Source organism: Hyperolius riggenbachi, chromosome 2 (genome assembly GCF_040937935.1).
Source record: "Hyperolius riggenbachi isolate aHypRig1 chromosome 2, aHypRig1.pri, whole genome shotgun sequence".
Classification (NCBI taxonomy): domain Eukaryota; kingdom Metazoa; phylum Chordata; class Amphibia; order Anura; family Hyperoliidae; genus Hyperolius; species Hyperolius riggenbachi.
In genome coordinates this window covers 73,331,314-73,403,402 of record NC_090647.1, presented here as the reverse complement: position 1 = coordinate 73,403,402, position 72,089 = coordinate 73,331,314, and the positions used below count along the sequence as shown (strand labels likewise).

The window sequence follows — 72,089 nt, the reverse complement described above, 5'->3', positions numbered from 1 at the left end:
TAATTAGGCTTTCTGTGGGTGATACATTTTGCTGAGAATTAATTTATTGTAAATCCATTTTAACAGGAATATTAAGAAATAAATGGGAAAAAACCATTATTCCTCAGCTTTTGGCCATTATAGTTTGAAATTAATACATGCTACCATAATTAAAACCTATGTACTTTATTTACCAATTTGTCCCGCTTATTACACCATTTAAATTATGTCCCTATCACAATGTATGGCGCCGATATTCAATTTGGAAATAAAGGTGCATTTTTTCAATTTGCGTCCATCACTATTTAGATGCCCATAATTTAATAAATCATATTGATATACTCCTTTGACATGAATATTTAAAAAGCTCATACCCTTAGGTAACTACTTATGTTTTTTTTTTATTATTGTAATTTTTTTTTTTTTTTTTTAATTAAAACTTGTATGTGGGTTTTTTTTGGTGTGGGAGGTAAACAGGGGATTTTTCATGTTTAAAAATGTATTTATTTAATACAAAGTGTGTTTTGGTGTAGTTTGCTATTTGGCCACAAGATGGCCACAGTCAAAAAGTCCTGGGAGCGATCGATTTCGCTCCCAGGAAGAAGAAAGAAGACCAGAGCTCAGAAAAGCCGCAGCGTCTGAAGAGACGCTGTCGGCTTTTCTCCGGGGGGGTCCGATCAGTGAAAAGGATTTATAATCCCTTTCCTTCATCGATGGGCTAACGGCCAGCAGCGGCGGCACGCACGGGGGGGCCCACGGGAGCACGCGCGACCTGTGGGAGTGCGCGCAGCCTAACTGGATGAAAATTTTCGTCCAGTTAGGCTGAAGTGGTTAAAGACACCTGAAGTGAGAGGGATATGGTGGCTGCCATAATGATTTCTTTTTGAACACACCAGGAACAAGCATGCAGCTAATCTTGGCAGATCTGACAATAATGTCAGAAACACTTGATCTGCTGCATGCTTGTTCAGGGTTTATGGCTAAAAGTATTAGAGGTCAGGATCAGCAGGACTGCCAGGCAACTGGTTTTGCTTAAAAGGATATACTGTAAATATGTCAGCCTCCATACCCCTCTCACTTCAGTTGTCCTTTAAGCCATGATACATTTATCGATTTTCCAAGTTGATACTTGTCAAGTTGGATCACTGTAAAATCTGTCAGAAATATATGTCACAACATGTCAGATCGATTACAAATGATATCGTTTTTAAGCGCAAACCTCAGTCGGTCATTGGCAAGACAGGCAGCCTATTGGGCCAAAGTGCGGGGATCTTGTCCTACAAAGTGAATCAACCCCCAAGTCGGGATTTCTCCTGTCTGACTCTCGGGGAAATTGCTGATGTTGCTGAAACCCAAGAGAAGCTGAAGACGTGTCTGACACTTCCGCTGCCCGGAGGATCAACTGTATACACACCACCATGGCAATAGGGACGTGAGCCCTCTGTTGCGCATGCGCACTGCCCCAGTTTGAAACATATTGTATGGCTCTCAGGGAAATACATTTTAAAGTGAACCCGAGGTGAGAGTGATATTGAGGCTGACATTTATTTCCTTTTAAACAATACTAGTTGACTAGCAGTCTTGCTGATCTATTTGGCTGCAGTAGTGAACTGAATTACACCAGAAACAAGCATGCAGCTAATCTTGTCAATTCTGACAATCTTGTCAGAAACCCCCGACCTGCTGCATGCTAGTTCAGGGGCTATGGTTGAAAGTATTAGAGGTAGAGGACCAGCAGGGCAGCCAGGCAACTGGTATTGCTTAAAAGGAAATAAATATGGCAGCCTCCATATTATTCTCACCTCGGGTTCCCTTTAAAATATGTGGCGTTTATGGCTCTCTCAGCTAAAAAGGTTCCTGACCCCTGGGTTTCATGCTGAAATCTAAAGTGTATACAGATTGTCCCTTACTTACAAATTACTTGAGTTACAATGTTTCAGAGGTACAATCAATGTCATCCTCATGTACAACATATATAATACTGCTTTGGTTGTTTTTTGTTTTTTTACATATTTTTGTTGTCAAATGTTACAGTATTGTATAAACTGTTATAAATAGTTTTAAAGAAAATCTGTAATGTAAAAAACTCCCCTGGGGGGTACTCACCTCTGGTGGGGGAAGCCTCCGGATCTTATTGAGGCTTCCCCCGTCCTCCTGTCTCCCACGGCGGCGGAGAAAATCCTCCCGGAGCGGTGGCGATGTAAATATTTACCTTTTGGCTCCAGCGCCGACGCAGTATCCGCTCTTCCCATGGAGATAGTTGAAAATGGCCGATCTCTGTCGGGCCGCTCTACTGCGTAGGCGCAAGTCTCCTGCGCCTGCGCAGTAGAGCGGACCCGACGGAGATCAGCTATTTTCGCCTATCTCCGTCAGAAGAGCCGCAACAGCGCCCCCGCTGGAGCCCGAAAAGGTAAATATTGCACAGGCTGTCGGATTTGTCGCCTGTGCGTTTCTGTAGGCTGCAGTGAGACCGCCATGGGACATAGGAGGACGGGGAAAGCCTTGATAGGGTCCAGAGGCTTCCCCCTACTGAGGTGAGTACCCCCCAGGGGAACTTTTTTTCAGTACAGGTTTTCTTTAAAGTGAACCTTAAGTCAGGAAAAAAAAAATGAGTTTTACTCACCTGGGGCTTTTACCAGCCCCCTGCAGCAGTCCTGTGCCCTCACAGCCACTCACTAATCCTCTGGTCCCCCGCTGCCAGCTAGTTTTGTTTTTGCCGACAGGCCCGTCAGGACTGGCCATGCGTAGCTTTTTCCGCATTCCCGACTGTAATTAGCACTATTGTGGGCCGCAACACGTACAAAAATACGTGTTGCCGCATATCTATGCATTCGTAATGTGCAGGGGTGAGCCTGGGGTGCCTGGCACCTGGGTGCAAGATTTCCTCTGGCGCCTATGGGAGTGGTTAAATTAACCACGCCCAACCACATAACCACACCCATGTCCTGCCTAATCACACCCACACCTTCCACCTCTTTACGCATGCATGTGATACCCCATTCCTACCCCTCTTCCATGGGCTTGCTCCTGGCTGGCTTTGGCTTCCTGCGAGTCTGCTAGTCTCTGGACTGACTCAGGCTGAGAGGCTCTGCGAGTGCGACGCAGTCACACACTGCGTATTTATGGCTGCCTGCGGCCACCCTACTCTCGCTGACGTCGGCTCCTCCCCCCTGCCAAGCCCAAGGTGGGCTGCCTGTATCTTTCCCGTTGTGCCACGCAGCCTGCCAGTGTTGCCACCCTTTCACGTTATTTTTACTGACAAAATTCCCCCACTAAATGCACATAAGAGACAGCTTTTCCCCATGTAAATGCACATAACAAGAGACAGCTTTTCCCCATGTAAATGCACATAACAAGAGACCGCTTTTCCCCATGTAAATGCACATAACAAGAGACCGCTTTTCACCAGTAAATGCACACAAAAGACCGCTTTTCCCCATGTAAATGCACATAACAAGAGACCGCTTTTCCCCATGTAGATGCACATAACAAGAGACAGCTTTTCCCCATGTAAATGCACATAACAAGAGACCGCTTTTCCCCATGTAAATGCACATAACAAGAGACCGCTTTTCACCAGTAAATGCACATAACAAGAGACCGCTTTTCACCAGTAAGTGCACATAACAAGAGACCGCTTTTCACCAGTAAGTGCACATAACAAGAGACCGCTTTTCACCAGCAAATGCACAGAAGAGACAGCTTTTCACCAGCAAATGCACAGAAGAGACAGCTTTTCACCAGCAAATGCACAGAAGAGACAGCTTTTCACCAGCAAATGCACAGAAGAGACAGCTTTTCACCAGCAAATGCACATAATAAGAGACAGATTTTCACCAGTAAATGCACATAATGACAAACAGCCAGTGTCCCCAGAATATATAGCCAGGGATATATGTCCCCAGTAAAGGTAGGCAGGGGTATATGTCCCCAGTATATGTAGGCAGGGGTATATGTCCCCAGTATATGTAGGCATGGGTATATGTCCCCAGTATATGTAGGCAGGGGTATATGTCCCCAGTATATGTAGGCAGGGGTATATGTCCCCAGTATATGAAGGCAGGGGTATATGTCCCCAGTATATGTAGGCAGGGGTATATGTCCCAGCATATGAAGGCAGGGGTATATGTGCCCAGCATATGTAGCCAGGGGGTATATGTGCCCAGCATATGTAGCCAGGGGGTATATGTGCCCAGCATATGTAGCCAGGGGGTATATGTGCCCAGCATATGTAACCAGGGGGTATATGTGCCCAGCATATGTAGCCAGGGGGTATATGTGCCCAGCATATGTAGCCAGGGGGTATATGTGCCCAGCATATGTAGCCAGGGGGTATATGTGCCCAGCATATGTAGCCAGGGGGTATATGTGCCCAGAATATGTAGCCAGGGGGTATATGTGCCCAGAATATGTAGCCAGGGGGTATATGTGCCCAGTCTAGGTAGCCAGGGGGTATATGTGCCCAGTCTAGGTAGCCAGGGGGTATATGTGCCCAGCATATGTAGCCAGGGGGTATATGTGCCCAGCATATGTAGCCAGGGGGTATATGTGCCCAGCATATGTAGCCAGGGGGTATGTGCCCAGTCTAGGTAGCCAGGGGGTATATGTGCCCAGTCTAGGTAGCCAGGGGGTATATGTGCCCAGTCTAGGTAGCCAGGGGGTATATGTGCCCAGTCAAGGTAGCCAGGGGGTATATGTGCCCAGTCTAGGTAGCCAGGGGGGTATATGTGCCCAGTCTAGGTAGCCAGGGGGGTATATGTGCCCAGTCGAGGTAGCCAGGGGGGTATATGTGCCCAGTCTAGGTAGCCATGTGCCCAGTCTAGGTAGCCAGGGGGCAGAGGCGGGACAAGGTCCTCCAGCACCCAAGGCTGAGACACCAAAGTGCGCCCCTCCATCCCTCCCGCCCCAGCCGCCACACACTGATTGATATTAGACTAAGAGGCGCCCCAAGGCCCCCAACCTCCCAACACCTTAATCTCTAGTTGTCTGGATTGCAGTCACTGCCATGTATTCCCTCTTATTAATTTTCTCTGCTTCAAACACAATAGGGGAATGATAGTTGAGTGAGTTGTGCGCCCCCTCCTGCACTGCGCCCTGAGGCTGGAGCCTCTCCCGCCTCTGCCTCGGCACGGCCCTGCCAGGGGGGTATATGTGCCCAGTCTAGGTAGCCATGTGCCCAGTCTAGGTAGCCAGGGGGGTATATGTGCCCAGTCTAGGTAGCCAGGGGGGTATATGTGCCCAGTCTAGGTAGCCAGGGGGGTATATGTGCCCAGTCTAGGTAGCCCTGTGCCCAGTCTAGGTAGCCAGGGGGGTATATGTGCCCATTCTAGGTAGCCATGTGCCCAGTCTAGGTAGCCAGGGGGGTATATGTGCCCAGTCTAGGTAGCCATGTGCCCAGTCTAGGTAGCCAGGGGGGTATATGTGCCCAGTCTAGGTAGCCAGGGGGTATAGGGTCCCCGTTTAGGTAGTTAGTGACAGGAGCGCTGCGCTCCGCTCCCTCTAGACGCCGCCGCCCCCCCCCCCCCCCCTCACCTATCCGCAGCTTCAGACCTCAATCAGCGGGCGACCCGACCAGTGAGAGGGCGCTGGACGCACCCGCTCTATATGCGGAAGTGACGTCACTTCCGCATATCAGTGCGGCGTGCTAGGTCCTAGCGCCCGCCCGCCTGATCGAGGTCTGACGCGGCGCCGCCGGCGGCTAGAGGGAGCGAGCAAGCTTCGGCCACAGGGGGAGAGCGGCGGCCGGGCGGCGCCTCTCAGAGGCAGGCGCCTGGGTGCCTTGCACCCGCAGTACCCGCCCAGGCTCGGCCCTGGTAATGTGGCATCGCATAATTTTGTATGCGTTGCGGCCCGCAATAGCGCTAATTACAGTCGGGAATGCGGAAAAAGCTACGCGTGGCCAGTCCTGACGGGCCTGCCGGCAAAAACGAAACTAGCTGGCAGCGGGGGACAAGAGGATTAGTGAGTGGCTGCGAGGGCACAGGACTGCTGCAGGGGGCTGGTAGAAGCCCCAGGTGAGTAAAACTCTTTTTTTTTCTAGGCTTAAGTGTCTCTTTAAACAATTTTAAAACACAATGAAACAACTAGAACACAAGGGCCCATATGCAATTCCCTTTTTCTCCCACATATCCTCCTAAGTGATATTTTAACACCTTATCAATAAAATGCTTTTTAAACCACCAGCAGGCAAGAAAAATGCTCAGAATAATTCTGACAGTACTTTTTTACCTGCTTTTACTGTTGCAGAGAAAACTTGGGAAGAAAAGCAAATTGAATTAGGGCCATAGGTTTATACACTATGGGCCTGATTTATCAAGCAGCTTAATGTGCAGTAGTGTTCGCTAATTTACGCTTTACATAGCATCACTCCCTGCTATGTAGGCGCGTGCCTTCCCTGTCATAGTAGCAGCTGTTAGTGAAGTATTGCAATAGTGATACTTTACAGGATCGCCCGCATTGAAAGTTACGCACGTTGGTAAGGAAGCAATGGGCGTAACTATGGGAAAGCACGCACCTACATTGGATCGAGCGCTGCTGTGTAAAGCGTGGATTAGCAAGCACTATACTGCACATTAAGCTGCGCTGCTTGATGAATCAGGGCCTTTATGCCCAAATCTAGAGTTGTGTAAAAGTAAATCATTTATCCGAGTTTCACCATGTTTAATACAGGACTCAACTAGATTGCCTATCACACAAGGGCCCATATGCATTCCATTTTTCTCCTGAGTTTTCTCCTAGGTGATAATTTTTAATCTTCTGTTTAACCAGCTGAGGACCACATGCTTACACCACCCTAGTGAGTAGTGACCAGGCCATTTTTCAGCACACTTAAGCTTTAACAGTTTGCTGCACGGCCATACAACTTAGCACACAAATGAATCTTGCCTCCTTTTCTTGCCACCAACAGACTTTCTGTTAGTGGCATCTGATTGCTGCTGCTTTTTTTATTTTAATGTATTGTTTTTTCATTAATAAAAATGTCTATTTTTAAAAAATTATCCCTCCCTCCCCCCGACAGCCAATATCCCGCGATCGCCTCTCATAGGTATCATAGGTATCAGCCTATGAGAGGGATCGCGTTGGGAGCGTCTCCAGGGGACAGCTCAGTGACAGAGCTGTCCCCTGTACAGCACTGCACTAGATTGCAGCGCTGTACACGTTATTCCGGCAGTTGTTTTTTTTTTTTCATTTACAGCCTGACAGCTCCCAGAGGCTGTTTACAGAGCATAGCTCCGTAACTCAGCGGGGATGTGCGCGCTAATCTCCGCCCCCAGGACTTGACGCAGATCGGCGTTAGGTGGTCCTGGGGGAGTCACTCTGCAACCGCCAATTGGCATTAGGCAGTCGCAGAGTGGTTAAATACATTTTTAGCACTCTGCAATTGAAAAGGTGTGAAAAAGTACTGTAAAAATAATTCTAAGTATTTTCTTGCTGTCTAGTGCTTTAAAAGACATTTTATTGATAAGATGCGAAAATATTACCTAGGAGAATACTTTGGAGAAAAAGGAGGACACAAGGAAAACAGAGGAAACAAGTGGGACAGAGGACACATGAGGGACTCAGGGGGTACAAGAGGGACACAATAAATGGGGGGGGGGGGCATCTACAAAACACTCCTGGACAATGGACCCACCAGCTTTAATATATTTTTTCTTCCCTGGTTTTTGTACTCAAAACTAGAGTTGGCCCGAACCTCTGATTTTAGGTTCGCGAACTTCCACAAAAGGTTCGGTTCGCACGAACTTTCGCGAACCGCAATAGACTTCAATGGGGATGCAAACTTTGAAAACTAGAAACATTTATGCTGGCCACAAAAGTGATGGAAAAGATGTTTCAGGGGTCTAACACCTGGAGGGGGGCATGGCGGAGTGGGATACATGCCCAAAGTCCCGGGGAAAAATCTGGATTTGATGCAAAGCAGCATTTTAAGGGCAGAAATCACATTGAATGCTAAATTGCAGGCCTAAAGTGCTTTCAAACATCTTGCATGTGTATACATCAATCAGGGAGTGTAATTAGAGCACTGCTTCACACTGACACACCAAACTCACTGTGTAACGCACCGCAAATAGCTGTTTGTGTAGTGACGGCCGTGCTGGACTGGTGTGCACCATGGCCAGAGTGCAGGCCATGGCGGTTTTCAAGCCCATATGGTCGCCGGGCTGAGGTAGTGCAATGATACAACAACAGTGACTGTCCAGCTGATCAAATTTGGTCTGTCCACAATGAAGTAGCGACCTTAGTATCTTCTTGTATGTAGGTAGGCATAGGTAAGTGCCCCAGTATAGGTAGGTAGGCATAGGTAGGTGTCCCAGTATAGGTAGATAGGCATAGGTAGGTGCCCCAGTAGTTAGCTAGGCATAGGTAGGAGTCACAGTATAGGTAGGTAGGCATAGGTAGGTGTCCCAGTAGCTAGCTATGAATAGGTAGGAGTCCCAGTATAGGTAGTTAGGCATAAGTAGGTGTCCTAGTATAGGTAGATAGGCATAGGTAGGTGCCCCAGTAGTTAGCTAGGCATAGATAGGAGTCCCAGTATAGGTAGGTAGGCATAGGTAGGTGCCCCAGTAGTTAGCTAGGCATAGGTAGGAGTCCCAGTATAGGTAGGTAGGCATAGGTAGGTGCCCTAGTATAGGTAGGTAGGCATAGGTATGTGCCCCAGTAGTTAGCTGGGCATAGGTAAGAGTCCCAGTATAGGTAGATAGGCATAGGTAGGTGCCCTAGTATAGGTAGGTAGGTAGGCATAGGTATGTGCCCCAGTAGTTAGCTAGGCATAGGTAGGAGTCCCAATATAGGTAAGTAGGCATAGGTAGGTGTCCCAGTATAGGTAGATAGGCATAGGTAGGTGCCCCAGTAGTTAGCTAGGCATAGGTAGGTGTCCCAGTATAGGTAGATAGGCATAGGTAGGTTCCCCAGTAGTTAGCTAGGCATAGGTAGGAGTCCCAGTATAGGTAGGTAGGCATAGGTAGGTGTCCCAGTATAGGTAGGTAGGCAGGCATACTGTAGGTAGGAGTCCCAGTATAGGTAGGTAGGAGTCCCGGTATAGGTAGGTAGGCATAGGTAGGTGTCCCAGTATAGGTAGATAGGCATAGGTAGGTGCCCCAGTAGTAGCTAGGCATAGGTAGGAGTCCCAGTATAGGTAGTTAGACATAGGTAGGTGCCCCAGTAGTTAGCTAGGCATAGGTAGGAGACCCAATATAGGTAGATAGGCATAGGTAGGTGTCTCAGTATAGGTAGGTAGGCATAGGTAGGAGTCCCGGTATAGGTAGGTAGGCATAGGTAGGTGTCCCAGTATAGGTAGGTAGGCATAGGTAGGTGCCCCAGTAGTTAGCTAGGCATAGGTAGGAGTCCCAGTATAGGTAGGTAAGCATAGGTAGGTGTCCCAGTAGAGGTAGATAGGCATAGGTAGGTGCCCCAGTAGTTAGCTAGGGATAAGTAGGAGTCCCAGTATAGGTAGGTAGGCATAGGTAGGTGTCCCAGTAGTTAGCTAGGAATAGGTAGGAGTCCCAGTATAGGTAGGTAGGCATAGGTAGGTGTCCCAGTATAGGTAGATAGGCATAGGTAGGTGCCCCAGTAGTTAGCTAGGCATAGGTAGGAGTCCCAGTATAGGTAGGTAGGCATAGGTAGGTGCCCTAGTATAGGTAGGTAGGTAGGCATAGGTAGGTGCCCCAGTAGTTAGTTAGGCATAGGTAGGAGTCCCAGTATAGGTAGATAGGCATAGGTAGGTGCCCCAGTAGTTAGCTAGACATAGGTAAGAGTCCCAGTATAGGTAGGTAGGCATAGGTAGGTGTCCCAGTATAGGTAGATAGGCATAGGTAGGTGCCCCAGTAGTTAGGTAGGCATAGGTAGGTGTCCCAGTATAGGTAGTTAGGCAGAGCCTGGCTGGCACAGTAATAACAATTACCAAGGTCCAGCTGCAACAGATAGGGCTGTATAATGCTGTGTCAGTGGGCAACACACAAAAAAACCAAACACATCAGGAGAACATTAGCTGACAAAAGAGCTGTTGAGGGGTGCTATTTTAGCAATAACAATCAGCCAGGAGCAAGCTAACAAGCCTACAAGAGCCTAACTAATCTTTCCCTATGAGAGTCTGCCAGCAGCTGTCCCTTCACTAATTACTGCAGGTGCATGAGTGAGTGTAATAGCCAGCGCTGCCTGCCTTTTATAAGGGGGGAGAGGCTCCAGGAGAGAGTGTAGCCTAATTGGCTACAATGTGCCAGCTGACTGTGATGTAGATGGTCAAAGTTGACCCTAATGGCGCACTACGGGGGCGAACCGAACTTCCGCAAATGTTCGCCTTTGCTGGCGAACGCGAACCACCGAAAGTTCGCCTGGAACTGTTTGCCGGCGAACCGTTCGGGCAATCTCTACTCAAAACCTAGGTGCATCTTATATTATACCCTGGAGTGTCTTATATGGCAGAAAAATATGGTGATTGCATGAGTCTTAGTGTTTCAGTCATATTAGGTCACTGATTAGGGTTACAAAAAATTATTTACAGCATATTATATACTACCACCATTTTCAGTACAACATGGATAAAACCAGTTATGAATAAAATGCAAAGGCAGCTCTCAAAGCAAAAAACTGTACTTTTGGGACCTTGTAATTTCTAAATGAATAATAATACTTATGCACAAATGCAAATATGATAACCGTATGGCATATAAAAAGTAGGAAAACATGTTTTTGTTGAATATTATGTCATCGTTTTATACCTCTTTAAAGAAAACTGTGCATGTCCTGCCGCGCTCCTGTCGCCCAGAGCGGTCTGTGCCTGCGCAGTACTACTGTGCCGGCGCAAAATTCTCCCGGCAATGATACTGCAATGAGGGAGCGTGCGTAGACACACTGCACCTGTGCCGACTTCCCGCGACTGGGGGATTTTCCAGGGCCAGTTGTGGACGAACGAGGCGGCGGAGGAGGACAGCATGAGAGCGATAAGCCTAAAGGGGGCTGGAGGAAGCGCCAGGTATGTATATTTTTTTCTTAAGTGCCCATCTCAGCAGTGGGTTGCTGTCCTTCTTATTGCTCATCATCTGATGGTGGCCAGCGGGCAGGGTGTAAGAGTCAAGGTAAAGCCAGACCTTATTCACACACTAGATGAAACTCGTGTACAGCAGCCCCGGATGCTCTCCCGGTCCCTGGCCAACAGGACTGTTTTCCCCACTCACCCTGGCTGCCTGCCACGTGATGTCACTCACATGCTGCTCTTGCTCTGTCAGAACTCTGCCCCACTGGCGCTAGCCTACGGGTTAGTAGCAATGTGTTTGGACAGACTGGGTCCTGCAATGTCGCCCCGAGGGATCGGATTCCGATCCCCACAGGGCAACACACCTCGAGTCGTACATGTTTACAAGGTTTAAGGCCTCTTGCACACTGCATGCTTTTCCGATTCCGATTTTTAATCATTTTTTACATCCAATTCCGATTTTTAATCTTTACTGCATGCTGCATTTTTTGATCCGTTTTTTCTGTTGAATGTTTTCAGGGAAAATCAGAATCGCAAAACGGATTTGCAGTGAGCCTTAGTCAGGATAGAAGGCAATTTCTAGGATATTGGGGTTCATCATATCTTATCCTTGTTATCCTGTGCCAAAATAATAAGGCTCTGATGAGGAATAGTACCTATGTTAATGCAACAAGTGAGGAAATGTATATACAATTGGATAAAGTGGATGTTTCCACAAGATTTGTAAAGCAAATGTGCATTCACTTGATTGGCTTATTCATTATTATTGTTTCTGACATCTGACAGTTGCTTGTCAGGTTTGCAGACAGCCCAAACTCGACAAAACTTCTGAGCATCATCACAACTTCAAAACACCCAGTGACAATGCCCTGCCACCACTTTGTCACCTTGGGAGAAAGACCTACGTGGCAGAAGCTGCTCTGCTCCCTCCAATAGCTGAAGATGCGCAAAGTACAGTATACCTGCTTTACAAAGAATGAAGGTCCTCTGAGAATATTACAAGTTATGACAATCCCCAGCCCAGGAGCAGGTGGAAGGCAACGCCAGCCCTTGGCTAAGAGCTTAATTTTAGCCTGTTTTACATTTTCTTAATTCTTTGTGCGGCTTGCTATCCCTTGTCCTGACTGAGCTATCTCTCCTGCCCTGGGGCGCCCAAGCTCCGCTCTCTCTGGTGGGATGGGGGGTGTTTGATTCCAGCTAGCTGAATTTTGATGATTCGTGTTAAACTGAAGCCTGGCCCAATGAGAAGCGGAGTTTGTGCGTCTTCCCGGGTCCGGGGACTGGAGTATATAACTGGAGGTCGCCTTGCCCGGGATTTTGTTCTGGAGCTCTAAGGTTTGGACACATCAGGCTCTCAGAATGACATTGCAAAGTCAAGTGAAGGTCAGCGGGTCATCCGTGCGCTTTGGGGGCTCCTATGCGGGGCCCCGGATTTTTTCCGCTGGTAGAGCGGGTGGCGGCGGTAGGTTTGGGGGTGGAGCAGGTTTTGGTGGGGGTTTTGGTGGGGGTTATGGTGGGGGTGGAGCGGGTTTTGGTGGAGGTGGACTTGGCTTCGCCAGGGCCGTGGGTCTAGGTGCCGCTGCTGGAGGAGGAGGTGGATTTAGAGGCTTTGGTGGAGGTGGAGGAGCTGGACTGGGTTTCGGTCTGGGCGGAAGAGGTGGCGGTGGTGGTGCAGGCTTTGGATTTGGGGGAGGAATAGGCGGAGGAGCAGGCGGAGGAGCAGGCTTTGGAGGCGGCAGGGGTGGAGGAGCATCAGGTGTTCTCAGAGCCAGGCTAGCAGCAACTAAGGGTTTCAAGGTTGGCAGCTATGGTGTGAGTCCGTTCTACCTGTATGGGGGCATTAAGCCATTAGCTGCTGTCGGAGTTGTGGGATCTGGTCCAGGAGGTTTCGACATCCCATCCATTGACCCATCCCTGCCATCAGTGGACACCGTTCAGATCACCCGTCAGAAAGAGAAGGAGGAACTCCAGGGCCTCAACAACAAGTTCGCCACATTCATCGACAAGGTACTTAAGTTCTAAATCTGACAACTGTAATGCGGACTTACCCTGGGTACACACGGTGCGTTCCCGCATCGAATGCGCCGCTCAATTCCCAACAATTCGATTATTTACGATCATTTCCGAGCGCATTTCGATGATTTTTAGGTCGAATGCCATGTAAAGTATGGCAAATCGACCTAACGATCCATCGATCCGCGAATCGGACATGTCGGAAATAAACAAATCGGCGCGAATCGAGCGGCGCATCGACGCGAATCGAGTGCGGGAACGCAACGTGTATCCCCTGTGTGGATCCTAGCCAGGGTACTATCTGCAAGGAGTTTATATGTTCTCCATTTGTCTGCGTGGGTTTCCTCCCACATTCCAAAAACATTCATATAAATTGATTGGCTTCCCCCTAAATTGTTCCTAGACTAGGATGGATATATGACTATGGTAGGGATTCGATTCTGAGCTCCTCTGAGGGACAGCGTGGGGAAGTTGGTCGCTATATCAATACTAAATATTAATAATAATTGACTTAAAGAGACTCTGAACAGAAAAAAAAAACCTGGGGGATACTTACCTCAGGAGGGGGAAGCCTCAGGGTCCCAATGAGGCTTCCCCCTCCCCTGTAGCTTCGGGGAATCCAGTGCTGGCTCTCCTCGAATCCTCCCTCGACAAGCTTGAATAGGATTGATTTATTTACCTTGCCGGGATCCGACGCAGTAGCGGCTCTTCTTTCAGACTAGGCGGAAATAGCCAAGCCCGATAATATCCCCTTTACTGCACTGGCACAAAATGACTGGTGTCTGCCTAGTAGAGCAGATCAATTGGGTTTGGCTATTTCCGCCTTAACCCGAATGAAGAGCGGCTAGTGCATCTGCGCAGGATCGCGGTAGGTAAGTATTTACCGCGCCGTGATTCTGGGAGTCCCTGCAAAGCATACGGAGGAAGACGGGGTAGGCCTCGTTAAGATCCAGAGGCTTCCCCCTCCCGAGTTAAGTATCCCCCAGAGGGTTTTTTTTTCATTACAGATCCTCTTTAGGTGCATACACACATCCAGTTTTTATTTTACCACCACATGTAGTATAAGGGCCAACAGACTTTGGGCCCTTTTCCACTGCTGCCTGCACTTCCACCTGTGATCGTGCTGCGGTCCGTACGTGCAAGCAGCAATTTCAACTAGCCATGATTGCTCCATTTACCCGTCGGGAACTGAGCGGGATTGTGGCAAGAATCGTGCAGCCAAACATTTGCTGTGGGGAGAAAGCGGCACACAATAGTGGGAAATGAGCACAACTATTTACATGTAAATATGCAAAATGGCTGCGATCCGCTTTTTAAAGTGGAAAAGGAACCTTAAAATGCTATGAACATATTGTGCAGATAAGCTCTCGTACTACATGTAAGTGGTAAAATTGACCAATCAAAATTGAATGTGTGCATGCACCCTTAAGCCTGGTACAAACTTTTAATTAGGATGGGCCAATCACTGACCAATTTTACTACCTCCATGTAGCTACTCTACAGCTACATCCTAAGGTTAGTTAAAATGCATCTCTGGGTTACATTAAAAAAAAAAACACAGAGGTACACTAATGCTTAACTTCTTGCGGACCGACACAGTTGAAATCTACGTCCTGCGTAAGGCAGCACGGATCTGACAGGACGTAGATTTCAATCATCCCTCTTCACAGTCATGCCGCTCCCGAGAATTGCACCATTCTCTCCCCGCCGCAATACACTCACCTTGCAGTCTCTATGACGGCAGAGCTCTGTAAGCTGGTCAGGAGCCATTTTCATTGGCTCCTGGCCCTGTCAACCCTGTAAGCCAATCCTATTGGCTTACATTGATTGACATGGTCAGGAGCCAATGAAAGCGGCTCCTGACCGGCTCACAGAGCTCTGTCGTTATAGGGATGGCAGAGAGAGGGACCTGCGGTGGGGACAGAATGTCGTGACCAACGGGAGTGGCGGATTATTGCAGCCATTCGTCGGGAGGTGGCGTTTTACCGTACTAGCAGCCTCTGGTCCTTAAAGGAATACTGTAGGGGGGTGGGGGGAAAATGAGTTGAACTTACCTGGGGCTTCTAACTGTCCCCCACAGACATCCTGTGCCCGCGCAGCCACTCACCGATGCTCCGTTCCCGCCTCCGGTTCATTTCCGGAATTTCCGACTTAAAAGGTGGAAAACCACTGCGCCTGTGCAGCCGCGTCCTCGCTCCTGCTGTCGTCACCAAGAGCGTATTGTGCAGGTGCAGACCATACTGGGTCTGCGCCGTACACTCCCAGTGACGTCAGCAGGAGCGAGGATGCGGCTGCACTGGCATCTGAATTTAAAGTCGGAAATTCTGGAAGTGAACCGGAGACGGGGACCGGAGCATCGTTGAGTGGCTGCGCGGGTGCAGAACGTCTGTAAGGGTCCATTAGGAGCCCCAAGTAAGTTCAACTCTCCCCCCCCCCCCTTAAAGAGAAACTCCGACCAAGAATTGAACTTTATCCCAATCAGTAGCTGATACCCACTTTTACATGAGAAAAATAATGATTTTCACAAACAGACCATCAGGGGGCGCTGTATGACTGATTTTGTGCTGAAACCCCTCCCACAAGAGGCTCTGGTACCTTACGGTACTCTGGGCAAACTGTCACAATGTAACAATGTTCAGACAGGAAATAGCTGTCTGTTAAAGCCAGACCAGCTAGAAACAGCTCCATAATCTGCCCACAGTAACAATGTCACCATGTAATACAAGTCAGAATGTGAATCTGGGAGAGGAAAGATTTTACAATGAGCAAACACTGACTAAATCATGTATACATAATTATTGTAAAAATGAAGCCCTTTTTTTATTACATTATTTTCACTGGAGTTCCTCTTTAAGGGGGCTGAGGCTGCGGGTACGGAAATGGTTAAAAGAATGTCCCAACACATTTGTTTGTTTAATAAGATTTACTGGAACCCTGTATCAGCTGGGTCCTGGTGCATAGCTCTGCTTCTTTGCTGAACCTGGCACTGTCTTTTTCTATATCAGATATACAAAAGGTAGAGGCCTTTTCTGCAAGGTGGTTGGGCTGCACGCTGGAACCAGGGTAATATGGGGCTCTGATAAATGTTATTATACAGACCACATGTCAGAACATATTTTTGGCAATGACAGGCTCGGATGGCTGACAGGGTAAAGTGTCAGCTTTATGACCAGGAGCTCTTTGCTTCCAAAAGCAGATGCCAACTTAATATAGCTTTAACATTCCTGAACTTTGGCAGTGATAAAATGCCTTTTGTGTTACATACTTTCAATCAACAAGATTGTTGTATGCAAATTAGAGGACTCGGAAGAATCGTAAACTGAAGAGTTGGAGGAAGTTTGAACCGACTCCTCAGCCCTGGTTTCATTAATGGCCTCATCTGACAATTTATTTGGCATGTACACCTGCCCTTTGAAGTATACAGGACTTATCATGAGCTTTCTCTTCTTCTGGAATTCCCTTACAAAAACCCACATGTCACTCGCTAAACCTTAACCATTCCTGCCGCCTGGATGTGATTGTCACGTCCAGGCGGCAGCTGCTGGGCTGCTGCGCGCTCCCGTAACGCCCCCCCCCCCCCCCCAGTTAGCCCAGATATCAATGAATGGGAATATATCTTCCATTCATCGATCTAAGTCCCCGACAGAAAAACCGACGGCTTCTTATCAGAGGCCGCGGTCTTTCTGAAAAAAAAAATGTTTCCTGTCCTCTTCTCGCTTTCAGGAGGGGAAAAAAAACCAAAACAAATCTCACTGTGGTCATCTTGTGGCCAAATAGTAAAACTACATCTACATACATTTTTTAATAGAATAAACCCACATTATTACATTTAAAATTAACTGTTTAACTCCCACACCAAAAATTATCCAAATAAAATTTTTAATAGAAAAAAAAATAAAATTAAAAAAACAAACAAACATAAATAAATAGTTACCTAAGGGTCTGAAGTTTTTAAATATGCATGTGAAGAGGGTATATTACAAACATTTTTTAAAGAGACTCCGTAACAAAAATTGCATCCTGTTTTTTATCATCCTACAAGTTCCAAAAGCTATTCTAATGTGTTCTGGCTTACTGCAGCACGTTCTACTATCACCATCTCTGTAATAAATCAACTTATCTCTCTCTTGTCAGACTTGTCAGGCCTGTGTCTGGAAGGCTGCCAAGTTCTTCAGTGTTGTGGTTCTGTGATGCATCTCCCCCCTCCAGGCCCCTCTCTGCACACTGCCTGTGTATTATTTAGATGAGAGCAGCTTCTCTCTTCTCTCTTATCTTTTACAAGCTGGATAAATCCTCCTCTGAGCTGGCTGGGCTTTCACATACTGAAGAATTACATACAGGCACAGCTGTCTACACTCTGCAGGAAGAAACAGCCTGACACTTCAGTGGAAGATAGCTGCAGGGGGAAAGAAGCACACAAATGATCTCTTGAGATTGAAAAGGAAGGGTGTATACAGACTGATTGTGTATGGATGTATTTTCTATGTGTGGACATGCTGTACATCAACCTACTTCCTGTTTTGGTGGCCATTTTGTTTGTTTATAAACAAACTTTTTAAAACTGTTTTTAACCACTTTTAATGCGGCGGGGAGTGGCGAAATTGTGTCAGAGGGTAATAGGAGATGTCCCCTAACGCACTGGTATGTTTACTTTTGTGCGATTTTAACAATACAGATTCTCTTTAAATTATAAGCTTGTAAATATTGATGGACGCAAAACTGAAAAAATGCACCTTTATTTCCAAATAAAATATTGGCGCCATACATTGTGATAGGGACAAAATTTAAATGGTGTAATAACTGAGACAAATGGGCAAATAAAATACATAGGTTTTAATTATGGTAGCATGTATTATTTTAAAGCTACAATAGTCAAAAACTGAGAAATATTGAATTTTTACCACATTTTTCTTAATATTCCTGTGAAAATGCATTTAGAAAAAAATAATTCTTTGCAAAATGTACGACCCAAAGAAAGCCTAATTGGTGGCGGAGAAAACATGATATAGATAAATTCATTGTGATAAGTAATGATAAAGTTATTGGCAAATGAATGGGAGGTAAAAATTGCTCTGTTGCATGAGGTGAAAAATCCCATGGGCTGAAATGGTTAACAGACATTCATCTGCAGATCAGATCCACCAAGATGGATCTTCAGATCTGCAGATGATTGTCAGATATGCAGATGAATGTCTGTTAAACAAGGTGTGTATGAGGATCTGCAGATATCATAGACTATGAATGCATTTTAGACTACGGTGCATTGAGTTATGGTGTTGGTGAAATTTATGTGGGCTCCACCTACTGGCAAAACCCTTGATGAAACTCAAGTACTTTAGATCCCCTAATGTCAACTCTTTCCTAACGCCCAACAGTATATGCATATGGAACAATAGAGATATATAAGAGGATTGGGTCCTACCTTCAAGGAAGGGGGACTCACTAGAAGATTCATAAGTAACTTTATCACAGCACTGGACAAGCATTTCTCGGGCGCCCAAGATAGCTGCATGCTCCTTATCGCACTGTTATTGACCCGAGGAAGCCGTGGTGGTGAAACGCGTTGTCCGGTGCTGTAATAAAGTTACTTTTGAACCTTCTTGTGAGCCCCCCTGCCTTAAAGATAGGACCCAATCATCTTAAATATATCTGTATGAGGTTAATGCCACAATGCTAGGTGATCCAACTCTTGTAATAGACGTAATCGATGTATTCCACCTCCAGAGATCCCTCTTGTCAGATATCCAGACCTGTTAGTGCAAACTCCGTGCACAGGAAGATAAAGAGGGATGCTCTCAGCGGATTTGCAAAAATTCCTTTTATTAGGCATAAAACATCAGCTTTTCTAAAATACAGAAAGGTCCACTTACATGTAGAGGGTCCTATGCCAGTTAGGACCCTCTCCGGTAAAAGCACTTCCCACTTCAGTGGTACTATGATGGATACTTGCATGAACAGCTTTGCCCGATCTCATCGAGACTGGTTTCGGCTATCCGAATGACCTTAGTGAAAATTTGTAAGCAACACTGTTGATGGGTTAACAGTTCGAAGGAATCCATTGAAATAACGCGCACAGAAGGAACTGTCTCCAGCTGGCCACACAGAACCACATGTCACCATACAATATGTCTGCTTTGCATAAGATAGTCCTGCCCACCTGAACTATGAGCTGCTGTTGTCTGTTAAACTGTCTGTTAAACTGACGTCTGGGTGTCTCTGTAGCTAAGAATCTGTACCATGTGTTGTTTGCCAATTGCTGTTACTGTCTGTCAAATATGTAGCCACTATCTGTACCATGTTGATGTTGCTTTTTATGCCAATTGTTTTGTTGCTTGTTATGCCAATTGCCGTGTGTCCACAAAAAATTCCGGGTGCGGCTCCCGCCGCACTTGGCGAATAAAGTTGATTCTGATTCTGATAACACAGGGCATGCTGTGCAGTATCAGACAACGTGCGTGTATACAGTTACGATGAAACATATTTTTCATGTATTGTATGCTTCAATGCATCCGTCGCACCTCATGCACGTAACACACAATGCCACCTTTTCCCTTCCTAGTATTACAAACCATTTTTACAGGATACGCAATGCCATGCCCCAGTGTAAAAATAGCCTCAATTAGAATATGTGATTTAATTTATTATTTTTTTTAGGGCTATGCTATGTTTTTCTAGCAGAACCTAGTTTCCTTTAGTTATTGTAATGCTTACATCTTATGACTTAAGGCAGTTTGTTGAAGAACACTTGATGTGAGAGAGATATGGAGGCTGCTATATGTATTTTTTTGACCATAAGATTCACTTTTTCTCCCCCAAAAGTGGGAAAAAAGTCACTGCGTCTTATAGTCCAAATGCCGGGAGTTCCTGACTTGTGAACGCCTGCCAATAAAAAAACATCCAACCTGCCGCAATGTTGGGGACTCCCTGTACTGTGCCCATGCAGAGGAGGGCAAGGGGGGCAAACAGAGGACACAAAGGGGCATAGAGGACACATGGGCGACAGAAGAAGTACAAGGGGGCATGAGGTACAAAAGGGGCATAATCCACAAGATGCCCCTTCACCATGGATGCACCAGGTTTAATATATTTTTCCCCCTGGTCTTTGTCCTCTAAACCTAGGTGGGTCTTATGGTCAGGAGTGTCTTATAGTCTGCAAAATACGATATTTCCTTTTAAACAATACACATTGCCTGGTTGTCCTGCTGATGCTGTTTCTCCAGTACTTTAACCCATAGACCCTGAACAACTATATGCAGATCAGGTGTTTCTGACTGAGGTCTGACTGGATTTGCTGCATGCTGGTTTCAGGTGTGTGATTCAGACACGACTGATGTCTGAAAGATCAGCAGGACTGCCAAGCAACTGGTATTGTTTAAAAGGAAATAACTATGGCAGTCTCCATATCCCTCTCACTTCATGTATACTTTAAAATACTATGGGCCATATGCAATTAACTTTTTCGCCTAAGTTTTCTCCTACGTGAAATGTTCACACCTTAGCGCTAAAATGCCATGTAGGCCACCAGCAAGAAAGAAAATACAGCTAAGTTCCTGGTATCCAGCATCGTCCTTATGCTGTATACATGTGCTTGCCGGTTGCTTAAAAGAAACGGCCGAAATAGCGCAAACCTCCCCCTGCAAATACTTACGGAGGCTTCAGTGATGCATATCAGCCTCTCTCTATCTCACTGCGGGTTCTGAGCGGCTTTCCAGCTTCCCCAGTTCACTGAAGCCGGAGTGTCAGCTGACCCGCATCGTGTCATGTGACACTCCGGTTTCCGTACACAGACGCCGGAAGCCGCTCAGAACCCGCAGGGAGATAGAGGGAGGCTGCTATGCATCACTGAAGCCTCCGTAAGTATTTTCAAGCCTGTCAGCACCCACAGAAAGCCCTGCCAAAAGAGGTCCCCGTTATCCGTCAGGTATGCCGGTTAGTTGAGACTTCCGGTTGCCTGAGAGTTCCGGATAACGGGGACTTTGCTGTACTCAGAATAATTTTGGCAGTACTTTTTCACCTACGTTTTAGTACTTTTTCCAATTGCAGAGTGCTAAAGAGTTGTTTTAAACAGAAGATGAAAAAATACCTCCTAGGATAGTTATGGCTAACCTTGGCACTCCAGCTGTGACAAAACTACAAATCCCATCATGCCTCTGCCTCCCCGAGTTATGTTTAGAGCTGTCAGAGTATTGCAATGCCTCATGGGACTTGTAGTTCTACCACAGCTGGAGTGCCAAGGTTAGCCATCACTGTCCTAGGAGATAATTCAGGAGAAAAAGTTAATTGCATATGGGTCTATGTGTGATCAATGGCTTAATTACGTTGATATAAGAACATTAGCCATTAGTACAAACCCTGCATCTGTGATCTTGTGGGTTTCAGGTCCGCAGTTTGGAACAGCAGAACACAATTCTCAGAGCTCAGATCAACCTCTTCAACCGAACTGACTCCAGTGGACCCGCCAATGCCTCCGTGGTCACCACCACTGCCGTCGCTGGCTACAAAGCCACCATTGAAACCCTCAGTCAGACCAAAGCAGCAATTTTGGGAGAGATTGATCACTACAAGAGCGTTATTGAAGAAATACAAGTCAAGTGAGTTCTTGTAGGCATTTTGTATGACACATTGTCATCATGGGTATCATTATATGTATGTAAGGACTTTTGTTAAAGTGATCCCAAGCCATAGCTCTGCATCAAAATCGGCTACAGGATTCTATTGAGACTTCCCTCGCTGATATAAAGCCCCTCGTTGCGGCCCCCTCCACATCAGAGCCATGCAGCTCTTCTTCCTGGAGTGGGGCCACACGATCCCGCCCGTGCATTCGCAGTACCACGGAGCCTGCAGCCAACTGAGCTGTTTCGCTTCTCTCGCGGTCCCCTCGTTTAAACGGCAGCTCCCCCATTTGAAATCCCCACCGCGGGGGACTTAAGGAGCCGAGTCCTCCCGAAGACAAATGGCTCCAGACTGCGCACGTGCGAGTATGCGAGAGAGGGCACTTGTGCATGCGCAATATAGGAGCAATCGAGCTCCCGAAGACTTCCGAAGCCTCCATTCGATGGCAGAGAAGCTTAAAGAGAGTCTGAAGCGAGAATAGATCTCGCTTCAGACCTCATAGCTAGCAGGGGCATGCGTGCCCCTGCTAAAACGCCGCTATAGCGCGGCTTAACGGGGGTCCCTGTCCCCCCAAACCCCCTCCGTGCAGCGGGGGAGCGCTTCCTGGTTGGGGCAGGGCTAACCGCCGCAGCCCTGCCCCATGCGCATCTGTCAGACGCGTATCTCCGCCTCTCCCCCGCCCCTCTCAGTCTTCCTTCACTGAGAGGGGCGGGGGAGAGGCGGCGATGCGCGTCTGATAGACGCGCTGGGAGGCAGGGCTGCAGCCGTTAGCCCTGCCTCCAGGAAGAAGATTACCAGCGACCATTTTACGACCAACTTTTGCGGGGGGTGGGTTGGGGGTGAAGGGACCCCCATTAAGCCGCGGGATAGCGGCGTTTTAGCAGGGGCACACGTGCCCCTGCTATATATAAGACCTGAAGCGAGATTTAGTCTCGCTTCAGTGTCTCTTTAAATCAGTGTCTTAAACCAATGCGGCTCTGATATTTTTGTAATTATATGTTATATAAATTCCCTTTCTGTTTCAAACTTTACTTCTCTGCTACCTTGGCAAGAATGCTCTGTTTTGAGTACAGACTGCCCATAAGCTTCTACCTTCCTACAGGAGAATTGAGCTGCACATAGCAGCAGTCATTGTTCCCGTGACCTTACAGAAAAAGGCCTTGGTTTTTCTCAGCATTTTATTGAAAGACAGAGAGATCTGCGCGCGTACGTTAAAAAGGAGCGCTGGGAAAAAAGGGCGCAGGGTTTTAAACGATAAACATGGATAACGTTTACAAATATAATGTACTATATTTCGTTTAAAAATAATGTTTTATAAAGTTATAAATCATTAAATAATGTTCATGAAATCGGCAATTGTGAAAACGTTAATCTTCCGTTTAAAAAGTGAAACGTATAATAACGTTTAAAAAAAAAATAGTAAGTAACCCTCCCTGTACCTACTCCTAACCCCTAGACCCCCGTATTGGTGCCTAAACCTAAGACCCCCCTGGTGGTGCCTAAACTTAAGACCCCCCTGGTGGTGCCTAAACCTAAGACCCCCCTGGTGGTGCCTAAACCTAAGACCCCCCTGGTGGTGCCTAAACCTAAGACCCCCCTGGTGGTGCCTAAACCTAAGACCCCCCTGGTGGTGCCTAAACCTAAGACCCCCCTGGTGGTGCCTAAACCTAGGACCCCCTGGTGGTGCCTAAACCTAAGACCCCCCTGTGATAAGCATTAATAACGTTTCAAAAAAATATTGTACTGTTTTTCGTTTAAAAATAATGTTTGAAAAAAAAATATTGTACTGTTTTTCGTTTAAAAATAATATTAAAAATTGTATAAATCATTAAATAATGTGTAATCATGAGACTCAGTTATAAAACATTAAGTCTCCGGGCGCCGCTTTTAAAACGTTATTTTTCTCCGGCGCCCTTTTTTCCTGTCGGGCGCCCATTAAACGATATTTATTATGGGAGTGAATGGCGGCGCCCGATTTGTCCACTAGCCTCCTGCGCCCTTTTTTACTGTTACCGATCTGCGCAACCTTGACCCCAATGTACTAGCCATACCCGTCCACTCCCTCTCCTCCTCCCTCCCCAGCCTAACCTTCCCCAACCAAGCGGCAGCTCAATACAATAGTAACAACTCAGCAGCCTTAGATCATGCTGCTCCCCTGACCTTTCGTACCAACTGTTGCCCCAACCCCCAACCTTGGCACACTACCCTCACAAAAAAACTACAAAATGAGACACGAACTGCAAATGGAGGAAATCCCACCACATCCATGATTTCCTGGGATACAAGACCAGCTGCAGACGTACCATACTGCCCTTGCTGACAGCAAACAGATATACTTCACTTGCTTGATCGCTACCCAAGCCTCCAGCCCACGTCGTCTTTTTGCCACCTTCAATGCCCTACTCAACCCCACACCTCCCCCCAACCTCCACCTTCTCAGCCACTGACCTATCAAACTACTTTATCAACAAAATTACAACCATCCGGAGGGATATTTCTCTTCTCCACTCCATCGCCCCCGCCTCCTCACCCCATCCTACTCCTGCCTCTTTCTCCTCCCTTACCTCCTTCAATCCTGTCATGGTGGAGGAAGTCAACCAACTGCTGGCAACTTCACCTGCCACTTCCTGCCCGCTAGATCCAGTCTCATCTGATTCTCTGCGCCCACATTTTTCTGATTTGGCCCCTGTCCTCAACCATCTGTTCAACCTCTCCTTCTCCACCGGCATCTTCCCCTCCATATTCAAACAGGCCACTGTGCTTCCCCTGCTAAAGAAACCTTCACTTGACTCTGCACCGCCATCCAACTACCGCCCAATCTCTCTCCTCCCTTTTGCCTCGAAAATTCTTGAATGCCTGGACCAGCCAAAGCCAGACCAACTTCTTCAATTCCAACTCCCTTCTCGATCCTCTGCAATCTGGTTTTCCTACAGCCCATTCTACAGAAACAGCCCTCACCAAAGTGGTCAATGACCTTGCCAAAGCCGAAGGTAAATACTCCATCCTGCTCCTCCTGGACCTCTCCTCGGCATTTGATACTGTCGACCACTCCCTCCTCGTCCACTTCCTGCAGTTAATGTGCATTCAGACTTTGCTTAATCCGATCCACTGTGCGCTTCCAACCTGCAAAGATAGCCTCTAATAGCGTAATCCTGTTTCACTGATGTTGTTACATATGAACATCACCCATCAAAAAGTGCTTGTGACATCCAGAGTGTCCACTTGTGACCCCACCACCTTTGATATAAAAGCAGCTCATCAGATTGAAGCCACCTATGTACAGGTGGGAATCTCGCTCAATATGTGGCACACTAGGACCATCAGTAATCCACATCCATATACTGTATAAAAAGGCCTCACTTTATTCAAGCTCCTAGATGGAGATATTCAGCGTGTCACACCGGCAAGGCTTTAGGTTCCAAAGTGCTCTATCCGGATAGATCGTTCGCAGCGTCCAGCTCGATCCTCTCCCGCACTCCTCCATAACTTCCGCGTTGTGCGTCAGGCGTACTGGCTCCGCCCATGTGCATTCAGGACCTAGCCTTAGCCTGGGTCTCCTCCTACCTCTCCTTCAAGACATTTTTCAATGGCTCCTCATCCACTCCTACAACCCTCTCAGTTGGTATTCCTCAAGGTTCCGTCCTAGGAACCACTACTGTTCTCACTCTATACAATTCAACTCAATTGGCAAAATCATCTCCATGGGTTTCAATTACCACCTGTATGCCGATGACACCCAGATCTCTCCTCCTCTACCATGGACAAAGTCTCTGCCTGCCTCACATACATTTCCTCCGGGATGGCCGCCAGGTACCTGAAGCTTAATTTGGTCAAGACTGAGCTTCTAATATTCCCACCCCGCACAGCTGCACCCCTCCCAGATCTGCACATCACTATCAAAAATACTACCATCCGCCCTACCTCCCAAGCCCGCTGTCTAGGCATTACCCTGGACTCTGAACTTTCCTTTAACCCCACATACAAGGTATTGCCCGATCCTGCAACTTCCACCTCCGCAACATCTCCAAGATCCGCTCCTACCTGACACCTGTCCCCTGACACCACGCCCTTGTCATCTCCCGCCTAGACTACTGCAATTCTCTTTTGTCTGGCCTCCCCTCTAACCGTACTGCCCCACTTCAATTGGTAATGAATGCGGCAGCCAGATACATTCTTCTCATCGCAGCACCTCTACAACTCCGCTCTGTAAAGCCCTACACTGGCTCCCCATCAGCTTTAGGATCAATTTCAAAATCCTGTGCTTGGCCTACAAATCAGTGCATAAAACCTGCCCGACCTACATCTCTGATCTGGTCCACAGGCACACACCAGCCCGCCCCCTCCGATCCTCCAATGACCTGCGCCTAGTCGCACCACGCATATCTCAGTCGCATGCACGATTGCAGGACTTCACCAGGGCTGCCCCTACTCTCTGGAACTCGCTCCCACCAGTCATCAGACTCGCCCCCACCTTTAAGACCTTCAAACAAGCTCTCAAGACTCCTCTTTTCCTGCTTAGATTGTAAGCCTCTGGCAGGGCCCTCCCCATTAAGTTTCCAGCTTGATTATGCAATCTTACTGACAATCACCCCTCTTGTGGACTAGAACAGTCTCTGTTTTGACATATGACACTGTACTGTTATCAAATCATTTGCATGATCTTGTTTTGTTGTGAGTTTCCTGTATGTCCTACCTTGTATGTTGTTAACCCATTTATCCATTCGAGCAGCGCTGCGTAATATGTTGGCGCTTTATAAATACAATAAATAATAATAAAAGGGGGGGGGGGGGCTTTTTCTGTAAGGGGTGTAGCAACACACTGAAACCGCACTCAAATGGGAGTCTTATTGGTAAAACAATGTGCCAGGGCATTTAATCTTTACGTCATTAGCGTACCTATGCAGGGAGTAACGACGGGAGCAGCCTTGTAACCACATGGGGGTCCAGAGCTATAAGAGGGCCCCAACTATAACTATTACTTGACTCCCTCTGATAAAGCGGTCCATCCTTCGGATCAGGTGTTTCGTGGCTACACTTGTTATTGGTATGAAGATTACGATGTTCACACTTGTTTTATGACCCTTTTGAGATGGGCCCCCAGGCTGTGAGGGCCACTAGGGGTTATAGCAAGGGAAAGAGTGCAAACATTGGGGGCTCTACCAAAGTTTTGCTGAAGGGCCTCATGATTTCCAGTTACGCTACTGTACAACAGGTGTGATGTCTCTTACTTTCTGTCCTAAGGTCCACTAGGGTTCTTACCAATGTCATGGAAATTTAGGGACAGGGAGTGAGGTGACTTTTTTTCCGATGCTGTAAAAACTCAACAGAGGATCCTTTCTCACATTAATCAACCACTTCAGGACCGTAGGCTTACACCCCTCCTAGAGACCAGGCTATTTTTTACAAAATGGTGCGCTGCAGCTTTATAAGCTCACTGCAGGGCCATACAACCGGGCACACAAATAAATCCTCCCCCCCTTTTCTGCCCACAGACAGAGATTTCTGTTGGTGGGCTCCGATCGCTGCTGCCAGTGTTAGGTTTTGTGTTCTTTTCTCTTGTTTCTAATTAAATTTTAAATAAAATTCTTATTTTTTGTTTATTTTTACAGCCCCCTCCCTCCCTCCCCCCGCCAGCCAATCACAGCGATCAGCTTTCATAGGCATTAGCCTATGAGAGCCGAACACCCTCTGAGCCTCTCCAGGAGACAGCCGAGTGACATGGCTGTCCCCACACAGCACTGCCATAGATCACAGCACTGTACAATGTAAATAGACTGCTTTTTTGCCATCTAACAGTCTCCTAGCGGCGATCACTGCTGGTAGACAGATGACGGAGCGGAGATGCCCGTGTATTGGAGCGTGATCCCCTGCAAACGCCGCCCCCAGTACTTAACACCAATTGGCGGTTCGCGGCCCTGGGGATTCCACCTTGCGACTGCCAATTGGCGTTAGGCCACAGTGTCAGGTGCTGCACCACGCCTGACTCAGTGGTCACTAAGGATAACGCTGTATTGTATATGTATTATATATGCTACAGCCAGAACCTGAAGTCTGGCCAAAGTAAGTATTGGCCAGGCTATTCAGAAACTGTCCAAAATGCGCTGGCCAAATTGAAATACTTTTTTTTCCTGGAGTTGAACTTTTTTAACTGCTCAGTGCTATCTATGATTAGAATCTACCAAGAAACAAGTGCATTTTTATTATAGTAGCATATCTGTGCTATCATTTTATGATTATTGTGTAACAGAACTAATGCTGCGTCTGTTTGTAGGTTTGATGAAGACAGCGCATCTACAAAGAGCCTGGAGGGAGAATGGACCACCCTTAAAGAGGTCAGTATCAGAGTTACAGTCTGCTGTAATGTACAATGAAAATTCTTGTAGCTCCTTATTGCACATTTGGGATGGTCATTGAGACGCAAATAATAATGAGTTGATGAAAATGTAAATGCAGATTTATGCAGCCTTGAACTGGACCAGAATTTGATTGATCTATTTTCAAGCTGCATACATTTCCATAAACCTGGCATCAGGCATCACTTAGGAATTATTTGCATTGCATTGACCATTCCTATTGTTCATAAAGTTATTCTACTTGCATTAGGGTATTGTCATCTGTGTAAAAAAAACAATCCGCTTACCCCTACTCCCTTCCAGGTTGCAGCAGAGCTCATGTCATGCCTAGTTTAAAAAAAAAGCAGTTTGCTGCACAGGATCAGTGCTGTCAGCTACATAAGCTCCTTCCTCTGAGCAGTCTTATCTCCTGCTCTCCAGAGCTGAGTGCAGCGCAGCTCAGTCATGTGACAAGGCTCCAGGCAAAAGATACTTAATATTTCTGTCACTTTTCTTTGAACAAGTTACTTTTCTTAGTAGTTGCAATAGCAGGAAAATCTGTTGGAGCAGAAGGGAAATTTTGACTGTAATTCTGCTTTAAGTTTTCCTTTCACTGATCTACCACTTTAAAGAGACACTGAAGCGAAAAAAAAAATATGATATAATGAATTGGTTGTGTACTATGAATAATTACTAGAAGATTAGCAGCAAAGAAAATATTCTCATATTATTATTTTCAGGTATATAGTGTGTTTTCTAACATTGCATCATTCTCTATTATGTGCAGATTACACAACACTCTGCATTCAAAATGATTCTTTCAGAGCTGTCTGTGAACTAATGACCTCTCCTCTGGCAGATAAAAAGAAAACTGTTCACTTACAGTTGAGATAATAAAAGTCAGAAGACAGCCCTCTCCACGACTTTGAAAGTCGTAGAGATTAATGGCTTTTTTTGCATAGAGATAACAACTGGAGTTTCTTAACTCTTCCTGTACTGGAAACAATTACACTGATGTATCTGATCTTAATGTTTTATTTCTTAGCTGTGCTACACATACAAATCATAATATCATAATTTTTTTTTCGCTTCAGTGTCGCTTTAAAGAGAACCCGTAAGCAGTGGTGGGCTTTCGAGTAGTTTACTACTCGAATTCAGAATTCAAATGAAGCATAATGACTTCACGTGTGACCACAGGCAACGGGAGTTAACTTACCCAGAAGTCTTCGGGACGTCTGCGTTCCATTACGCTTCAGAGGCGTAATGAAAGCCGCATGCCATAAATCACTACCACGCTTCCTCTTTCAAGCTGGAAGGACGCGGCTTTCATTACGCCTATGACATTTAATGGAACACAGATGTCCCTGAAGACGTCTGGGTAAGTTAACTCCCTATTGCCTGTGGTCACATGTCATTAGACTTCATTTAAATTCTGAATTCGAGTAGTAAACTACTCGAAAGCCCACCACCGTCCATAAGGCAAAAAAAATACCCCTATAGGGTACGTACCACGAGAGGGGGAGCCTCTGGATCCTAATGAGGCTTTCCCTGTCCTCCTGTGTAGCTCCAATTTGGCATGCTCTTCCAAGTAGCTACCTACTGGTAACTACTCGGAATTGAAAAGTTAATTATAGCACCTGTGGGGGCAGGTAAGGCAGGGTCAACTTACCCATTCTGCTGTCTGTTCGAAAGGTCTCCAATCATGTCCCACGTTGCGTTCTAAGTTGCGTTCCAGTCAATCCCACGCTTCCTCCTTCAACCCGGATGGAGGAAGCGTGGGAGTGGACCCCCTGAGCCAGAACAGGATCGGTGCTGCACAGGGGGAAGCCTCATTAGGATCCGGAAGCTTCCTCCTCCCAAAGTACCGTAAGTACTCCCCAGGGGCACTTTTCTTTATTACAGTTCCTCTGTAAGGTCTCACTGTAATTCCAGGGGCTTTTTCCGACAACTATTTCCAGAGGCCAACTTCACATAAGGCCATGGGTAATTTGCCATATTGACTGGGTCAGACTGGGCTTTAAGAAAAAATATGCTTTAATAAAAAGCAGCATGTGAATCAGAGTACTGCAGGAAATTGGAGAAGAAATGCACTACTTCTAGATAAACCATTTAAATAAATGGATCCAGCTCTGATATCAGCAATCATGCTCTCACAGTACGCAGCAATTACATTATGTATCGGCATTACCTTAATTAACTTTGGTCCCCTTGTCTCTTTCAGGATATTGATCACTTGTACTTGACCATCTTTGACCTTCAGACCAAACTCACCGGAGTAGAGGATCAAATAACAATCTCCAAACAAGTCTACGATGCTGTAAGTAAAGCCTGCAATAATAACAGGAGGTATATCCAATTCTATTTTCAAAAGGAGCTAACACAGCAGTGCAGTAAAGTGGCCCTACACCACGCCTAACACAGTGGTCACTAAGGATAAAGCTGTATTGTATATGCTACGCCAAAGTAAGCATTGGCCAGGCATTTCAGAAACTGTCAAAAATGCGCAGGCCAAAGTCTGCTTAAAGGATATTTGAGGCAATGCAATAAATCTATTTTTAATTACCTGGATCCTCTTCCAGCCCCTACGCGTCACGTGTGTCCTTCGCCGCAGCTGCGGTCTTCTCCTAGATCCCATTGGCAGCCTTTGAAGGATCGCCGACCCCCGCTGGCGTCTTCTATATGCATTCTTATTGGCTATCTTTGCATACATTTTCCCGTCGGGTCTGGGAAAATAGAAGTAAGAGGTGAAGAGAGGCACACCTTACCATGTTAGATTGGGTGCATAACCAGGGATGTTGAGCACCAAGGAGAGCCATCCTTTGAGTGTACAGCAGTTACGTGGAGCGCAGGATATCTTCGTGCTTGCTTGTGACCATCCCATGACTATCAGGCAGTAGAAATGATTGGTTGGCACACCATCTTCTCAAAAACAAACGTTTGTCTGCACTGTTCTGAGGTAGGGGACCCTGTGCGGCCCCAAAACAATTGTCAACTTATGGTGTTTGACACGATTTAGAAGAAAATATACGCTCTTTGAGAAGCTGGTATGCCAACCAATCCTTTCTACTGCGGGTCTGAGAAAATGTGCAAAGATCGGACTTTGCATTTCACTAAGCGCAATACGGCAAGTTCATTCGTTTCTTTCTAACAAGTGGAGACAGGCCATATTTTTAACATTAGGATCCGCTTCCTGTGCTAAGCAGAGCAGGTATGTTTTTTAACCAAGTGTGAATCGGGCCTAAGTATTTTTATAACTGATATGAGTACTAATTTTCCCACCCACAAGTCTGTCCTGCCTGTGTGTCGAGGCATAGGCGGGCCACAGTCTGTACTCCTGCAATGCACCCACAAGGAATAGCACAAAACGGGATCTATTACCCAATTTAGGTTTTTACTAAGAGACAGTTTGCAAGAGAATTACACCTTATTGTATTGCATTGATTCCCTTACCTAACACCTCTGGCACTTGTTTCTACAGAAAGTCAGAGAAGTCCAGACTGTCTTCACCGGTGGAACCAAAGCCGCCATTTCCATTTCATTTGATAACTATGCTCAAGCCGCAGACCTGTCCACAGCCATCTCAGACATGAAAACACAGTATGAAGTATTAGTCCATAAGACAAAACAAGAGGCATTTGCAGCAGCCGAGAGCAAGGTAAGTGGAAGCCTGGGTCTCATCTGCAGTTGCTGCTTTCTGGGGTTTATTTTTTTGTTGGGTTCCATAGGTTTTGTTGCATTACCGTGTTCTCGTCTAATTTCATTTTGCTATGTGAAGGTTCTCCTGGTTTCTGGCTCTACGCAACCAACTGCAAATGTACTGACATCCTTCAAGGAGGAGTACAGGTCAATGAAGCTGCAGGTGGACTCAATAAATCGCGAAATAGAAAGGGTGAAGACTCTGGTGAGTACTTATTCTTATTAGCAAATACCTGCTATTATCAAGTAGGAAATATGTTAAAGGAGTACTATCGATTGAAACGACTTTTTTTTTAATACTCTATATTAGTGTACACATTACCACTAGTGCTAGGGGCACTTTATTTATTCACTCAGGTCTCTCTCACTATCCCTGCTTAAAAATTCATTTCTCACACAGCTCATAGTAGTTTGGGTCACCCTGAGCTGCTTGGTTACTCTGTCACACAGCTCACAAATATATTTCACTGTGTCACTCACAGCATGCAGCAGACATGAGGAGAAATAGGCTGATCTGAGGTGGTAACAGGTAACTAAATGAGCTGTAATATTGCTGGAATATAACTAGCTATACCAGGAGTCTGTGTTTACACTCAGACTGGCTGCCTGCTTGAGGCGATTCACTCCAGGCTGCATCCACTTTACAAGCTGCTGAGAGGGGCAGACCACTGTCTACAATTAGCATTATTAGTATCTTTATCAGTAAAGAGAAGCAAAGATAATAAACACACATTGCTAGAATCTTTAACCCCTTACCACCATATCAACAACATTCTTTCAGCAAGGTGATAATTAAACTATAAACTGAGGAGTTGATAGCATGTCCCCTTTGCAGAGACATGGTCTAGTCCTCTGGGAGCTCAGTATTAGATACATTTTGTATCCAACACTGACTCCAAAACTGAGGGAGGATTTTACAGCTGAGAGGAACAGCTGTGTGAAGAATCAAATTGCTCCTAGTACTTGCCCTAATGTGTGCTACAACATACAGCATTTCAAAATAAATGCATACATCGATAGTATTCCTTTAAAGGGAAGGTTCAAGCAAAATAAAAAAATGAGCTTCACTTACCTGGGGCTTCTGCCAGCCCCATGTAGCCATCCTGTGCCCTCGTAGTCACCCACTGCTGCTCCAGTCCTCCGCTAGCAGTTTGCCGACCTCGGAGGTCGGATGGCCGCATTGCATACATTTTTACGCATTCCCGCTAGTGCAGGAACATTAACACATACATTTTTACGCGTTCCTGGTTTAATGCGTAAATTTTTACGCATTGAACCAGTAATGCGTAAAACTGTATGTGTTAATGTTCCTGCACTAGCGGGAATGCGTAAAAATGGACGCAATGCGGCCCGCCGACCTCCGAGGTCGGCAAGCTGCCAGAGGGGGACTGGAGCAGCAGTGAGTGACTATGAGGGCACAGGATGGCTGCATGGGGCTGGTAGAAGCCCCAGGTAAGTGAAACTCATTTTTTTATTTTGCTTGGACCTTCCCTTTAAGTATACCTTTCACTTCCCCATATGCAATCAATGGTATCCATATTTGTAAAACGAGGATTTTTTTATTGTTAAGCTTGGCTACACTTCCTGTATCAAACCAGTCAGGGGTTGGATTTATACTCAGTACTACTTTATTTGTTTTTATTTTCTACCTTAAAGAGAGCCTGAGGTGGGCTAAAAAAAGAAAAAAAAAGTAGGCTACCTACGCAGGGCTGAGCGGATCAGGTTGCTGCAAAAAACGCCACTCCCCGCCGCTCCTGTGAGCCGCAATGGCACACTTTCACTTTCGTGACCTCTGGGTCACTACGCTGGAAGGAGAGACTGTGTGTCTCTCATAGCGTGCAGGGAGGCGGGGGAGCGGCAGGGGGCGTGGCCAGGGAGAGAGATCTGCCCAATGGCAGCTCAGGAAACCCTGCAGGAACTTCCCTGGCGGGCATTTCGAACAGGGAATTCCTCTACCTGTGTTTACAAATCTTGTCGCTAAACTTGGGGGGGGGCAGAGAGCTGCAGTTAGGGGACACAGAGCCATGTCATTAGGCAGAGAACATGCCTCTGTGTCCCACCTGCTCCCCGAAGATCCACCGCGTGTTCTCTTTAAATACAACTGAATTGAAAAGAATATGGTGGCTGCAATATTTATTTCCTTTTCAACAATACCAGTTCCCTGGCAGCCCTGCTGATCTTTCTGGCTACAATAGTGTCTGAATAACACCAGAAACAAGCATGCAGCTAATCTCGTCAGATCTGACAATAATGCCAGAAACACCTGATCTGCTGCATGCTTGTTCAGGGGCTATGGGTATATAGGCAGAGGATCAGCAGGATATCCATGCAACTGATATTGTTTAAAAGGAAATAAATATGGAAGCCTTCATATGTATCTTATTACAGCTGTCCTTTAAAGAGGAAATCCAGTGAAAATAACGTAATAAAAATGTGCTTCATTTTTACAATAATTATGTATAAATGATTTACTCAGTGTTTGCTCATTGTAAAATCTTTCCTCTCCCTGATTTACATTCTGACATTTATCACATGGTGACATTTTTACTGCTGGCAGGTGATGCCAGTGGAAGGAGCTGCTGCTTTCTGTTTTGGCAGTTGGACCAAGCTGTAAACAGCGGGTATTTCCCACAATGCACTGGTCCTGACATCACACTGTGGGAGGGGTTTCACCACAATATCAGCCATACAGCGCCCCCTGATGATCCGTTTGTGAAAAGAAAAGATTTCTCATGGGAAAGAGGGTATCAGCTACTGATTGGGGTGAAGTTCAATTCTTGGTCACGGTTTCTCTTTAAGCCTGGTACACATGCTAGAGCATACTCAACCAGTCAGACTATCTTTGCTGAGAATCTAGCATGTGTACACTCTCTCTGATGTGCTCACAAGACATCCAGGGTGCCGGATCCTCTTCTCTGAGAGCACTTTTCTCCTTCCTGCTAGAAGCCGATGCGTCATTTGCTGTGCCATTGTCCCTCCTTCTCCCTTCATAGCAACAGAACGCTAAGGGGTGGAGTCCTGATCCCTGCAGGTGATGTCCTTTGCGCATGTGAGTGAATCTTTACTGTATCAGACCTGATAAGGCAAATAGCGCATAGGGAATAATTCTTATTCGTTTCACTCAGAAGTTGAAGCTGCCAAATTGCAGCACAGTTGACATGGCTGCTGGTTATCTGCTAGAAGTTATAATTTGCTCATTCCTTATCGATGCACAACATATCATTAAAAGAAATTTCATTTAGCACTAAAAATAAGGCAGATAAAAGTGTTTGTTTAGTTTAATATAGCTGTGTGTGGTTACCAGCACATCCTTGTATCTAGGCAACTGCTGGAAACAATAACATGGGAAGTGCAGCCAAACTAAAAAAACTACTGCTTCACAAATCTGTCAAAACTGACTTTGTTCTGCATAAGAAAGTAAATAGTTCACTTTAAAAGGCATCTGAGATGAAAATAAACTGACGAGAAAAACAATTATATCTATCTTCCTTCCCCGAAAAATTACCTTTTTAGATATCCCACAGTTTTATTTTATATTTAAATCTAGTTTTTAAGTTTTTACTGTTTCATTGTCACTGCTAAGTGACATCTTCATTGAAGTATGCCAGAGCCTAATTCTAAGAATAATTGACCCGTTTTATCTCTTTCCTGCTCTCAGAAGCCATTTACTGAGAGGAAAATATTATATGGCTGTAATTACTTATCAGTGAGGGTTATGCTATAGTCTGACCAGTCCGACCCAGACAGAAACTGTCATTTGCATACATGATGTTTAAGGCCTAATTCACATTATAAATCGCTAGTGCAATCGCTAAGCGCTTTTGAAAGCGATTTTCCCTTTGCTTTCAGAGCAATTTACGATTTGGTAAGCGTGTTTCTAAGCACTTTTATTCGGCGATTTTGTTTCTTCTTCCTGACGACACTGTGGTAGTGAACTCTTTGACCTGGAACTGAGTAAATACAATGTATTTATAAAGAGGACAAGCAGGAACAATCTGCCGTGAGAAATAGCAATGCTGGTTGGGCGTGGTTTACCAACATCAAGGGATACCTGTAAACACACAGCATAGGCTGTTTAACATGATTGTGTACAATTTTTAAGTCCAGAGTCTAAGGTGCCTATGAGTCGTTAGAGCTAAGGTGAACTTAAGTCTGGGCTGGGGCGGATTAATGAAACCATTTCTTCTTCTCATGTTACAGAACATCCAGCTGGAAACTTCGATCTCTGAGGCCGAGACCAGCGGCGGCAGTGAGTCTGACACATACCAAGAGCAGGCCGCAGCCCTCAAAGGTCAGCTAGATGACATTAGAAAAGTAAGTGAGATTGCCTTCTCTGGAGGAACTTGGGTTTCATGTCTCGTGCTCCCATACCTCAGTTCTTTGTAGACTGATTTAGCAATCTGCTGTTTCTGATCATTTGGGTGCTGGAGGTGTGACATCACGTGTCGCCCATCCTACATCTTGTTCTACAATGCTAGGACAATTCACCAGACCCTTACTCAATTCACTTTTTGTCTTAAGTTTTCTCCTACGTTATAATTTTTCATCTTCTGTTTAAAATTCCTTTATTCTGCAACTGAAAAATCTCCAAAAGGTCAAAATTATTCTGAGTATTTTCTTGCTTGTTGAAGTTTTAAACGGCTTTTTCTTGATAAGAGCCCATATGCAATTAACTTTTTCTCCTGGCTATTTTCCTAGGTGATATTTTCAAACATATTTTGCCATTAAAACATTCAACATTGCTGGTTGCTAATAAAGTGACTTGTGACTAACCAGGTAGGGAGGGTTCCCTTTACGCAGAGACAAATTAACCACAGCAACTGGCTGTTAAAGCTAGGGTGAAACCCACGCCTGCTTACAAACATATAGATTACACCACCAGGCAAAATACAACATTTTTCGCCCCCTCAAGGTGGCTTTGTCATGGGTACAAAGTGCTAATAGTGCAAGAGTGCAAGTGCCATGTGCATAGTTACATAAAGGAAAATACATCTAGCCGCATACACACAGCCTTTCTGCTCAAATAGCAGCCAAACTTATCCTCCGATGGGGTTAAACCCCTGTGTTTTGTCTTAAAAGTCAGTCTACTGTAGAACACTGTTGTATTAAATGCAGCATGTATGTGGAAATGCAGTTGAAGTAAGCAGAAAACGTAGTAGGAATTATGTAATGTGGCATAAAAGACCCTTTTGGACTCCCCTTTTTACTTTGTCCCTTTCTCTTCCCACCAGCAAATTGCCCACTATGGCCAAGAATACCAAGATCTCTTGGCAGTCAAGATGGGATTAGATGTAGAAATCACCGCCTACAAGAAACTGATGGACAGTGAAGAACTAAGGTAAGATAATACTAAAAGGAAGAGCAAAAGTGAAACTAGTGTGGAAATATTATTATTAATATTATTATTATTTATTTATAAGATCTTGTGCATATAGGCTGCTTCTTTCAGGTGCAACTCATCCCTCTGCAATGACTTGTTAGGAATACAAGCTCTGGTGCATCCAGGAGAACCTCCATTTATCTTTCTGGATGAATGACGCTATCGTTCATCTGCATATCTTGCAGTACTACTTATAGCGTTTTATACAGAATCAGTTTATTTATTATGTTTAGCAGTAAAACGGCTTGAAGAAGGATTGCTATGGACACGAAACATCACCTGTGTATATTTTTTGCTCCACAATAAACCATGGTCCATTTTTAATAACATTTTCTCAGCAGAGATGTTTTCACACCTTGTCCATAAAATACCCTTTTCATTTACCATTAGAAAGAAGTACTCAAAGTAAGTTGTCTGTACTTAACCACCCTGGCGTTCTGATTAAATCGCCAGGGTGGCTGCGGGAGGGTTTTTTTTAAATAAAAAAAAAACTATTTCATGCAGCCAACTGAAAGTTGGCTGCATGAAAGCCCACTAGAGGGCGCTCCGGAGGCGATCTTCCGATCGCCTCCGGCGCCCAGAATAAACAAGGAAGGCCGCAATGAGCGGCCTTCCTTGTTTTGCTTATATCGTCGCCATAGCGACGAGCGGAGTGACGTCATCGACGTCAGCCGACGTCCTGACGTCAGCCGCCTCCGATCCAGCCCTTAGCGCTGGCCGGAACTTTTTGTTCCGGCTACGCTGGGCTCAGGCGGCTGGGGGGACCCTCTTTCGCCGCTGCTCGCGGCGGATCGCCGCAGAGCGGCGGCGATCAGGCAGCACACGCGGCTGGCAAAGTGCCGGCTGCGTGTGCTGCTTTTTATTTGACTAAAATCGGCCCAGCAGGGCCTGAGCGGCAGCCTCTGGCGGTGTTGGACGAGCTGAGCTCGTCCAGACCGCTCAGCAGGTTAAAGGAAACTAGAGCTGTATGAAAGCAAAAAATCGATACTTACCCGGGGCTTCCTCTAGCCCCATAAGCATGTGTGAGTCCCTTGTTGTCCTCCCACAGTCTGCCATGATCAGCCCCAGTAACAGGCTCAGTTGCGTCAGTCGTGGCCTTCTGCGCAGGAGAGGGAAGGCTCTGGGTCGTATAGAGCCTTCCGTCTCCTCTCTCGGTGCTCTCTATCCTGTGCTGCCTCCACACCCCCCCCCGTTTCAATCCCCCGCCGAAAGGGTATTTGGAAGTCTTCGGGAGCCGTGTCCTCCCGAAGACGTGCGGCTCCATACTGCACAGGCGTGAGCGTGCAAGAGAGCTTGCTTGCGCAGGTGCAGTACAGGGCCGCCCTTCTTCAGGAGCACTCAGGCTCCCTGAAGACTTCTGAAGCCTTCTTCGGCCGGGTAAAGCAGTATTTGACTAGTTTAGTCAACTACTGCTACCGGGCGAGCCAGCACTGGAACGAGGGGACCAGGAGAGGAGCGGGAAGGCTCTATACGACCCAAAACCTTCCCTCTCCTCCTTTAAATGTGGGAACCACATTTAAAAAAATGAGACAGATACTTATCTGTCTCATTTTTTTAAATGTGGTTCCCATTCACTTTAAGGATGACTACTATTAAACGCACGTATAGAGATGTTCATTACCAGCAAAACACCAATGAAAAGCTAAGGAAGAAAAGCCCCTAGTGGGCCCTTCTGGTCCAGGGGTCCCAGTGCTGTCACAATCTCTGCATCCACTATTGCTACGCCACTGGCTTTATTACTCTACTTGTATTTTCTGTACTGCAGTCATCCCTGATAGATGTTGGCTATTTTATTGCATCTTAGAGGAGAGCTGGCTCTGCTGAGAGAAGATACAGAACAGAATATGTCACCATCTTCCCTGTGTTCATTCAGAACTCCTGCCTCTGCTGACCCCGCTCTCCCGCTTCTCTGCCAACAGCTGTTTCCATGAACCCGGCTGATGGATAGCAAGTTTTGCTGAGTAACGGAGTGTAACCGACTGTAAATTAGAGAGCTCTGCTAAAACAGCCCAGGAACACACAGCTAGAATGGGATGTATTAATCAGACTCTGGACAGATCAGGCAAGGTGACCATTCGGTAAATTTAGGAGAGGCAGCCCTGGGCGAGATTGAATGTGGCTTGTTATACCGCACTGCAAAAACAGCAGTAAAATAACTCCCCTTCTGCTGGAGCAGCCACTGATGCTCAGCTATTTACGCTTAAAATTGCCATATACAGCATACTCAGCTGTGTTTTATGTTGCATGAGTGTGATTGTGCTAGTACAGTTGTATTACATCTTATGTATTACCCTCTCTCTGCAGATAGATAGATAGATAGATAGATAGATAGATAGATAGATAGATAGATAGATAGATAGATAGATAGATAGATAGATGGGTAGATAGATGGGTAGATAGAGAGAAAGATAGACAGGCAGATAAAAAGATGGACAGACAGCCTATAGATAGGTAGTCTGGCATATAGGTGAATAAGGTGGCTGGATGGGCACATGAATTTTGGGCGCCATGGATAATTGGATGCAGAAACAGTGCTGATAGTAGAATATTGGTAAATTTACCGATACTCTACTATTTAAAGTTTAAATTTTTGTTAGTAAAATATCAGTAATTGTTACCAATATTTTACTATCGCTTAACCTAACCCTATTCTCACACAGAACCCTCCACTACCGATCCCTGACCCCCCTGGTGGTGCCTATCCCCAAGTCCCTTCCCCCCCCTGGTGATACCTAACCTTAAGACCTCCCTGGTGGTGCCTAACCCTAATATCCCCCTGTGGGGCCCAACCCTAAACCCCCCCCTGTGGTACCCAACCCTAAGACCCCCCTGGTGATGCTTAACACTAAGACCCCCCTGGTGGTCCCTAACCCCCCCCCCCCCGGTGGTGCCTAACCCTAAGACCCCCCCCCCCCCTGGTGGTACCCAACCCTAAGACGGGGGGTGGTGACCGACCCTAAGACCCCCCTCATGGTGACCCGCCCGAAGACCCCCCCCCCCCCGTGGTGCCTAACCCTAAGTCTCCCCCTGGCCTTGCTATGGTAACCCTCATGGTTCTAGAGTACTGCGGGTTGTGCTAATACCATAACTTGTAGTGTATTGCTGTGATAGTACCAGTATTATTGCCATGCTTTTGTCCCTGCATGGCAATCTTACTGCTAGTTAGTGCATCAGACCCCAGGGTTCAAATCTCAGCTCTACTTATTCAGTAAGCCAGTACCCATTCAGTAAGGAAATCTTGGGCAATATTCCCTAACACTGCTGGGTGGCCTATTGAGCGGCTATTGAGTGGCCTATTGTTAGTTGCTGAAGCTCTCAAGCGCTTTGAGTCCAACCGGAGAAAAGTGCTATAGAAATGTTATCATTATTATTATTATTATTATGGATAGACAGATAACTAACCTCATTGAGTTCTCAGCCACCCCCTTCCTTTTTCCCTTCTAAAACCTTCAACTTTGAGGGCACTATCTGATTAGAGAGCCATAGATCTGAAGCCACTTAGTTTCTGATCTGTGTTTTCCCAGTTTCCCCCCGCAACTCGTGCCAAATCCCCAGAAGTTTCTTATCTTCAACCCTATCACTACTGTGGCACTCTGGTCTACCTTAAACCCCTTCCTTCCTCTTCATTCTCAACATACTATGGGCAGGTCAGTACCTGTAACAATGACAACCTCTCTTCAGTTACTGGTAAATGTTGGCTATGAGTGCTGAATGCATCTCCATCCCAAAGGTGATAATGAGCGATTGGGCAGCCTCACTTAGTGGCCCTGCCCTGGATGATATTGGATGCCAGGCCAGAAGGAGCTGATGGTGAATAATAATTTCACTGGAGCCTGTGGCTCTATAGCTACGCCATACCTCCCAACTTTTTGAGATCAGAAAGAGGGACACTTAAGCCACACCCTGACACTCTTCTAACCACGCCTCTGACACACCCCTAGTCTAGTCACACATACTATAGAGATTTAATGAGAAGAATATGTATTCAAACCACACTGGTCCTTTCTATCCTGTTTTTTTTTCCGTCTTCATATCATAATAACATTTGAAAATAAGAAAAATAAACTAAAGAATAGGAATATAGTTTAGAGTCAATTAAACACATTTTACAGTAGAAAAACACATATATTTACATAGGTCTGTACATCAGTCCTGAAAGAGGGACAAATGTGGAAGAAAGAGGGACAGGGTTCCCAAAGAGGGACTGTCCCTCCAAAAGAGGGACAGTTGGGAGCTATGGCTATGCCATGGTTCCCAGCACAAACAAGAAAAGATTCGGAAATGAAAAATCACGAAATGCAGAATCGCAAAAAATAAAAAACGTGCTCAAATGGTGCAGGAATATGTGTGAAGCTGCCTTGCCCTCCTGACTGCTCCAGATCATATGATCAGGCTTAAAAAGTTTTTTAGCCGTAGAAATGTAATTTGACTCAAATTGGTAACATTTAATCTAACATTTAGATCTGTACAAGCTGAGCTGCAAATTTATAAGTGAAGAAAAAAACCCTTACAACTACGGTAGTTTGTAAAAGTTACTGTTGTTGTACAGTCTTATTTTGGATAGTGTTAAGTGGGAAAAAAAGCTCACTCATATTCTTTGCTTCCACCTTCACATTTTGTTCCTCTTCCTAGAACAGCCGGGCACATCTCCCTCTATAAAAGCAATATTGAAAATGGCCTGATCCACGCATTTGTTCCCAGTCCTGACACTGTCCTCAAGTTTTCTAGTATAATCCATTTTAAATTATTTAGCAGAGCAATTTAGAGTCGAAAGGGACATGTCAGCCAAAAATAAGCAGAGATTGAGAGAAAGTGAGAAATATACTGCAGCGAAATAGCTGGATAATCAAAATGTGACTGATTACATTGTGGCCCCCGTAGTCTGTCATAGCGTGACAGCTATATTGCCCAGGAGGTCAGGCTGCACTTGAGGGGGGGGCAATGTTTTATGTCGCAGCGACAGGCAGGTCCTGGCTGTATATTTGTCTTTTCTACCTTCTCTTCTGCAAGAAGTTGCTATAAATTCAGACTGGAAAGCAACAAACAGATGCCAGAACAAGTATGTATAGTTAGTTGTTTGCGCAGTTTAAAACCCAACTGAATTTTTGTGCCATATGTAATCCTGGGAAGGAGGAGGAATTAGAACTGAGATAAATGACACGATGAGCCCTTTAGCAGCCAATTTATTTAGAGGCTTGCAAGTGCTCCAGGCCAGTTTATTTTAGCACAATTTTTTATTTCTCCTTTGTTACATTTCCTAGCTTCTAATTAGTACTGTTATAATGTGTTTTTACAGCCACTTGTTACTAGGGGGAAGTGTGATGCAATAACAGAGGACTTCTGCTCTTAGTTTCTATGTAGTAGTTTCACATTAAAAAAAAAATATTCCTTCTCTTAGGATCATAATTGAAATTCCCATAACTGCATTTCATTGAGACAAACAGAGCTAAAAGAAAACTTGAGGGCCAATTTCTACTGCTGCGGAAATCGGGCCGAATCCGCAGAGTGTCCCCACAAGCAAATCACGCGGGGAAACTCTGCCCTAGGGGATAATGCTGCCTTGTCCAAATCACTTGCCTCAGCAATTCGGCCGACATTGCAGCATTTTTTTGTGCGGGACGCAGCGAATCCCATAGCCTCGCATGGCACAGCTTCCGGGATTCGGCAGCGTACCAGCACAGGAAGGAAGTGCCGCCGCGTCCTAGTAGGTGTCAAGGGGCCCAGCTGTCTCCTCTTTTCATCCCGCTTTCACCTGTACATGCCAAAAAGACAATTATGGGGAGTCAAAGCTGCTTCCTTACCTTCAACCCCATTTAGGCTTAATCCTTAGTAACCAGTCACTGTTCTGTCCTGAGGTGCATTGCATTGGCATTACTTGCCAACCCCCAATCCCCATCACATGCATAAACGCAAATGCTTGGCTGAGGTGAGTATACATTTTACACTCGCAAGCAACAGCTGTAAAGCTAATCAGATCATTTCTATACATCAAACCAGTTCTGTAGGAATCTTACAGCTTCAGGCGCTCTTGTTCATTTTCCTACACTGCAGAGGGAGAATGGAACACATGCATCTGGTTTCTGTGGACAACAAAGCGACATAGATATAGTTATTTGATCATTAAAATCCACCACTCATACTCGGCCTCCTATTCTATCAGTGAGCTGTGTTACATTACAATGTAAAAATCCGCAGTGTGCTTCATTATGGAGAGGCTGGGCTGCAGAGGTTGTGTTTCCTCTCGCTATTCTGATCTCTCTCTCTAAACAGAGCCTTGCGTTTCCCATCCAACAAGATGCTGGCTTTAATGTGTTTCTTTATTGCGCACTTGTTAATGGCTTGCTAAAAATAGCTGTGCTGTATTCCAGTAAAATATTACTAGTGAAATAGAGCAGAGCGCAGACAAGCTTAATGCGCTGTCTTCTATACGGCTACAGTACGCTTTGCTGACTTGTATCTGTTTGATGCTACATTATTTTCCATTGCAGGGGAATAAATTTGTCTAACCTTTCCTGGAGGAGGTGATATAAAGGAAAATAAAAGGATGTTGCTGTTCACATTGCATAGGAACAGTTCAGCCTGGAAAGATACAACATGTGAGATAAAATGTTGTGCGGTCCTTTAAATCACCGCTGGCCAGATTACAACTTTGCAGGCGTTAAGAAGCTAAAAGTGCTTTGATGTGAGGATATTTTCCTGTGCAAAAAATATCTAATTTTCATCTGAGATTAGTCCGACACTTTTCTGATGGTACGATAGCCCAGATAAATGTCTCCCTATTCTTATCAGCATTGAGGAGACTGTTGTGCCAAATCCCCAACTCCATGTTCAGAAATGCAACCCTGGGCCTGCTAGGAGCTTTCACCACCATGCTTCACAGTTGGTGGCAGACCTGAACTGCTCTCCAGGCCTTTGGGTAGCAGCTGCCTTGTGTCACAGCCAGATAGTTCAAATTTGGACTCAGCAATCATGACTGAGCCCTTCTTCTGTGCACCTGTTCTTGTGCATAGGAGAATCATTGGCCGTTTCCAAGCCAGAGGTTTGGCTTTTTAGCCAGAAGTCTTCACTGAAGACCACTCACTTCTTTGTTCTGTAGATGCACCAGGTTACCACAGGGTTCTTCTTAGACTTAACTGGTGGTGTCACGGGACATCTTTTGATTGTGAAGCAAAGTTAGTATGGTGTGTTTTTAATCCGCTGCACTAGGTTTCTTTGGTTGACCAATGTGTTTTTGGTCCTCAAGATTATTTTGGGATTCTGCTGAACAGGTTTAGCAGCACGTCTGGAAACACTTGTCTTACCTGAAAGCTCTGCCTGTAAAAGACTGTATGCAATAAACTGTGTTAAGCAGAATTATGTGTGAAAAGCTATCCAAAATGCAATACAGGTAGTCCCCGGTTAATGAACAAGAAAGGGACTGTAGATTCGTTCTTAACCTGAATCTGTTCTTAGGTCGGAACACTGTGCCATCTCTGTCCCCTGTGCTCCCCTGTGCCTCCAGTGTCCCCTTTGTGCCACATCTGCCCTCTCTACCTGTTTATACAAGTTTAAAAGCCATTTTTTTTTAGATTTTTTTAAAATCGATTTTCTCAAAAACTACAAGTCCAATTTGAAAATTGCTTTTACTTGTTCCAGTGGAAACACAGAACCCATGCCGTTCGTATCAGCGGGTCGTTCGTAAGTCAGGCGTTTGTAAGTCGGGGACTACCTGTATACTGTATATACAATGCATTACGCTCTGCTCACCGTGCGATAAGACTTTACGCATCTAATTCTGCTTAATGCAGTTTATCGCATACACCCCTTTGTTACTGCACTAAGACCACCCTGTGTCTTGTTCGTTAGTTTTTTGGTGGTCAGTCTTGCCTTTGTGTAAAATTGACATTTGAGATTAGGCTGTCCTTGAAGTGTTTAATCAAGCAATCTGTTAAAGGCGCGTACACTCGCCTGATTTCTTCAAACGACGGGTCGCGGGACTGCATTTCTGGAGCCAGTTTCCCTGTGTGTACCGTCGCAGATCAGTCAAAACCAGCCTTATCAGCCTGCCGACAGACTGTACACACGGGGAAACTGTCGCCAGAATGGCCGCCCCGCGGGCGGGTCGGATGACCCATCATTTGAAGAAATCTGGTGTGTGTACGCGCCTTTAGAAATCCTTTTAACTTATTGAGTGATTCCCCAATTGAATGACACATTCTACATTACTGTGCAGCATGAGAATGTTTCCTGCTACTGTATCCATGGTTGGAGGATGTGGAGGTGGCATTGGTGCCATGTGGTTATGTCCAGGATAGATCATTTAGACTCTTTCCCCTGTGTTTGATAACACAGTATGTTACATTACGCAGTCTAGCTATCTGGCCAACCTGTATAGTAACAATGGACACGGAATCTGCACATCATCACATCTTTGACGTCAATGACATGGGCCATCCTGGCCCTTGCCACCACCCTCTGGTTATAAAAATGACAGCCTCTCTTGCAATAGACAAGAACAGGAGACACAGTGAGTGATATTTGTAGACATTCCCTCCCTTTAATAGCCTAAAGTGAGTGGCAGGGAGGGAGTGTGGCAGTATGCTCCCTCCCAGAAGGCACCATGGGAAGCCAACAGCATGGCAGCCCTTATCCTGCAGGACCAAGTCGTAAACAACACATTGGGGTTTTTCTTAGAGAGTCTTGTTTTGGAGGATTGAGTGTAGAGTGGATGGTTGAGAAACATAAATTCCAATCCATGCACTTTATATATTGCTCTAGATCACGATACTTCCCTCCTCTACGGCTCCCAGGAGTGACGTTTATATCCGACTTCCAATAAATTTGACTGAATCACTGGCAATGCTCTAGCTGTTGACCTACATAGAAGTTATTTAAGTTATATTTAACAAGCTGTCTGCATGGAGCCGTCTCACTGATAGTCTGACCCACATGTACATAGGGAGTCATGCTAATGCAGATACTGACTGTAACCTCATTAACCCTTTCTGCATTGGACGTTTCTGCATTGACAGTGAGAGGGGTTCAGGTTTTCCCAGATGCCGTGGCTTTAATCCCGTTTCGCTTGTAGCTTTGTGGAGCAAAAGGAAAATGTCAACGGAGGTTGGATCCTAGAAATAGAGTAAATTGCCGTAGCAGCTTTCGGCACCCGGAATTAATTTGCCAGAACTTTACGTTGTGCTTAGCAGAAGAAAACTGTATTCTCTGAAAAAGAAGCCAGATTTAATTAACAGCAAACCACGTGGTGGAAACTCAGCAAATAGCATTACATTATTAACTTTTTTTCTTATTGTCTGACATTCTGGTGATGAAAAACAGGGCAAGAGCTATTATCTTCTTAGCTGTAGTTATAGGGTAAGATTGAGCAGGGGCATAAGTAGAAATCATTGGGCCCCCACAAAACTTTTAATCCCCCCCCCCCCTGCCAAACCCAATTGGCTATTGCACACTTGAATGTGTTCTCTCAATGCAGATAAAAACAGAAAGACTGCACACATTTTCTCTATAAATTACATTAGCTTCCAAGATAAAACGTGGATGTTTTCACACATACATGCACACATGGGCTTGATTCACTAAACCGTGATAACTCAAATATCACACCTTATCAAAGATATCACACCTTATCTAAGATATCACACTTTATGAAAAGATATCACACCTTATGAAAAGATATCACACCTTATCAAAGTTAACACGCCCTATCAGAGTAGCACAGCGAGCACCACAAACCCGCAGGGGCTCAGGACAGGACGAGTGCCATTGCCAATTAGCAGGCATAAGTTTGTAGTGCTCGCTGTGCTACTCTGATGAGGCGTGTTAACTTTGATAAGCTGTGATATATTTTCATAAGGTGTGATATCTTTTCATAAGGTGTGATCTTTGATAAGGTGTGATATATTTTCATAAGGTGTGATATCTTTTCATAAGGTGTGATATCTTTTCATAAGGTGTGATCTTTGATAAGGTGTGATATTTGAGTTATCACGGTTTAGTGAATCAAGCCCCATGGTGTGTAGAAAACACATAAAAAAAACGACAGACGAGTGTGCTCCCAGCCTCAGCTTATTACACTCACTCATGGAGCAGTACTGGCTATGCAGACTCCTCCAGCATCACTACAGTACACAGCACTTGGAGAGGGGTAAAGAGGTTGGGGGCTGGGCGCTGCACACTAAATAGGGACTATCTACAAATCTTTGTCTACAACACTTTGTATGATTCCTTATCAGCGGCTGAGCAGATGCAGTCATTAGACCAATTGTGCAGAGAGCAGAAAGTCTTTTCTCTCCATGCCCTTAGTTGTCATTTCTCCCCCCATGGGGCCCCCTGCGGCTTTTGGGCTCCCCATGGCTGCATCCCTTGCAGGGACTATTGTTACGCCCCTGAGACTGACTATATTTTATTGTAAACACATAGGTATCATTTTAAAGGAGAACTCTGACTGAGACATTTAAAAATATCCCGATAGTTATATCTTTTATTTCAATAGCAACTGACCAGCCGATACTTTACTATCTGTAGCTAACATGGAAACACAGGGCCAGATTTATCAAAGCATTATTGACAGTTTTTTTTTATCTTAAAGTGAACCTCCAAATTAAAAATCTACTCAGCAGCACTGAAGAGGCTTGGTGTTTCCTGAAGGGCCCATTCACACTAGAGCGTTTTGCCGGCGATTTCGGCAAAACGCACAAGCGCTAGCGCTTTTATTTAACGCAAATCGCCAAACGCAAACGTGTAGCCTGCACCATTTTCAGGCGATTTCCCGGCGATCGCGTTTCAGTGCTATAGAATCGCTTAATGCGATTGCAAAAAAATCGTCAAGTGTAAATGCTGATTTTTTTCACGTTCAATGCAAAAAAAATCTCCTGAGCAAAACGCTAGCAAAGGCACTACCGTTTTGCGTTTTACAAGTGTGAATGGGCCCTAATAGTTTCACAGCATCAGAACTTTGTTTTTCTTATCCAAGCCTCATTTTTAGCTGCACAGAAGCTAAGCTCAGCCCCATCAAAGAAAACTGCCTTGGCATTTTTCCCCTGATACTGTGCAATGCATGATGGGTTTCTGATGTTGTTGTTCTCGTTGCCTAGCAACTGGGAGGGGTGATCAGGACACAGGACAGTTGGAACTGTGTCTCATGCTCCTTGTCACTTAATTTCAACTAAAAAGATGGCTGCCCTCATGAAATCAAACATTTGCCTTTTCTTTTAAAACAGGGTGGGTAAGAGATTATTACCTATCTATTTTAATTAACATAACTAATGTAACTTAATGACAGTATGTTTGTTTAGGCTGAAGTTCCTCTTTAAACAGTTCTAACCAGTATGAAGGACAGTTCTGTATGACAATAAGAAAATTCTTAAAGAGAACCTGAACTTAAAATAAAAAGTCAAAATAATCATACACAGGTCATACTTACCTCCTGTGTAGTCTACTCCTCAATCTCTTTCTCCTCTCCAATGTCCCATTTGTCCACTGTGATCAATGGAATTCTCTGTCCTCCATTTTGAAAATGGCCATTACCCCATAACAGCTTCTTGGTCAGCAAATTGTTAAACTGTAATATCACACACTTGAGACATAGGGAAGTATGGACGTTACGTTACCTTGCACATTCAGTTGTAACTAACGGCTGCTGACATATAACTGACAGCAACTGGTATATTTCAGCTCTGACAAAATATTGTCAGAACTGGAAGAGATTACTGTAAGAAGTTTCTGAGAGGAACTGACGGTGAGGTTAGTATGTAATATTCATTTGCAGGTACACCATGTGTTTATTTGAAATAATTTTACTCGCTTTAGGTTCCCTTTAACTCCTAGTTAATAGCGTCAGTTTAGTGTGAACTGCACTGCAGTTAAAGAGGAACTCCAGTGAAAATAATGTAATTAAAAAGTGCTTCATTTTTACAATAACTATGTATACATGATTTAGTCAGTGTTTGCCTATTGTAAAATCTTTTAAATCCCTGATTTACATTCTGACATTTATTACATGGTGACATTTTTACTGCTGGAAGGTGATGTAGCTGCTGCATGTTTTTTTGGCAGTTGGAAACATCTGTAAACAGCTATTTCCCACAATGCAGCAAGGATCACAGACAGGAAACTGCCAGGAGTACATACTCAGAGTTTCTTGTGAGAGGGGTTTCACCACAATATCAGCCATACAGAGCCCCCTGATGGTCTGTTTGTGAAAAGGAATAGATTTCTCATGTAAAAGGGGGTATCAGCTACTGATTGGGATAAAGTTCAATTCTTGGTCGGAGTTTCTCTTTAAGAAAAGTGCAAATCCATTTAACTGCCACAGGCTAGCCATGATTTGTGAAGGGCTCCTCCCCCCTGCTGCCAGGTGTCCTGTGAATCTGTTCTGCGCTTAAAGAGGAACTCCAGTGAACATTTTACTGTTGGCAGGTGATGTAGCTGCTGCATGGTTTTTGGCAGTCGGAAACAGCTGTAAACAGCTATTTTCCACAATGCAACAAGGTTCACAGACAGGAAACTGCCAAAAGTTTAAACTTTTCTTGTGGGAGGGGTTTCTTGTGGGAGGGGTTTCACCACAATATCAGTCATACAGCGCCCCCTGATGGTCTGTTTGTGAAAAGGAATAGATTTCTCATGTAAAAGGGGGTATCAGCTACTGATTGGAATAAAGTTCAATTTTTGGTCTGAGTTTCTCTTTAACCCTTACAGTGCTGGGCATTAATGCAGATGTATCGGTTACCTCAGGAACAGCAATTCCCCTCACTCTTTGCACTGTCTGAGAGACCTTCCTAACTCCTCCTATTTAAAAACAGTTTTAGAAGGAAACTGAACTATCTAGTGATTTCTTAATGTGTCTGAGACAGTTCTGCGCATATTTCTAAAAACCTTCCAATATTTTGATAATTGTCTCCCACAGACTACTACAAGCTGCGTGCGTAAATTTATATGAGGCTCACATTTATTAGGGTGCCGGCTGATGGCAATAGTGAGAATATAGATAAAATAATGTGATTAAAGCGCAGGTGGTAGTGTTTCTCAGCATGTCATGGAGGTTGGCATGTGGCTCTCATATCTAACGTCCCATATACACCATACAATTTTTTGTCCAATTCGATTCATTGATTCGATTCAATCCAACATGTCCGATCGGGATTCGATTCGATTCAATTTGCCATTGCAAAACAATGGCAAATTGAATCGAATCCCGATCTGACATGTGGGATTGAATTGAACAAAATCAATGAATCGAATCGGACAAAAAATTGTATGGTGTAGATGGGGCTTAAGGCTGTGATTCTCTACTGTTGGCTTTCATGCACAAAGCAAGCCTGGCTTTCCATACCCTCCTTCATCTTCGGAGACGATGGCATGTAGTACGCCTAATTACCCTGATTTCTTCTGTTTTTGATAAATGTGCTTGTTTGGAAAATGACATCATTTGCTTCATTGCTCAGAACAAACATATTCATTTGCCTAAGCGGCAAGCAGTGTTGTATTCATAACACTACATTTTTTACTGACATATAGGGATCTAATAGCAGAGAGGAGTGTGAACTTTCTTTCTCAAGGTACACCTGAGAGTGTGCCAAAAACACTCTCCCCCGACAACTGGGGATTATCTATACAATAGCTGAGGTCCAGGTCCAGTGCCCTTTCAAATACTTCTAGTATGTAACAGCCGATCAACTAAACAGCAGGCGCCTTGCAATCAACTAGCAAGTGCTCCCGGTGCCCAATTTACACCCCACTAAACACCATGAACAGATAACACTATGAATGAATAACACCATGAATGAATAACACCATGAACGAATAACACCATGAACGAATAACCTGACACCCCACTAAACACCATGAATGAATAACCTGACAAGTATCAATCATTTTTTGATCTGTATTTATCTTCTCACATTGCACTGTATTGTTATATTTTTCCCCTACTATTATCTTCTTATAAAATTCCTCTTTAACCTTAGTGGTAATCGCGAGTCAGGCTCGGGCTCAGAGAGGTAACCCCTGAAACCATGGGAGGTGTGTAATGTGCAGGGCTGCCACATATCTATCTGTAGGATTTATAGGGTCTAAAAGCGTGTAAAAAATTGCATTGCTTTCAGACACTATAATAAGGAAATAATCATAACGCCAGGGAGGTTAAAGAGGAACTCCAGTGAAAATAATGTAATAAAAGTGATGCTTCATTTTTACAATAATCATGTATAAATGATTTAGTCAGTGTTTTCCCATTGTAAAATCTTTTAAATCCCTGATTTACATTCTGACATTTATCACATGGTGACATTTTTACTGTTGGCAGGTGATGTAGCTGCTGCGTGCTTTTTTGGCAGTTGGAAACATCTGTAAACAGCTATTTCCCACAAGGCAACAAGGTTCACAGACAGGAAACTGCCAGAAGTACCTCGGTACTCAGAGCTTCTTGTAGGAGGGGTTTCACCACAATATCAGTCATACAGCGCCCCCTGATGGTCTGTTTGTGAAAAGGAATAGATTTCTCATGTAAAAAGGGGGTATCAGCTACTGATTGGGATTAAGTTGAATTCTTGGTCGGAGTTTCTCTTTAAGGTTACATTATGTACTTGTTTTGAAAAATGAGACTCTAGTGCACCCCTAAACTTTACAGGTAAAAACCCACCGTACAAGGTGCTGAGCATGTTACTCACACCATGTGAACAGGACTAAAGGGGCCCATACACTGGTCGATTTCAGCAATTGATCGAATCGATCGATCAGAAACTGATTGCCGATTGATTTGTGGCCGATTTCGATCAATTTGATCTATCTGACAGGATGGAAGATCTAGGCAGCAGATCGATGGCCCATAGAGTTGCATTGGATCTAATCTAATTCGATTTTCAATAGATTTCCAATAGATTTAATTCTGAAATCTATTAGAAATCTGTTCCAAGTGTGTGGCGCACATCAGATAGATTCCTGTCAGATTAGACTTGACAGGCACCTGACAGAAAGCTATCTGATGGTCGAATCTGCTGTAAATCTATAAGTGTATGGCCACCTTTAGTCTATCTATCGGTGCACAGGACTAAAACATGCACAAGCCATATAAGGTGGGCAGGGGGATGTGCTTAAACTTCCTGGAACTCATAATATTTGGAGGTCCACTCTGGGGCACACTGGACTCAGAAATCAGATCATATGGAGCAACCATACCATAGGTCCATCCATCATGGTGTGGAGTACAGGAGAAACGCCTATTGTCTTTCACAAAGTCTGTAATTTCATATCTATAGAGGGCAACACGGGTGTTACAGATGTATTTTTTTTTACACTTTTTGGTGACCTGCCAGAATGTAGTCTTGTTTGCTCAATCTTTTTATTTGAAAATATTTTCTTTAAAATGTTGCTTAAATGAATACATTGTCTTTCTTTCTTTCAGGCTCAACTCTGGAAGTGGCATCACAGTGCATATGTCTAAATCTAGCTTCGGCGGAGGTGCTGGCGGTGGTGGAGGTGCTGGCGGTGGAGCAGGCCTTGGTGGGGGCTTTGGCCTTGGCGGAGGTGGTGGCGGTGGCGGTGGCCTTGGTCTTGGCGGAGGATACGGAGGTGGAATAGGAGGTGGTCTTGGAGGTGGTCTTGGAGGTGGTCTGGGACTCGGACTTGGCGGTGGTCTTGGAGGAGGTGGCTTTGGAGGAGGTTTCAGTTCATTAAGTCTGGGTGGTGGAGGCGGCGGAGGTTACGGACTGGGCGGAGGACTGAGCCTGAACTCCAGCACATGTAAGTTTATTACCACTGATCACCACTATACATAAAGCATAGTACATATAGAAATTATCATTAAAGGGAACCCGAGGGGAGTGGGATATGGAGGCTGCCATTTTTATTTTCTTGTACACAATTCCAGTTGCCTGGAAGCAAGAGTCAAAACCCTGGAACAAGCATATGGCTAATCCAGTAAAACCTGAATCAGCTGAGTCAGAGTCCCTGATCTGCTGCATGCCTGTTCAGGGTCTATGGCTATAAGTATTAGAGACACAGGGTCAAGAGGACTGCCAGGCAACTGGTATTGTTTAAAAGGAAATAAATATGGCAGCCTCCATTTACCTCGGGTATCCTTTAAGGCCTCATTCACACCTGATAACTAGTTCTTACACGCGTATTTGTGCCAAAAATAATAAATAAAAAAAAATAAGAGAAGTCATTTCAAGATTGGGTTAATCAAAAAACACTTATTTCAAATTATTATTTTTTCAGTATGTATTCCAGGATTCCCACAGTCTTATTTCCATTTTAAGGACTAAAAAAAATATATAGATTTGATGTTTTAAACAGATTTAAAGAGACTCCGTAACAAAAATTGCATCCTGTTTTTTATCATCCTACAAGTTCCAAAAGCTATTCTAATGTGTTCTGGCTTACTGCAGCACTTTGTACTATCACAGTCTCTGTAATAAATCAATGTATCTTTCCCTTGTCAGACTTGTCAGCCTGTGTCTGGAAGGCTGCCAAGTTCTTCAGTGTTGTGGTTCTGCTATGCACTCCCCCCTCAGGGGGGAAAGAAACACACAAATGATCTCTTGAGATTCAAAAGGAAGGCTGTATACAGCCTGCTTGTGTATGGATGTATTTTCTATGTGTGGACATACTGTACATCAACCTACTTCCTGTTTTGGTGGCCATTTTGTTTGTTTATAAACAAACTTTTTAAAGCTGTTTTTAACCACTTTTAATGCGGCGGGGAGCGGCGAAATTGTGACAGAGGGGAATAGGAGATGTCCCCTAACGCACTGGTATGTTTAGTTTTGTGCGATTTTAACAATACAGATTCTCTTTAAGGTCAAATTGACATGGCTGCTATTTATTCAGCCCCCACAAAGAGAAATCTTGACCCATTGAGCTTTTGTAGTTATTCTGCTATCAGAAGTTTTATTACGGTAACTCTAAAGGTGCCCATAGAACTTATGATTATGGGCAGATTCGACAAAGAGACAAATTTATCTCTAATTGAATCTGATTAGAGATAAATGTGTCTTTTTGTTGATTCTGCCCATACACTACAGGCCGATTTTTGTCCGATTTCAGCATGAAATCTTCAGGGAATTGGCACCGCCGCTGCCCCCAATGTAAAATGTCCGACCCCCCCACCACCAGTGAGCATTTATACATTACCTGTCCTGTAGCAGCCTCCACGCGGTGTCCGTAACCTCCGGGCACGCTACTGGCGCATAGCGTCTGATGTCAGACAATATGCGCCATTAGCATGGAGAGCCGCCCGGAGGTTACGGACACCGCGCGGAGGCTGCAACAGGACAGGTAACATATAAATGCAGACACGGGGGGCACATTTATACATTGCAGCGGCAGGGGTTTCGTCATCTCATCGCTCGTTCCGAAATCGGTCGCCATACCGTCGCAAACCCGACCAACCTACTTCAGCCCGACGTCTTACGCCATGCGCGATCGACCATGCGACCAATTTCCGCCCCAAAATTGGTCGCTTTGTTGATCGGGCATGCACTTGGCAGCACTAATTTTCATCCAATTGGATTATAATAATCGAATTGGATGGTCGATTGGCTGCCAAGTTGCCTGATGTATGGCCACCTTAATCGTTTTTCAAGAGAGCTGCTGCTGAGTCTGATTGCAGAGATAAAGCACTGGGGTCCAGGGGCGTAACTAGAAATCACTAGGGCCCCCCTGCCAAACTTTGGATGGGGCCCCCACTGAATAGGGACTGTCTACAAATCTTTGTCTGCAAAACTTTGTATGATTCATTATCAGTGGCTGAGCGGATGCAGTCATTAGAACAATTGTGCAGAGAGCAGAAAGTTTTAACTCTTCTTGCCCTTAGTTTTCAGTCTCTCAGGACTGGGCTCCCTGTGGTTTCTGGGCTCCCCTGCGACTGCATCCCTTGCAGGGTCTATTGTTACGCCCTTGCTGGGGTCTTTATGCCGCTGGCTTTAACATACTTTTTGGATGTGGTTGTGGCTACTAATTTAAACCCTCTTTTTTGACACCTAATCCTCCTTATCAACCAAAATCCTTCTGAAGGTCCCCATACATCAGTATGTATAGGCAGAGCGGCCAAGAGACAGATTTCTCTCTGATCGAATGTAATTGGAGAGAGATCTGCTGCTTGCCCACACACCACAGGCTGATTCCCGATCAATTACATCCCGAAATCTCTCGGGAGTCCGCCTCCTCGCCCCTGTTCCAGTGTATAAATGTGCATGTAATGTGTGCATTTATACATTACCTGTCCTATGTGGCGGTGCCAGTCCAGCTCTTCTGTTAGCCCCATACACGCTGCCGGCGCATAGCATGACGCCGCGTGTGTGACATCACACATGCGCCATGCCATGCAAACGTTTCATCGCTTGTCCCAATATCGCTCATCATTGCCCCCGGGCACCCGACCAATCACAACAGCACCACATCTTGCAGCATGCCGGATTGAGGTGCTCGGTCCGAACCTGCACTTGGCAGCACTGAGTCACTAGATATATGAGTAACTTTACAGACACCTAACCTAAGCATCATTAGATCAAACCTATCCTCCAAACCAGGGGTCAGGAACCTTTTTTGCTGAGAGAGCCATAAACGCCACATATTTTAAAATGTAATTCCATGAGAGCCATGCAATATATGTTTCAAACTGGGACAGTGTGCATGCGCAGCAGAGGGCTGTCCCTGTTGCCATGGTGATGTGTATACAGTTGATCCTCCGGGCAGCGGAAGTGTCAGACACGTCTTCAGCTTCTCTTGGGTTTCAGCAACATCAGCAAATTCCCTCGAGAACCAGACAGGAGAAATACAGACTAACAGCTTGTACAATTAGCTAGCTGACTTGGGGGTTGATTCACTTTGATTGGCCCAATAGGCTGCCTGTTAAGTGACAGGCAGAGTCACTGGACCTGACAGGGTCCAGGGAGGGACAATTGGAGCAGCTGTTAGTTTTGAGGGAGCGTGAGTAAGTTAGTAGCACATGCTACAGCAGTAGCGTGCCTACTATGAAAATTTTACTTGCACTGCTTGAGCAGTGCAGCTTAGTGAATCAACCACTAATGATTTGTCTCTGAGCCAGATGCAGCCATCAAAAGAGCCACATCTGGCTCCCGAGCCATAGGTTCCCTACCCCTGCTCTAACCTCACTTGTTTTCCACTAATAATATAAGCCCTTGTTTATGAACGATACATGTTCATGTATGAAAAGTAAAACCAAATCCTGCACTAGAATAACTCTGCCGAAGCTCTCACCGAGTACGCCTGCTTCGTTCAGGTCACACAGTAGGTCTTAGTCATCTGCCTAGGTTGTCTGGTAGACGACCCGGCTTCGCAAATAATGCTATTTTTGAGTCACTCCTCTGGTATAAGCATGCAGCTCAGAAAAGTCAGAACCCCTGACCCATATACACACTATGGGTAAATGATTCCAAAATTATTCTTCCTGAAAGACCAGCATAGTAGCCAGGGATCTAGCATTCTTTAGAAGGAAATCAAGATGGCAACCTCCTTAACTCTCTAATACTTTGTGTACTTTAAAGTGAACCTTAAGTGGGTCAAGAAAAAAAGTTAAAGTATTTCATTAGAGGGAAGTCTTTGGATAGTCTAGAGGTTTCCTGATCCAACCATTCCTGGTTCCCTCTGGACATATCTGACAATAAATTCTCGATATTTGCTTTCATGGACAAGCGGCTTTGTGCTACTGCGCAGGAGCAGACTGTAATCTCTCACACACAGTATGACTGCGCTCATACACAAAGGGGATAAGCAATGTGCTACTGCGCAGGAGCAGACCGAACTCATGCATGCACAGGATGGCTGCACTTGTACACTAGACAAGGCAGCTGTCCACCAGGGGTGGGATTGAGGAGGACCTGAGAAGCCTCTAGACCAGGGGTCTCAAACTCGCGTCCCGCGGGCCATTTGCGGCCCTTGGTACAATATTTTGTGGCCCGCGCCGGCAAAAGCAAAAGAGACACGGAAGCGAACTATTTTACCTTATAGTTCGCTTCAGTGCTCCCAAGTAATCCGCCGCATCCCCGCAGCTAAACGAGGGCTGCAGAGACCCCAAATCCCCGGGCAAACATCCACGACTGCGCTGAGGGGCAGAGCTTTCAGCTGTAGCTCTGCCCCTCCTGACGTCAATCGCCGTACGGATCGCCGCCTCTCCCCGCCCCTCTCTGTGAAGGAAGAGTGAGAGGGGCGGGCCGAGGCGGCGATCCGCTGCGATTGACATCAGGGGGGGCAGAGCTGAAGCTGAAAGCTCTGCCCCTTTCAGGAAATGCCGGCGGATTGCCCCCCCCTCCCCCCGGGCGATTTGGGAGCTCTGCAGCCCTCGTTTTGCGGCGGGGACACGGCGGATTACTTGTAATGGGAGCACTGAAGCGAACTATAAGGTAGGACACTTCATGTTCAGAAGAAATAATTAAAACTGTTAATAATGACAGTTGAGGACTTTTTTTTGTGTGAAATCCCTTATGCTGCCCAGCTTCATCCTGACTTTGCCTTCTGCGGCCCCCAGGTAAATTGAGTTTGAGACCCCTGCTCCAGACGCTCCAGAGGCATTCCCGGGATCATTTGTGGCCCTCCCCTTCATCAGAGGCCCCTTCACCTGTAATAATAGGTAGCCAATGCCCCCCCCCCCCCAGTTTAGGTAGCCACCCCCAATATAGGTGTCCAAGATATCCTCCTAGTATAGGTAAGGTAACCAATGCTCTTACCCCACCAGTAAGAGCACTGGGGTCAGTGGGAGTATGTAGCTTCCTGCTGCCTCCCAATCCACAACACTCACAGACCTCCAGATTAAGGCGTAGCTTGGGGTGGGCAAGGGGGACATATCTCCCCGGACGCAGCACTGTGAGGGGATGCTCAGCACAGTTGCTGCACCCCCATGTGTGTGAGAGGCGGCTTGCTGGCTGCCTGAAGTGCTTCTTCTCTCCCTCCCTCTGCAGAGGAGTGCAGAAGCATTAACAGCAGCAGAAAAAGCAGGGCACATCTGGCTATCTAAAGGGGGGCACATCTACCTATCTAAATGGGGAAAGGGGGGCACATATGGCTATATATAGGGGGGCACATCTGGCCGGGGGGGCGCAAAAACTGTCTATGTCCCCAAGTGCTGAAAACCCTTGCTACACCTCTGCCTGAAGAGAGGAGAACAGCGCACAGTAACCATGCGGCACACTTCAAATACAGGAAGTAAGAAATGACCTCACTTCCACATCTGAAGTGTACTCCGTGGTTCCTGTGCCGTTTTCAAGTCTGTTCACATTGCCACTGTTATGAGGTCTGTGTGAGTGATGGGGAGGTAGCGGCAACCATATAAATCACAGATAGGGATGGCAATGCTTAGATGAAATCATGAAGAAACATGTCGCCAGTTTGATCAGCTGATTTGTAAGGCTCTGATTTGCTGTGATAATGAGTTCCTGGTTTAGCACATGATCACTACCAGCAAATCAGAGCCCTACAAATCTGTTAGCTGATCAAACTGATCGCATGCTTCTCCATGAGTTCTCCTTAGCCTTGCCATCCCTAGTCACAGACAGGGTGACCCTGGCAGTGTGGGAGGCCCTTGCTGTGGGTAAGGCCCAAGCGGCTGTATTTTTGTTTGTTTATTGCATCTTATTAAAGTGGATCCGAGGTGAACTTTTACTCATTGCATAATTGTGTTCCTTTCCTATTGTTTATAGGGCATTCCTCAAGCCAAATACTTTTTTGTTTTTGTTTTAATACTCTAATTCCCTATAAACTAAATAAACCACGCCCACAGGTTTTCAGAGAGCCTTGGCAGTAGCAAGAGCTCATGGGAGCTCAGTCTGGGCAGGGGGAGGAGGAGGTATTACTAGCTATTGATTTCAGAGGCAGAGGAGGGAGGAGGGGGGATTCGTTTTTTTTCACAGTCTGAGTGCTGATGGTGCAGATAAGCCTGCCTCTTTGTAATGTTTACAAACAACTTGGCTGCTGTCATTTGTATCACAGGAAGAAATAATCATTTTCTATTAAATCTGCAGCTAGATTTGCTAGTGTAAACTATCTAAACGGTAAGATATATAGACAAGTTACTTGTTATAGTTAGTTTTTCATCTCAGATCCGCTTTAAATAAACATTTTTCATCCTTTCCAGTTTCTACATCTACTGCTTATTGAAGAAGTTATTAAAGAACGTCACCTGAAAACTCGCTGAGAAAAATTCCAACTCGAAAGGTCGCTGTGATCCAACAAACCTAGCCAGATTTTCTCCGAGCAAAAAAAAACCCCAACAAATGTTATCTGCACTCACCGAGCTTCCTGGGAAGACCACCACACTTTATCTTCTAACGTCACTATTATGGGAACTTTGTGTATTTGTTTATAGACAGAAGTGCTGATCTGTAACTCACTCTGTGTAACTTTCTGGTGATTTAAGACTTTCCTATACAGTTGTGTTTTTTTATAAATTTCTCTTCATTTTCTTCAAAAGTGTATAAATTATACCTGTAACCCCCAGCGCTTGCCATTTAAGTCTCTCATTACCGAAACTGCAGGACGTTTAGCCTAATCTGAGATTGATCGCTTTCGCTCTGGACAGCTGAATTCGCTAGGGAACAGCTCTATACCGTAGTACAGCAGGCTGAAAAGTGTGCAATAATAGGAACGCACGGGGCTGCTGACGCCTTGCAAGCGTTCAGACTCGCGCTAGCTGCAGGTAAAGGCATCATGTATCGTTATAAAGTCGAGGAGCGTGTTTTAACCTCCTGCAGTGTACTTTTATCAAGAGAGCATAGAGCAGATCCCCGATAAAAAAAAATAATACAAAAATAAAGGGCTTTTTGTGTTTGAACCGTGTGTAAAGAAATCACAAATAAAAGCATTTCTGAAACAGTTTCTTGTGTTGAGTTTTTTTTTTATCCTTGAGAGCTTTTATGCCTTTCTGAAATAGGATATTGCGCGCTTTTGTGACCTGAGCATGAAACAATTTCTGCTAGTAATCTACAGTTGTACATTAGTCACTTCACTTCAGGAATCGTGGAACTTCAGACAAGGCCATTTCTAGCCTTTTTGTCACTCCAGGCAAGAAGTCCAGTGTTACAGGGGGACTGAAGGAGGCACAAAGGGAAACAGAAGCAGGCAAAAAGGGGACAGAAGGAAGCACAAAGGGGGACAGAGGGATGAGGCAGCACCAGGGGACAGAAAGAGGCACAGGTCGACAAAAGAAGGCACGGGCCAGAAGGAATTTCAAAGGGGGACAGAAGGAGGCACAAAGATGACAGAAAGAGGCATGGAGGGACAGAAGGAGGCACAAATAGGGACAGAAGGAGCACAGGGGCTAGAGCCAGTCACACAGGAGGACAGAAGGCAGCACAGAGAAACACACGGGATCAGAGGTGGCACGTGTGACTGAAGGAGGCACAAGGGGAAAGAAAAAGGCACAAAGTAATACAGAGAGATGTATGAGAGTAGAGGTGGCAGGGGGACTGAAGGAGGCACAAAGGGGCATAGGAAGAGGTACAAACAATTGTGGGGGCGAGGCTTTGTTTGTGGGTGGGGCTTAGTTTAGGGGTGGGGCTTAAGGGGCATTGCCCCCCCCCCCCAGGACCAATGGCACTCCAGACAATGGCCTGGAATGTCTTTGCTTAAAAACGGCCTTGACTCCAGGCACTCAATCTGAGGTTCAAAGACACCTAATAAATAAATATCAGAATGGTGACACCTTAGAAAAGGTGTTTAAAGAGAAACTTAAACCCAAGATTAAAGGGAACCAGAGATGAAATAAAGAAAAGCTTTTATACATACCTGGGGCTTCCTCCAGCCCAAGACGCACGGAGCGCTCCCACGCCGCCATCCACCGCTGCCCGCAACTACGAGAACCGTCTCCTGTCACTGACATCATTGGAGCCAGGCTATGCAGGAGAAGTGCACCCTCTACGTATCTCTCCAGCAGCTGCTGAAGAGATAGGCAAAGACTGCACTTCTACGCTAGACTGGCTGCGACCGACGGAAGAGCGGGGAGCCGGTTCTCGTAGTTGCAGGCAGCGGTGGATGGCGGCGTGGGAGCGATCCGTGCGTCTTGGGCTGGAGGAAGCCCCAGGTATGTATAAAAGCTTTTCTTTATTTCATCTCTGGTTCTCTTTAAGCTTCTTCCCAATCAGTAGCCCATACTGTCTCTCAAATCGGAATCATTAGGATCAGCATCAGGAACATCTGTATGACTGATGTTGCAGCACGATTCTCATATGAATGGTCGAATTGGAAGATTAACTGGCCCGCAATATCAAGTGATGTATGAGCACCTTTAGGTAGCCTTTATTTCCTACCTTTACAGAACGCATAGACCTCCCCCCCCCCCCCCCCCAAGAAAAAAAAATCTTGTAAACCGGAAGTAAAGATCTGGATTTTAACTTACTTTCTTCCAGCTCCCCTTAGTCTGGCAGGTCCCTCGGCATCCTCTGAGTCACCTCCCTTCTCCTACTCTCAGCTCTGAAATTCCTACGACTGGAGCTCCAGGTGCACCCACTTTGCATGCGTGGCCCTATCCATGTGCACTCCATGACCGTGCCCCCATTGCTGAGAGGATCTGCACATGTGCTGTTCTCAAAAGAATAAGCCTGTTGTTGGGACCACGATCATGGAGTGTGTGAGGATGGGAACGCCCATACGTATGGAAGCTCTAGACTGCAAGAATTTAAGAGCTGCCTGCAAGAGAACGGAGGGGACCCAGAGGCCACCAAGGGACCTGTTAGACTACTGGGGGCTGGAAGAAGATCCAGGTAAGTTAAAATCCCCAGGTTTGCTTGAAGTTCAGGTGTGCTCAAAACAACACATTTCGTGGGTCTATAAACCTACTTCATCATGTCGGTATCAGAGCCAAGTGTGCATAAGATAAAACCAAGTGCCTCTAGATCATGCAGTGGACAAACTTGGCCCTCCAGCTGTTAAGGAACTACAAATCCCACAATGCATTTGCCTTTATGAGTCATGACAGGGGCTGTCAGACTTCTGTAATGCATTGTGGGACTTGTAGTTCCTCAACAGCTGGAGGGCCAAGTTTGCCCATGCCTGCTCTAGATCCTATTCTCAATGCTGCCTGAATTATTAATTCAAAGCAACTGGATCAGGAGTTCTGCTTCACTCTGTCCTTACTATCCAGGCTCAAATCACGTCAGTGACCCATGTCTCCTAGGCTAAAGTACTGGTGTAACAAAAAAGGCAGTCAGTTTTTCTTTATCATAAAAAAGCCTGCAGTAATGACAGCCTCCATATGTCACCCAGTACAGGGGTTCTTAAAAATGACTCCCCATTGAAACTCACAGTTCTGAAAAATGAATACTTGACTTACATTTCCTACAGGCACACAATAGAGACTATACAGCAAGCATTGTTCAGTGCAATGTTTACCAAGGTACGTCTAAATTGCTTCTGTTCTCAACAGGAGGTCTCTTTAAAACACACAAAAGCATTTGCAATAAAGCGGAGACAAAGGGAGCAAACAATTTTTGAAGAATGTATTTGTATGTAAAAATAATTATTAACGCAGAATGTTCAAGCTAACAATTCTGTCTTTTATGAGATATGAGTCACAACCTGCATTTCAAATCCAGCTCTGGCCTCTATCTAGAGGCAGTTATTTTTGTAAGGTTGTATACATATTTAAACAATAAAAGAACCATTTAATTTGGCCCGCAAGTGGTTTCCCCATTACATTATGTTTGGCCCACTCTAGACCACCAGGGAAGCTATATTGGAGATTTAAGCTCTAGATCACCAAGGAAGCCATATGGGGGAAGGAGAAGGAAAGCATTAGACACCAGGGCATTGTTTAGAAGTGCGATGTAGGACGGCTAGGCACCAGAGAAGTGTTTAGGATTGGGAGGGAGCACTAAACACCTGGGAACTGCATAAGGGTGGGAGAGTGCTCAGGAGACACTAGGAAACTGTATAGGGGATGGAGGGGGCCACTACACACCAGGGAACTGTATAGTTTAGGGGGGGCCACTAAACATCAGGGAACTGTATAGGGGAGGAAGGAGGGCCACGAGACACCAGGGAATTTTATTAGGGGTTGGGGGCACTAGACTCCAGGAAACTGAATCAGGGATGGAGGGGGGCATGAGACAACAGGGGACTTTACGAGGGAGGGAGGGGGCCGCTAGACATTGACTTTGGCCTATGGCTTGGGCCCAGTGTGCAGTTTGGGCCCACTTTGTATTTGAGTATGACACCCCTGTTGTAGCAGCATCACACTCCTCACCTGTAGGTTGGGGGATTGGGGTCTTCATGTTAATGCTGCTGAACATAGAGTTACTGACACTCTACTGTCCTTCTGACAAGCAGTACAGGGAGAGAAGAGATGAACCTGATACTTGCAAGTGACATTTCACAGAAATACCTTGTGTGGCAGATAAAAGCAAATGGCTGTTGATTACCCTCATAGATTGAAAAATGGTGCTTTGATTTTATATGACGGCGATCCCAAAACTACTTTGCTTTCCACGACCAGTGCTGCTCACGAATTTTCGGCAAAGGCATTTTCGCATTGAAAATGCCATTTTCGCGATTTTTTCCCGCAAATACGCTTACATTTCCGCATTTTCACTTTCGAGATTTTAATGTAAATTTGCTACAATTTTCGCATTTTCACCTATTGGCTGCCGACTTTAGCGGTTAATAGCAAAGCCCCCTTAGGGGCTAGAATCGCAAAATTTGCAGGGTAAGTTAAAGAGGAACTCCAGTGAAAACTATGTAATAAAAAAGTGCTTCATTTTTACAATAATTATGTATAAATGATTTAGTCAGTGTTTGCTCATTGTAAATGCTTTCCTCTCCCTGATTTACATTCTGACATTTATCACATGGAGACATTTTTACTGCTGGCAGGTGATGTCACTGGAAGTAGCTGCTGCTTGCTTTTTTAGCAGTTGGAAACAGTTGTAAACAGCTATTTCCCACAATGCAGCAAGGTTCACAGACAGGAAAATGCCAGGAAAATGGTCCTCACAGTCTCCTGTGGGAAGGGCTTTAACACAATATCAGCCATACAGAGCCCCCTTTTGATCCATTTGTGAAAAGGAAAAGATTTCTCATGTTAAAGGGGGTATCAGCTACTGATTGGGATGCAGTTCAATTCTTGGTCACGGTTTATCTTTAAGGTGAACAGTGGGGTATAAGAGACAGGAAAAAAGAGGAAAGATTTTTCAAAAAGACCTTATAGTTTTGGAGAAAATCAATTTGAAAAATTATGAAAGGAAAAAAGTATACATTTAAATGCGGCAAATGACAGATTATGCAGCAACGTAACGGTAGTGTAAATTTACATATATCAAAAGAATGAGCAATGAATATCATGATGGGGTTTCCAGGGGGTCCGGACTAGTGATGTCGCAAACTTGAAATTTTCGGTTTACGAACGCAAATTTGCCGCAAACGTATGCAAACCGTGTGGACCGCCATAGACTTTAATGGGCAAGCGAATTCTTAAACCTAGAAGGACTTTTTCTGGCCACAAAAGTCATGGAAAAGTTGTTTTAAAGGGGCCTAACACCTAGACCGTGGCATGCCGGAGGGGAATCCATGGCAAAAGACCCGCGAAAAATGACCTAGTTGACCCAAAGTTGTGTTTTAATCTCTAAAGGCCAGAAATCACATTGAATTCCTAAATTTGTAGAATAAAGTGCTTAAAAACGTCCTGCGTTGCCAGGGATCTTCATACAGCCATATTGCGGCTGTATAGCGTAGCGATCCCTGGCCAAAGCTTCCACTTCCATGGAGTCTCCAGGGGGTCCATACGCAGTTATCACTAAAGCTCTTTGCGGTTGTTTGCGGTGCAGTAAATGTGGTGTTTCGTCTGTCAGTGTGAACCTCGGGCCTAACCCTTACACTACCTGATCGACATGTACACACGCTGGACATTTTTAAAGCACTTTATTCCACAAATTTAGCCATGTTACATAGTTACATAGTTATTTTGGTTGAAAAAAGACATACGTCCATCGAGTTCAACCAGTATAAAGTACAACACCAGCCTGCTCCCTCACATATCCCTGTTGATCCAGAGGAAGGCGAAAAAACCCTTACAAGGCATGGTCCAATTAGCCCCTAAAGGGAAAAATTCCTTCCCGACTCCAGATGGCAATCAGATAAAATCCCTGGATCAACATCATTAGGCATTACCTAGTAATTGTAGCCATGGATGTCTTTCAACGCAAGGAAAGCATCTAAGCCCCCTTTAAATGCAGGTATAGAGTTTGCCATAACGACTTCCTGTGGCAATGCATTCCACATCTTAATCACTCTTACTGTAAAGAACCCTTTCCTAAATAAATGGCTAAAACATTTTTCCTCCATGCGCAGATCATGTCCTCTAGTCCTTTGAGAAGGCCTAGGGACAAAAAGCTCATCCGCCAAGGTATTATATTGCCCTCTGATGTATTTATACATGTTAATTAGATCCCCTCTAAGGTGTCTTTTCTCTAGACTAAATAAACCCAGTTTATCTAACCTTTCTCGATAAGTGAGACCTTCCATCCCACGCATCAATTTTGTTGCTCGTCTCTGCACCTGCTCTAAAACTGCAATATCTTTTTTGTAATGTGGTGCCCAGAACTGAATTCCATATTCCAGATGTGGCCTTACTAGAGAGTTAAACAGGGGCAATATTATGCTAGCATCTCGAGTTTTTATTTCCCTTTTAATGCATCCCAAAATTTTGTTAGCTTTAGCTGCAGCTGCTTGGCATTGAGTACGATTATTTAACTTGTTGTCAATGAGTACTCCTAAGTCCTTCTCCAAGTTTGATGTCCCCAACTGTATCCCATTTATTTTGTATGGTGCTAGACCATTAGTACGTCCAAAATGCATGACCTTACATTTGTCAACATTGAATTTCATCTGCCATGTATGTGCCCATATAGCCATCCTATCCAGATCCTGTTGCAATATGACACTATCTTCCTGAGAGTTAATGATTCTGCACAATTTTGTATCATCTGCAAAAATAGCAACATTGCTCACTACTGCATCTACTAGGTCATTAATAAATAAATTGAAGAGCACTGGACCCAGAACAGATCCCTGTGGGACCCCACTGCTAACAGTCTCCCATTTTGAGTATGATCCATTGACCACAACTCTTTGTTTTCTGTCCATTAGCCAGTTCCCTATCCATGAACACAGACTCTTCCCCAGTCCTTGCATCCTCAACTTTTGCACCAGACTTTTGTGGGGAACAGTGTCGAAGGCCTTTGCAAAGTCCAAGTATATCACATCTACAGCATTCCCAATATCCATATTAGCATTCACTACCTCATAAAAGCTGAGCATGTTAGTCAAACAGGACCTGTCTTTAGTAAACCCATGTTGATGCTGAGAAATAAGATTATTTTCTACTATGAAGTCATGTATAGTATCTCTTAGTAACCCCTCAAATAGTTTGCATACAACTGATGTTAAACTTACAGGTCTATAATTTCCTGGATCAGATTTTTTGCCCTTCTTAAATAATGGGAAAACGTGGGCTGTACGCCAATCCAGTGGGACTCTGCCAGTTGCAAGAGAGTCACAAAAGATAAGATAAAGGGGTTTATCTATAACTGAACTTAATTCCCTTAGGACCCGAGGATGCATGCCATCCGGGCCAGGTGCCTTGTCTATTTTTAATTTATTTAGTCTTGCCTTCACTTCTTCCTGCGTTAAGTATTTAATATTACAGTTAGAAGAATGAGACTCTTCCGCCTCTGTAGTTTGCAACAGTGCTGTTTCTTTTGTGAAGACAGAAGCAAAGAAAGCATTTAATAACTCTGCCTTACCTTGGTCATCCACCATTGAGTTCCCATCCTCATCCTTTAGGAGTCCTATACAGTCAACCTTTCTTTTTTTAGAGTTAATGTACTTGTAAAACTTTTTTGGGTTAGATTTGATATCCTTAGCGATTTGTTTTTCAGCTTCAATCTTTGCCTGCCTAATTTCTTTTTTACAATTTTTATTGCACTCCTTATAATTGCTTAGTGCAGCCTCTGTCTCCTCCTGTTTTAAGACCTTATAGGCATTCTTTTTCCTCTTCATTTTATCTTTAACCTTTCTATTCATCCATAGAGGCCTTTTTTTATTCCTAGACATTTTGTTTCCATATGGGATATACCGTATTTTTCGCCGTATAAGACGCACTTTTTCTCCCCCAAAAATAGGGAGAAAAAGTCCCTGCGTCTTATACGGCAAAGGCAGGGAATCCCCGACTTACGAACGCCCGCCGATACGAACCATCGACCCGCCGCCATGTCGGGGATTCCCTGCCTTTCAGTGCCTGCTTGGGTGCCTTCCTTCGTCCCTCCCTCCCGCCCGCCCGAGTTTTCTGATCCCCCCGTCCGTCCCCGAGTGTCAATAGCGGCAAATTACCTTTCACATGCTCCCGCGCCGATCCCACATAATTGTGCTGCCCCCCGCTAGCATGCGCTCCCTCCCCCTTGCGGATCTGGCCCCCCCGGGTGTGTGAAGTAGCGGCAGCTTACCTCCACGATGCGCCCGCGATGACTGGAGACATCCCTCTCCCCGGCACTTCGCGCTCTAGTGACTGGCTTGAACTGTGCGTCATCAGTTCAAGCCAGTCACTAGAGCGCGAAGTGCCGGGGAGAGGGATGTCTCCATTCATCGCGGGCGCATCGTGGAGGTAAGCTGCCGCTACTTCACACACCCGGGCGGGGGGGCCAGATCCGCAAGGGGGAGGGAGCGCAGGCTAGCGGGGGGCAGCACAATTATGTGGGATCGGCGCGGGAGCATGTGAAAGGTAAGTTGCCGCTATTGACACTCTGGGACGGACGGGGGGGGGGATCAGAAAACTCGGGTGGGAGGGAGGGAGGCAGGGGGCCACAGGAGGACACATGGGGGGACAGAGGCGATATGAGGGGCAAGTGGAGACACATTGGGGGCCACAGGACTGGAGGACATGGGGGGCACAGAGGCAACATGAGGGGCAAATGAGGACACATTGGGGGCCACAGGAGGACATATGGGGGGCACAGAGGTGACATGAGGGGCAAATGAGGACACATTGGGGGCCACAGGAGGACATATGGGGGGCACAGAGGTGACATGAGGGGCAAATGAGGACACATTGGGGGCCACAGGAGGACATATGGGGGGCACAGAGGTGACATGAGGGGCAAATGAGGACACATTGGGGGCCACAGGAGGACATATGGAGGGCACAGAGGTGACATGAGGGGCAAATGAGGACACATTGGGGGCCACAGGAGGAAATATGGGGGGCACAGAGGTGACATGAGGGGCAAATGAGGACACATTGGGGGCCACAGGAGGACATATGGAGGGCACAGAGGTGACATGAGGGGCAAATGAGGACACATTGGGGGCCACAGGAGGACATATGGGGGGCACAGAGGTGACATGAGGGGCAAATGAGGACACATTGAGGGCCACAGGAGGACATATGGAGGGCACAGAAGCACACATGAGGGGGCACATAAGGACACACAGGACACATGGGGGGGCACATGAGGACACATGGGGGGCACAGGAGGACACATGAAGGGCACATGGGGGGCACAGGAGGACACATGGGGGGCACAGGAGGACATATGGAGGGCACAGGAGGACATATGGAGGGCACAGAAGCACACATGGTGGGGCACAGAAGGACACATGGTGGGGCACATGAGGACACACAGGACACATGTGGGGCACAGGAGGACATATGGGGGGCACAGGAGGACACACAGAAGGACACATGGCGATATGGGGGGCACAGGAGCACACATGAGGACACACAGAAGGACATGTACAAGACGCTCCTGGAATATGGACGCACCAGGTTTAGTATTTTTTTTCCCCTGGTTTTTGCCCTCCAAACTTGGGTGCGTCTTATATTCCGGAGCGTCTTATACGGCGGAAAATACGGTACATACTACAGTATTGATTGAGTATAAGTTTAAAAGCTTGCCATTTCCCTTCAGTGTCTTCCCCTTGTAGTACATTATCCCAGTTCACCAAACTAAGTGCCTGCCTAATTTGAGTGAACTTTGCTTTTCTAAAGTTCATAGTTTTAGTGGTCCCGCTGCCCCGTGGCCTATCAGTCACCAGCTCAAACGTTATCATGTTGTGATCACTATTTCCCAAATGTTCTTGAACCTGCACATTTGATACATTATCTGGTCTATTAGAAATGATCAGATCCAGTAACGCATTCCCCCTAGTTGGTTCAGTTACCATTTGAGTCAAGTAATTGTCCTGTAGTGCTGCCAGAAATCTGCTGCTTTTACCAGAATGGGTAGCCTCAATACTCCAGTCAATGTCTGGAAAGTTGAAGTCGCCCATAATTATGACCTCATTTTTACCTGCAGCTTTTTCAATCTGCTGTAGTAATCGCAGTTCTGCAGCTTCATTAATAAGAGGTGGCCTGTAGCATACCCCAATAAGCAATTGGCAACTTTTATTTCCACCATGAATATTTACCCAAACGGACTCCACATCTTCGCAATCTTCCTCCATCTCATCGTTGAGGACAGCTGTAAGAGAATTCTTAACAAAGAGACAAACCCCTCCACCTTTTTTCCCTGTTCTATCCCTCCTAAACACATTGTATCCTTTTAAATTAGCTATCCAGTCATGGCTTTCATCCATCCATGTCTCGGTTATTCCCACAATGTCATAGCCTTTGTCATTCAGAATGAACTCTAGTTCGTCTATTTTATTTGCAAGGCTCCGAGCATTGGTTACCATGCACTTTATATTTTTACCACCACATTTACCAATTTTGTTTACATGAAATTGGCTACTTGAATTTTTACCAACCTCCTTCATCTTTACACTGTCCCCACCCCCCTCTCCACCCTCCATAATGATAGGTTCCCACTGTCTTTTTACCTCATCTTGTCTATGTATTGAGACTTTATCCTCCCGCCTCCCCCCAGATCCTAGTTTAAAATCTCCTCCAACTGTTTAGCCATCTTCTCCCCCAATGCAGCTGCACCCTCCCCATTAAGGTGCAGCCCATCCCTGCTGTAGAACCTGTAGCCGACTGCAAAGTCTGCCCAGTTCTCCAGGAACCCAAACCCTTCCTTCCTACACCAATTTCTCAGCCACTTATCATGTAATGTGATTTCTGCCCATTAGAGATTAAAACATGACTCTGGGTCAACTACGTTACTTTTGGTGGGACTTTTGTCATGGACACCCCTCCGGTTTGCCACGGTCCAGGAGTTAGGCTCCTTGAAACAACGTTTCCATCACTTTTGTGGCCAGAAACAGTCCCTATAGGTTTTAGAATGCACTTGCCCGTTGAAGCCTATGGCAGTTTGCACACGTTTGTGGCAAATTTGCCTCTGCGAACCAAAAATTCCAAGTTCACAACAACATTAGTGCGGATCCCCTGGATACCCCAATCCCCCAATTCATTGCTCTTTCTGTTGATATAAGTAAATTTACACTACCGTTACGTTGCTACATTATCTGTCATTTATCGCATTTAAATGTATACTTTTTTCCTATCGTAACTTTAAAATCAATTTTATTTTCTCCAAAACTATACGTTATTTTATGAAAACTTTTTTTTCCCTCTTGTACCCACTGTTCTCCCTAACATTTCCTGCAAATTTGGTGATTCTACCTGGTATGGGAGCTTTGCTACTAACCGCGAAAGTCGGCAGCTATTAGACAAAAAAAAAGTTAAAATATTCGGGCAAATTTCCACTTGTCGAAGCAAAAATTTTACATATTTTCACTAAAATAAGGCGAAAAAAATATTAGCATTTTCGCTCATCACTGTCCATGACCACCCTAAAAATGTGAGCATAAGCTGAATTCATTTGATTGAGTAGCCAGTAGATATCTGTGATCGTGAAGTGCCAGTCTTGGTAAAAGTTATAAACAGGTGCTTCGCTCCATCACAAATTTCCTCCACCAAAATCGGCTGAAAAAATGCATCGTGTGTACCTAGCATGAGGGAAGATTGCACACTGTGTGATGGGAAGTATGTATTGTAGTGGTCTCTGCAGAGGCTCTGGGCAGTGGCACAGTTAACTGCCAACTCTCGTACTCTGTGAAGAGGTCGGGACAATTGGTCATTGCCCCAGGACAACGTGACACAGCCTGCAAATTGTTAGTGTTGCAGTGAAATCGTGACAGTTGGGACATATGATAGTGAATGGAATCACACCACGAACACACAAAAATGCACTCATGCATTGCGATCCTCTGTGAATTGCAATGCATGGGTGGAAACATCAGTCTATGTACTTTCTGAAGTCCCTGTGGATCACATGACCGTGCGTTGCAGAAAACGTGCCCGTAATACCACAGAAGTATATTGTATTTGTGTTGTGTTGACAGCAGAAAGACCAGAAGCCTTACTTAACCACTTCGGGACCGGCCGCCTAACCCCCCTTAAGGACCGGGTCATTTTGCGGTGGAAGGGGGTGCACGAGTTTGGGGGGATCGGGCGGCCAGATCCCGTCTGTGGCTGGCTGGGCAGTGTCCCCCCCAAGTGTCTCCCCTGTAGCTGGCAGCGATCACTTACCTTCCAGGCTCCAGCGATGAGCTGCAGTAGCCCCCTTCTTTTCCGGCCGGCATCTCCGCTCAAAATGACGCTCAGGTCGGGTCACGGCTTGATGACGTCATCAAGCCGGGACCCGGCGCTGACGTCAGACAGGAGATGCTGGCCAGAGCAGAGGGGGGCGCCGATCGTCGCTAGAACGGCAGGGAGGTGAGTGGATCCTCTTCTTTTTCCCCCTGCCGCCGCCGCCGCTGTCCAAGTGATCACTACGATCCGACGGCGATCGTAGTGATCACGTGACCAGCAGCCATACGCGATGGCTGCTGATCACTGAGGGGAGATGCCAGCTGTCATACGACAGCTTAATCTCCCCCTCCGGGTGCGCACGATCGCGTCAGGAGCAGTTCTTTAGCGCGGACGTTGAATCAACGTCCGGTCAGAACTGTATCTCCACCTGCTGGACGTTGATTCAACCTGTGGCGTTCCCCAATAGGTTAAACTTATTTCCTTCTATTTTTTTTTGTAGGGTGTCTCATTTTTAGCTCAGACCAAAGCTCATCTGGCATCGTGTATTGCATGAATCCAGATCCAGCTATTTATAGTCCTCTCCCTGCACTGAGAGACACCTGCAGCATCCTCACCTAGGCCTAATTATTTCTTCCATCA

The 72,089-nt window shown here is 45.6% G+C and overlaps 1 protein-coding gene across 1 annotated transcript; it reads left to right on the top strand.

Annotated features, from left to right (window-relative positions):
* Positions 1 to 12,209: 12,209 nt before the first annotated feature.
* LOC137543910 (thread biopolymer filament subunit alpha-like) lies at positions 12,210 to 59,809 on the top strand. The gene is made up of 10 exons (XM_068264980.1): positions 12,210 to 12,958; positions 21,344 to 21,555; positions 27,849 to 27,909; positions 30,131 to 30,226; positions 31,388 to 31,564; positions 31,685 to 31,810; positions 35,806 to 35,919; positions 36,837 to 36,943; positions 52,383 to 52,720; positions 59,070 to 59,809. The coding sequence occupies exons 1-10, from the start codon at positions 12,311 to 12,313 to the stop codon at positions 59,090 to 59,092; spliced, it is 1,902 nt and encodes a 633-aa protein (XP_068121081.1). The 5' UTR covers positions 12,210 to 12,310; the 3' UTR covers positions 59,093 to 59,809.
* The last annotated feature ends 12,280 nt before the right edge of the window (positions 59,810 to 72,089 follow it).

Coding starts and splice junctions, on each gene's coding strand:
- LOC137543910 (XM_068264980.1), top strand. CDS start 12,311: ATGACATTGCAAAGTCAAGTGAAGGTCAGCGGGTCATCCGTGCGCTTT. Junction 27,910..30,130: donor AATGGACCACCCTTAAAGAG/GTCAGTATCAGA, acceptor TGTCTCTTTCAG/GATATTGATCACTTGTACTT. Junction 35,920..36,836: donor AGCTAGATGACATTAGAAAA/GTAAGTGAGATT, acceptor TCTTCCCACCAG/CAAATTGCCCACTATGGCCA.